The sequence below is a fragment of the Cavia porcellus genome, unplaced genomic scaffold (genome assembly GCF_034190915.1).
Source record: "Cavia porcellus strain 051 isolate PalLab524CR breed Dunkin Hartley unplaced genomic scaffold, mCavPor4.1 scaffold_17, whole genome shotgun sequence".
NCBI classification, from domain to species: Eukaryota; Metazoa; Chordata; class Mammalia; order Rodentia; family Caviidae; genus Cavia; species Cavia porcellus.
Genome location: NW_026947500.1, coordinates 49,340,622 through 49,412,710, shown reverse-complemented (window position 1 = coordinate 49,412,710; position 72,089 = coordinate 49,340,622). Strand labels below are relative to the sequence as shown.

Genomic DNA, 72,089 nt, shown 5'->3' with positions numbered 1-72,089 from the left:
TACCCTAGGGGGAAGCAGTTGTGCTGCTTCAGTGAAAAAGTTTTTCCAACATTTTGTCCCATGCACTGTCTTCATCATGGGAAGGAAATCAGGTTACTCCAGAACCTTCCAGTCTGTACCAGCAGCAGCCCACACTTCAGCTACCTTAAGGGGAGTCTACACATTATTCACTATGGGTGATTCCTAGTTCTGACACGTGTGCCACTGAGCAGCCACTTGTCATACAGAAGCTTTTTCTTTCTCATCTCTACAGTGGGGGTGTTTTGGATAGTGCTCTTCATGTCGGTTATCAATAAAGGTAGGTGCTGCTGCTCCACATATAAGACTACCTTAAAGACACCATGACTTATCATTCTCTGGTCCTAGCTCTGAATTTGGGGTGAAAATACTTGAATCCTTTTCACCATAGACACACACATCCCCTGCATTCAGAAACATTAATAGTTGAGGGTTTCTGGTCTGACCTCTGGATCCCATTAATCTGGTTGTTCTTGTTGTTGCTCCTGACTATATGTTTCTTATTGTTTTCTCCAGGGTGACAGTGAGTCCTCCCTGAAGGTATCAGTGACCTGCGAGATGTGGACTCTTCAGGCAAGACACTGGGAGAAGTTGGTTCTTGGTACCATCCATCTCAATTAGACCCATCTCTTACTTTACCAACTTCCTGTGTTCCTTTTGGGATTCTGAAATAGTTCCATACTCTGTGGACAAGCTCTTCAGTGGGTGAGTGGGCCCACTAAGGCACAGTACACACACCATCACATTCTGTGTTTTAGCAATGCAAATGCAGCTCTCTGGGCCTCTCTATGCTCCTCTGAAAAATGGGATAGGAAAGGACTAAACCTCACAGGGCTTTGTCGGGATACATATCATAAGATGTGGCAAGCCAGTACCCAAAACCTTGGGCTGCAGCAAGCGACCTGGACAAGCTGTCCCCATTCATATTTATATTTTCCATGTCTCCAGTGAAGAGCTTCTCTGCTTCAGTAGCCCATGTCCATTCATATGCATAAAAACTTATAAAAGCAGACAGGCTTTCCATGTCTGAAGAACACTCATGACTTCTTCTAGGTGGTGTTTTCTCCTGATACACAATAAACAAAGGACCACTTGGATCAGAAAGGGGAGCCTCCAACCATGGCTGTTATCAGGAAAAGTGATTTAGTGATTTCATTCACTCAACCTGCATCTATATAGCATTTACATTGTCCAGTACCTTTTTTGAACACATAGCACAATGCCAGTAACTAAGAAAACAACATTTGCTGTGCTCAAATTCTATTTGGGGCATAGAAAATCAATGTAGATGTCACAAGACACAGCTTAGGACTGGGCAGAACTTCAGCACAGAGGAGTGGTGAGAAATGATGGATATAAGGACTTTGGTTAAGGAGACAGTGACAAAATCCTCACATTGATATATGTTTTTGATTCTATGCAAGAGACATGATCTTGGCTTTTTTTTTTTACAGAAGTAAGAGTCAGGTAGTGCTGTGGGTGGATTTTTTAGAGTCCCTGCAAAGAGAGGGGAAAATGAGCTTTAAAGACAGCAACTAGAAGGCTCATCTTGAGCACACCTGCTCTCATTTCTGCTGGTTCTCCATGTCAGTCTACCCATCCCTCCCCAGAGCAACCAGGGGCCAGCCTGGAGTTGGGATGCACAGACTGCTGTCAAATCTGCTTGTAGCCCAACCCTGAGAGCTCAAATACATGGAATTTTGCACTTGCTTCTCTCTGAAAGAATGTCACTCTGAAGTGGACACTCATAGGATTAGAATTGCCTTTGTAGGCAGAGTCAGCCAATGCTAAGACATTCACAGGGGGCTCAGATTGTCCTCGAGATAGAGAGACAGGGACCAGATAAAAGACAAGGCTGTCTTGGAGAGACAGGGTGGCAGGCAAGGCTGGGCCTCTGACTCAGCTGTTCATTCTTCCCTCCCCCAACACAGTTTCTTCCATTTTTGAAAACTGGCCATAATGGCACCATCCACCATACATTTCTAAAGTCACAATTGCAGAGGCCTGCATGCAGGCAGACTCACATGGAGCACATCTAGAGTCTGCTTTGCACCTTGTCAGTGCTGAAGTGGAAAATCTAGAGCCCAACAAGGTCCAAACAGATGATGAGGTAAAAACACCACAGTCTGGAGGACTTTTGTGGGTTTCAACTGGGCATTGAAATTCCCAAAAGACTAGCCATGTCTTTTATGCACTTGACAGGTCACTGGAAAGTGACTAACCTGCTGAGCTTTCCCCTTTATAGCTCCTCCCCTGGGTTACCAACAACATGAACCTGCTCTGCAGCCAGATCCAGCAGCAGAGAAAAAGTCTCTGCTGGAGACAGGAGAGCAGCAGAAGCCAGCTGCAGAGCCCTCCTGCCTCTCTTCTGAAATCGAGTATATGTCCATGCAGAAGGTGCTCTTAGCCTTCTCTCCCAGATAATTAGTTCAACAATTGACCCAGATGGATGCAGTGAGCAGCTGAGCTCAGTGGGGGCTGGGTGGTGGCTGCCCTCCTTCTGCACCTCTCACCACAGTCTAACCTTTCCTTGACCACATTTCATGGATCTATGACAGACTGCACTGCCATACCCTAAGTACTGTGTCACCTGTACTTATCCCTTAACACCTAAGCCACCCCTGTCCTCATGTGGATGAAGGCAGTGGAGATGGGGCACTGATGATAGAAGCTTGACAAAGTGACTGAGAGGTGCAACTAACATTGGACAAGTGGAAGCAGGACAGAGATCAGGCTCACCTGGCAGAATAGAATGTTCACAAAGATGTAGGCAGTGGTATGCATCACCTAGCCATCTTCCCAGGAGACCTTTCACAGTTACCATTTGGTAGGCATCTGAAGTACACTAGATTCTATATCAGACAGCCAGACACATCATCTAGTCATAGCTTTCACGGGAAATTTGCCATTGAAGTGAACATAGGAGCAGAGGGCAAATGAGGTAGGGAAAAGAAAACATAGTCTCAGAACTAACAGGACTGAGAAATCTTTTGCTGAAAATTTGAAGATGGTCAAGGAGGAAATCCTACTGATTTTCACATCAGTTCTGCATCCCGGGTCTTCCTGAGTTGACCTCCACCTGAAGGGAGAGAACAAAACTCTGTTCCTATCTACAGCTTTCTAATATCCAACTCAGAACACAGCCACCTGCCTGTCACCAGATAAAACTACAGACTCTAGCTGAGGTGGAATATGCCCATGTGACATTTGCCCAAAGGAGCTGTTCAAGAAGGTGGTGCCTTGACTATCTGGGCTCCATCTGGACCAAGAGGAACAGAAAAGGAAAGGATCACGTGGCACCCACCATTGCCCAATTTAACCACGTGGTCCAGTGTTCCATCACCACTTGCTTTGGAGATCCCAGCAAGCAGACCACAGACGGAGCCAAAACAGTCTAGCACTCGATGAAGGTGGCCAGGGTAAGCTGTGAGAGGTCATTGGCAATTTCCTCTGGAGATCTATGCTTTTCCTGTCCTTCATCAGCTCTTAGGTTTGAAAAATATTTCTAAGAGAGGTCCTGGGAAGATGGCGGATTGATAGGTAGCAAGGTAGAGAGCGTCTCTGAGAAAAACTACTCAGAAGCTAGAATTTAACACCATGGAGAAGACCAGATTAAGGAGAGAGATTCTCATCACCCAGGAAGAAACTGAGAAAAAAGAAAGAAAGAAAAAAACACAGGAAGGAAGGAAAAATGTGGACGAAAGGTTGGAACCAGATACACACTCACTGGAGCTGTGCCTGCACTGTGCTAAGCTAACCTTGGAGTCAGATGACTCACTGTCATGCTGAAGTCAAGGTAGCACAGAAATTGTGGGTTGGTGAGCCCGAGGCACTTTGTGGGAGGATGGGGCACAACAGAGAGAAGAACCAATGTGGAGAGCTGCATTAACCCATGGTGAGTGCTAAGAATTTGGTCCCATGAAGGAGGTGACTGGCTGGATGACATGTTGGAGTTGGGCAGGACATGCCTGAACCTGGAACTGCAGTGGTGTCAGTCAGACCACTCCGGGCCCAAAGAGGACTGATAGGACCTGCTTGGGCTGGGTCATGCCCCTGGTCGGGATACTATAGTCAGGAACGAAACTATCCTGAACCTGTGACATCTGCACAGACTAATGTGCTGAAGGTACTCATTGGTTGACTGTCTCAGAGGAGAGAGGCCATCCAACCTTGCCCCTATGTGCATCTCACAGATCAATAGTAAACAATAGGGTGGCAATCCCCTAGCCACCACACTTGAGAAAAACCATAAGCAATACAGAAAGGGCCTGAGACCTCCACTGTACATCTGTCTGAAAGAAACCAGAAACATGACAAGAGACAGAAACAAGAAAAATCCACCAGCCACTGGCCCAGAGAAACTAAGTCCAGGAGGGGTAAACACAGAAGAGATCAAGGACAGCAAATATGTAGTATCTGACACAGCATCAGTGCACATAAAGAAATATCTAATTGACCTCATAGACAAGCTTAAAACAAATGTAAATTCAAGTGAAGCAAGATATAAAAAGATTAATAAATGCTAAGTACCTTTAAAGAAGACACAGAAGAATGAAGGAACCCAGAAAATGGAGAGAAACTTTTGGTGAAGAATATAAGCAAAATCTAGAATAAATGAAACAGATCTAAAGAGATTACCAGGAAATTAGAAACTCCATTGAAAGGTGGCAAAATCCCTTGACAGAAACTAAAGTTAGTCTTTCAAAATTTGAAAATAAATTTACAATGTGTAATTGTGAAAGGAAAGACCTCGTAAAAATGTAAAGGAAGCAGGAAGCAACAATACAAAGGCTAGAAGACAACAAGAAGACCTATAAATTAAGAATTAAAAAATATGTGCAAAGAAGCAGAAGTAAACACAAATGAAATATGAAGGCTCTTCACAGAAATAATTAAGAAAAACTTCCCAACCATAGGAAAAGGAAAAGGAAAAGGAAATGATATTCAGGTATATGAGGCATACAGTACAGGCATACATCCAGCCAGCTACAACCAAAAGATATCTGCATTCAGACATAAAATAATCAGGATCTCAGAAATTTATCACAAGAGCAAAATATGAAAAACAGTCAGAGAAAAGAAATAGATCACCTATAAAGGAAAACCCATCAAAATGATTAGAGACTTCACACAAACTATCAAAACAAGAAGAGCTTGGAACAAAGTATTCCAAGCCCTGAAAGAAAATAACCTCCAACCCAGACTGATGTACCCTGAAGAACTGTCTCTCAAAATTAATGGAGAAAGAAATGTTTCCATGATAAAGAGGAACTGTGGGAGTTCATGACCAGCAACCCAACCATACAAAAATACTGGAAGACATTCTAGAGAGAGAAAAAAAATCACCAGGATGCCAGAAACAGTGGCAGAGAGGCCTCAATGAACAGGGCAGACAGTGGAATGAAGGAGAAAAGGAGACAACCAACAGCAGAACAATATCATAGCATAGATGAGGCAGAGAAGACTGCCTATAATCTCTAACACAGATGGCCTTGATACACTAACAAAAAGAAACACATGCAAAGTAGCCCAGGAGATAGGGTGCATCAAAATGCTCTGAATAGAAAATATAATCTTCCTGAAAGAGGGTTAATGACTGAAAGCCAAAGATGAGAAAACAATGCTTTATGTGACAGGGAACCAGAGAGAAATAGAGATGGCTCATCTAGCAGCTGCAGATAGGTTGGAAAGTCATGACCCTTTTGTGCAGTGGAGAACTACTCAGCTATAAGGAAGAAAAACCTTGAGGCTTTAGTAGGTAAAGGAATACAGCTCAAGATCAAGTTCAGCAGTAAAAAGGTTCAGAACCACTTAGGTCGATAGCAGGGTTTCACCATAATCTAAAAACTAAAGGAGTTAGTGGGATGCAAAATGTATAAAGCACCCTGAGAAATGGAAAGGAGAAGAACTGTCTAAAAAAGGAAGGCAGAAGGGGCTGGGGATTTAGCTCAGCGGCATAAGCGCCTGCCTTGCAAGCAGGCAGTCGTGAGTTCAATCCCTGGTACCGATAAAAATGAAAAAGACCAAAAAAAAAAAAAAAAAAAAGACAGAGGACATTGTTAATAGAGTATCAGAATTTAAAAGCCACAATAGTCTTATTTTTTTGCTTAATTTGATTTTAATCTATTCCTGTCTGTCTACTCATACTAGATTTGAGGGCACAGAAAACTATTCCAAAAATACCAGGATATACTGTGGTAACTATCTCTAATTTCCTATTAACATGAAGCCCTGTATTACTTACACTGTCTTACTATATCTGATGTTACTTGAATCTGGTTTGTTAGATCATTGTTTTGTCTCAACTGATTTTATTCGAATTTGGTATGCATGATAGTATCAAGACCAAGAGCAGAGGCAACTACTCTGAAGATGACAATATCCAGTAGGATATCCATTCCAGTTTGATTATTAACTGGCTTTGACGTCCTATAATGTATCCAATGTTTTATTTTTATTAATATTGCTGTGTAGTGTTATGGTCAATTATTTTTTATGCCTGATAATACAGATAATTCTATTGAAAATAACAAGAGATATCATAGTAACTACATAGATCACATAATATTGTGGTTTTATATGTCTTTTTCATTTCACGTTTTTCTAGGAATTTGTTTTGTTGTCTTGTTTTGATTTGGTATTCCCCTTAATACAGAAAGTACAGCTACACATGTAGAGATTCATGCATGTGTAGAACTAAACAGTTTATGAGAATAGATTATATAATGCATGATGTAATGAACAGATACTCTGAAGGAAAAGAGACACTAAGATTCCCAGTGTTAATTCTGTAGCATCATGCTATAAAATCTAGCAGTACTATTATTCCCTGTGCAGAGTGATACTAGTCTGTTTTCTTTTGTTTAATTTCAACGTACATAAAGATATGAAGAGCTATTTTGAAGAAAATGAGAGACATTATGGCAGCCATTGTTGACTTCTCTATTGCCTAGTCTTGAAGACATAAAACGTATTCATTATCCTGTTCTGATCAGTTAGTATTATTTTGTTCAGTATGAATTTACTGTGTGTGATGTTATGGACAGCTATTTGGAAGAAAACAAGAGACAGTAAGACAGAGAGTGAAGATCTCCAGTGGGCTTGCTTTGAAATCTGCATTTCTTAAATTGTTTTCTCATGATCTGTTTTATTCTAATTTTACCCTCTTTAAAATAAAAAAAAAATAAAATATTTTTAAAAAGAAAATTGCACAGAAAAAAAAAAAACGATTTTTCTGAGATGTGCAATCCTTCAGCCTACTGGTATGGGCACATTCATTTAAACTCACATGGCATGTGGCATGAGGGTGTGGTCACCATCTTCTTTGACTTTAACTAAAATTCTTCCCCATGACAGTTGTGTTACTTGAGGCCTAGGGAGTCTCATTCTGGGGCTCAGTTTGTTCCTTCTGGGGCCCCCTGTGCACCATTTCAATGAGGCGGGTTAAGGCAGCTGAAACTGCAACAAGCTGCTCTCCAGGCTGACATAAAATGATTGCTTTGTTTCCCTTCCTAGCAGTGGGCTATGGACTGAAAACTGGTGGTCAACTTAACGCCAGCTAGATTACATCAACATGACATTGAGCAAAGATGCTCCACCTGAGAAAAGTTGCCAAGATAAATAGGTTAAAAAAGGGGGGGGGGATGTAGAGGGTTGAGGTGTTAAGGAAACATTGTGGGTTCCCCTACTAGTTGCTGTCTGAGCTGTTGGTTCTCCTAGAGAGGCTTTGGTCTTCACATCAAGCATTGCTTCCCGGCTCTGGAGGGAAAGACATGTGCTGCTTGGTCTCCACCACAAACTCATCACACTGCTTCCTGGCATGTACCTGACTGTGCTTGTCATCAGAGGAGCTCAGGGCCTCTGTGTCGCTGCGGACAGCTGTGTTGCCTTTCAGGACAGCCCTGGTCTTTGTTGTGAGTGTGCCTTCCCAGCTCCTGCATAAAATCCTAAACCCACTAGCACAGCTCCTTCGTCCTGCTAGCATAGACTTTCTGGCTTCCACCACTGACCCTTGGGTCTTCCCGGCACGGATCTGTAAAGGAGACTGGTGTGAGTCCTTCTTGTGGGCTCTGGACCTACAGTTGGACTCGTGGGAGGCATTGTCCTAAGCTCTGGGTTTTTAATCTGGACTCATGTGGGACATTGTTGTGGGGTTTAGGCTCTTGATTAAATAATCTATGTCTTTGGTATTGCAAATAGATTTCCTGCATTTTCCTGTGTTAACTTCTAGTGACCATTATAAAAATATTATTCATGTCCTAATCCTAGTTGTTCTCTGTGTACCCTGCCTGACTACAACACAGTGTCTGAGGCTCAGGAACTTCTCCTCACTACACGCCATCATCTCTGTCCTGCAGAGTGAGCTCATACATTGGCTGAGCAGCACATGGGGAGAGGTGTCCAGGTGGGCCTGCATATCTCTATAAGGACACCACAGTAGATAAGTGACAGATATGTTACAATAGATCTGTCCTCTGCATGGCCCTGGAAAGCCCTGGGGCACTGAGGGTAAGAGTCACCTTGTAGGTGGGATGCCTAAGCCTCTCTGCTCTCTTACACCAGAGTTTTCTCCTCAGGATTAAATTTACTTAGAGTCAGGCACAATTGTTCATAAAAAGGTTTTGTTCAAGTGATCAATAAACAGCAATAGAACTCTTTGTCCAGGTGAAACCATAGCTGTCAAAATAGACAAACTCTATAGTCAGCAATACTGAGGATGGACAGGATGATCAAATGAGAGCTCCTTTCCCAGTCGTTGAGCCTGCATAGGTTTTATATGAACTTAGTACAAATGCTCATGCAGGCAGTTTGTGTCCTTTGATTTACAAATGAAAAGAATTTTCTGCAGTTCCTCCTTAAGGTTTTTCTCTCAAACAGGAAAAGCTTCAAACATTTCATAAAGCTATGTGCCAAAGACACTGCAAAGAGCAGGAATTTGCTTATTAAGGTAAGTAGAGATGGGGATCTGGGTGAAAGTGTTTTAAAGAGAGAGAAATGAGCGACGTTGGAAGAAATTCAGGGCCAGATGTAGGTTTTTCATGTATTTTCTATTTTCTTTGTCTATTCCTCATTGATAATCTGAGCAATTCCAGTTGTATCTTTGGGAATCACAGGAAGGTAGCTCAGTTTCTCATTGGTTAGGCAGGAGGCTTGGGGCACATGAAGGTCTAGTTTTGAGATGCTGCAGGGCTCTGAGGAGGCTCAACGAGCAGGAAGGGTTGATGGGCTGGTAGAATTAGCAAATGTCTGGCTGCCATAGTAGGAAATGGGTAGACAAACGGAAGACTGGCTCATGTCCCAGTGGGTGCAGCTGGGACTGATTTAGGGGTGTACTGTCTTTTCTCTCTCTGCCCCTGTGCCTCACTGATGGGTCTTCAGATTCCTACTTCAGTGCCCAGTTGGCAGCAGCACTGACTCCTGATGACTCTGACAACTAACTTGAAGTCTCACATATTCAATAGCAGATCCTTAGTGAGCCAGAGATCAAACCCTCTTCCTTGCCCTATCCTTCAGAGATGACACCCAAGGAGACCACATTCTAAATAGCTGAGCAGAGGCTTTGTCAGAAGAAGTCTCTTGGCAGATTCCTAGGACCAGATGAAGCCAGATGTGGCCTCCAGTCTAGCTTTGGTTCTAGAGGTTCAGGGGGCTGGGTCAGGAAGGAGCTTCTAACACATGATGTGTGATTGACTTTTCCACTGTGTGTTGGCATGGCAGGGTACTTGGACACACACCTGGAACTCAGAGGATAGGGCAGTGGTCAGGAATGCTGATAGAATATAGGGTAAAAGAAGCTGAGGTTGTATTTGAGCTGGCAGGAGCAGCTGGCTGCCCTCATAGGGTCCTGGGAAAATCACTGACATACTTGAACCTGATTCCCCATTTGCAGAGAGGAAAGTTGAAAGCTTAGTGCAGGCAGCACAGAGTGGCAATGAGTGCAAGATCATGTGCTTCCTCTTGGATCTTCTTCAGAAAGGTGGCATTAAGAGCAATGACAGTTATACACACTGAGTCCTCAAGAGAGGCAATGAGGCAGGTGTATGTCAAGATGGGAAAGCAGGTTCCAGATTTCCAGGCCATATGCAAAGGGTGACTTTCCAAACAGCCATGAGAGCTGGGATTGAATCTAGAAACAGATTCAGAGGGCAACAGAGCCTTACTAGCTGACAGGAGCCAAACCTGGAAGGTGTTGTTCAGAGGGACAGAGTGGTGAGGGGAGAAAAAATCTCAGTAAACCTACCTGACCCCAGCATGTGGGGTTCTTCAAGAAGGCCACCCTGGACATCAACCTCTGAGAGCCCAGATGAGCCAGCAGCAGAAGAAGGTGAGTGAGCTGTGCTAGGGTAGTTCCAGGCCTCACAGGGCAGGAGAGCCTCCCTACCTTCCAGCCTGAGCCAAGCCCCAGATGGGCTTTACTTCGAGCAGATATGGGGCAGAGCAGGGGTTAAACACCCCATCATGGCATACACATTAAATTTTACCATTTAATCTAGGCATGGTGGTGTATGGCTATACTTATACTCTCGGAGGCTGAGGCAAAAGGATCACATGTTCAAGCCCAGTCTGTCAACTCTGTGTTTTAGTAGGCTGTGCCCCAAGGTGAAAACTATAAAAGGCTTGAGAATATATCTTTTATGAAGGCCTTAGTTTTGGTACCTAAGAAGAAAAATTGCCATGGAGGTTATTAGGGATGTTTGGTGCCATAAGAAGAGAGGCAGGAATGAGAGAATTGGAGGAAGGTAGGTTAGTGTCCCAGAAAGGGACAGGAGGCAGATGCATCTAATTTCAGGGGGACTCATAGGCCTTGAGTGGGACCTGGGAGTGGGGACTCATCACTATCTCCCAACGGCACATGGTACTGCCCTCTTCCTTGGCACATTCCTCACTGACCTGGTGATGCTGGACACTGCAATGAAGGACAATGTGGATGTCAGTGATCCTTGGTGCAACAAGTTTGGAACAGAATCCTTGGACTTGGAACAGAAGGCACCTGGTGTTAACACTTAGGTCCCAGCAATTGGCAAACCTGACTCTTGTCAGGTCCTCACACCTGGCCCTGTGTTCTGTTGACACCAAGTCCATTTTGCCCATGAGCGAATGACCCCCTGCAATGATCCTGAGTCCCTCTTAACCAAACCCTGAAGCTGAAGAGCTGCCCTTTCAAAACATAAGCATTCAGAGGGGATTTCTATCACATTTAGGTTATTAAATGAAATTCTACTATAGTAATCTGTGAATATGTGAGATTTCATGTAAAAATTAACTTTCCAAATACAATATGACAATTTATATTAAAATGATTTGCCTTGAATATTCTGTTTTCAAGAGAAAATGAATAAAATTTCCAGTGACCGTGCAGGAGGATAAACAAGTCATGATCCCAGATCCCATGATCCCAAGTTTTTTACTTTGTGAATTCACCTTTTCACTGAGACACTTAGTAGTTACAAAAAAAATACTAAACTGTAATTTTCTGAAAAACATTTCCTCTGAGGAAGAGCTGCATGGCATGGATCACTTCCTTGTTTCTTAAACTGTGAATGAGCGGGTTTATCACTGGGCTCACAAAAGTATAAAACATTGCAATTACTTTGGACTCTTCCACAGACTTCTCTGATGGAGTCTTAAATACATGGAGAACAGGGTTCCATAGAATATGGCCACTGTGGTCAGGTGGGAACCACAAGTAGAAAAGACTTTGCACCTGTGTTCTGCAGAATGAATCTTCAGGATGGCTGCCTAGTGACTCGCTCTTGTATAAGCTGTCACACAGCCAGTAAAGGATGCTTTATGGAATTGTTTGTTTTATGGCTTTTTTGAGGGGGTGGGGAATTTGTAGAGTAGGAATCAGCAATGACAACACCACTGTCTACCATCTTTAAACCTGGGGACAAAAGCTTGTATTTATGCTGTGGAACATTTTTCTAGAGAAAGTTCCAGGGAAATTTATCAATATCATATTTGCCTTTACTTTATGGCATGGGAAGGGATATAAAGAAGGAAATCTGAGTTTCAGTAAAGTATATCTGATGTATAAATCCTGTCCAGGTGATTTTGTGTGCACACACACAGAGAATGACTCTGAACATTATGTAGTAGAGGAAACTGGGATGTGCGTTTTCTAGTGGAGATTTTTTTTTGCAACACAATACACAAACATAAAATAATTATGAAAAGATAACCACGAAAATTTATCAAAAGCAATAACTTACACAATAAATATCTTGTGGAAATGGGGAAAATGTTGCCTAAAGACTAAAAAATATTGGTACACTAAACATTTTTATACTAAAGTTACCCTATGCACTTAAAAGAAACATCTAAAAGTGTCACAATATGGAGTATATTTATGCCACAATTCAGTTGTTAAACACTAAAATCAGTTTCATGGATATTATCAATGGAGGCAAATATGAAACATTATATAACAAATAGTTATTAATAACATTATACTGACAACCTTATGGAAATCACCTCTGGAAAAATGGAAGAAACTAATTTGGAAATGAGCATCTCCTATTAGGAAGATAAACTACTTTAATTACAGAAAATCAAAGAAGCAAATCCCAGGCTCACAAAAGTATGTAAAGTATGCCTTAAATTGTTTAAATAATAAAACACATGTGGTTTTCATTTCAGCATAAGTGGACATAAAAATAGGACAAAAGTAAAGTATGAAGCATTTGCAATTATCAGTATAATTATCTTTTGGAAAATAATCAAATTTTGCTACAGAGATTTACACAATGTGAAGTATGCATGGAAACCATGTTCTTACTCAGGGATTCTTTTATAAATCACTTTGCTGTGCTCATAAAAGTTGGTCAGAGATGCTCAGTATCGGTGAGCTAAGGAGAGGAAGGAAACCTTATCATCCAGGTATTCTGGTAGAAGTCAGAAGCAGAGAACACTGCTGGGCCTTATTTCATCAGACACTCATTAGATCTCACACTAAGCATCAGATTCAAAGACCTTCTGCTTTGACTCCAGAGAACTATACTCACTTAGAATATGAGGGATGCTTGTCGATTTTTTCAAGGTTTTCTTTTGAATTAAAAGATATTTTTATTTCTTCAGTGGGAGATTGCAGATATTGAAGTTTTCTCTACTTCACTAGAGTTTCTCATGAACACTCCTTTCAAAGTCTGCTTGACACCCTTGTTCCTCAGGCTGTAGACAAAGGGGTGCAGCATGGGGCTCACAAAGATACAAAACACGGCCACCACTTTGTCAACAGACTGTTCATGGGTCTCAGGTACATGCAGAAGACGAAGGTGTAGAACACAGACACCACAGCCAGGTGGAAGCAGAAAGTGGAGACAGCTCTGCGCTGCCCCTCGCTGCAGCGGATCCTTGAGATGGTGGTGAAGAAGAAGATGTAGGAGGTGAGGATGATGAGCAGGGAACCTGTGAGGTTTATTGCTGCAGACACAAATAGGACTGTTTGCTTTATGAGGGTATCAGAACACGTCAACATTAAGAGAGAAGGGCCCATGCAGTAAAAAATGGTTGATGGTGTTGGACTCACAAAAGGACAAGCTGGAGGTTAGGGTTACCTGCATGGTGCCAACCGTGGAACCCCAGAGGTAGGCAAGGTGGCCAGGCAGAAGCACACGGGCCTGCACATCTTAAGCTGTAACGGAGGGGGTCACAGATGGCTACGGCACTGAGCAGGTAGTACTTGGTGAGCAAGCAAAGTCACAGACACTGGGTGAAGGACCCAGTGTAGGAAATGCTCTTCTTCTCAGATAAGAAATTGACCGGCATCTGTGGGGACGCATTAGCAGAGTAGAAAATGTCCACACATTCTAAATGGGTGAGGAAGAAATACATGGGGGTTTGCAGCTGGGGAGCCTGCAGAAAAATCATCCCAAAATGTCCTGCAAGTGTGATGAGATAAATCAGGAGAAACACCATAAAAAGAATGGGCTTCAGCTCAGGCCAGCTGGTGAGGCCCAGCAGAGTGAACTCATTGGCCTTGGTGCCATTGTGTTGTGGATCTATCTTTGTTATTATGGTCTCTGATAAAAAATGGCACATGAAGGTGTCAAAGATAAAAAGAAACAAATTATAAACAATCTGAGAATAGCTCAATTCAACATGCAGCACAAAAACTGGCTTTGAAAATGAAGTTCTTAGAGGTTATTTCCATTAGGCATGGAGAGATGGATAGACATTAGAAATTTTTTTTGTTTAATTTTATTTAAGGAGAAAAAGAAAAAAAACAGAAAAAGGGTACAAGTTACACAGGATTTCATAAAAAGTAAACAGTAGGAAAAGACTAGTTAATAGATTACATATTGTCATCTTAGAAATAGTTGTTCAAGTTACAAAATTGAAGCATATAAAGTGGACATTCAAACACTGAGATTGCAAAAAGTTCTGTTCAATGATCCAAAAAAACTCAGTAATATGGTTTGCTATCTTATATACTTAAATATGCATGCAGTTATATCATTTAGAGCACTTTCTTTTCCTCTCTTTTGTACAAAGACAATTACACATTTTGAGTTTTATTACTCCCAACGTTCTTATTACTTTTTTTTGAAGAGAATAAAACCAAATGTGACATAACAAAACAGAGTCAGTCAAATCAAAAGGATGGACATAGTACATAATGTAAAAACAGAATACAAGGTGATCAGCAATGGTTACCATAATGCCTCTTGCTATCTTAAAAAGAATTGCCTATATCATCAGGTATAATAACATTGAACAAAACAGTAAAGAACAAAACAAATAAAATCAAAACATTGGAGACATTGCAGGAATTCAAAAAAAGATAATAATCAAACCAGAATGAGCATCATAATGAAACTTATTGTCTTCACAGTTGTTGCCTATAATCTCAAGCTTGATAGTATCAAGCAAAACAGAATAGAGGAAAATCAGTATGATGTCTTGTTTTCTCCAAAATAGCTGTTCCTATCATCCAACCTTTTCTGCCTCATTTCTGTTGAGTTCTTTTTCTGTGATTAGTTGTCAGTCTGTCTTCTTTGTTTTGCTTTCATTGTGGACTCTCTGCCACTGTTTCTGGAATCTTGGTATTTTTCTTTTTTTAGAATGTCCTGCAGTATTCTCTGTAGAGTTGAATTGGTGGTTGCAAATTCCCCTAGTTCCTCTTTATTCTGGAAGCACCTTGTTTTTCCATCAATTTCTAGGGACAGTTGTGCAGGATATATCAATCTTGGTGGGAGGTTATTATCTTTCAAAGCTTGTATTATTTCCCCTCATACTCTTCGTGATTTGATGGTTTGTGCTGAGAATTCTGCTGTAATTCTGATGGGTGTTCCCTTGTAAGTGATCTGTTTCTTGTCTCTGATGGCTTCTAATATTCTGTTCTTATATTGGATTTCTGGAATTTTGATTATAATATACATTATACATCTGATTATAATTATACATAATACATCTGATATATACATTATACATTTGATTATAATATACATATTCATTATAATATACATCTGTTTGGGTTGTAGGTGGATGGGGTCCTGTATGCCTCATACATATGAGTATGTTTGCCTTTTGCTAAATTAGGGAAATTCCCCTAGATTATTTGTGTGAATAGCTTTTGTAGTTCATTTGTTTATGCCCCTACTTCTTCTTTTACATTCTTTTTTTTTAATTTTTTTTTTGTCTTTTTCGGTTTTTATCGGTACCAGGGATCGAACTCACGACTGCCTGCTTGCAAGGCAGGCGCTTATGCTGCTGAGCTAAATCCCCAGCCCTTCTTTTACATTCTTAATTCTTAACTTATAGATCCTCTGATCATCTTCAAGCCTTTGTATTATTGCTGTTTGTTTTCTTGTTATTTTAAAGAAGTCATTCATTTCATGCTCCCAAGTTACAAATCTGTCCTCCAGTTCAAATAGTCCATCCTTACTTTCTTTCAAGCTGTTATGGAAGCTTTCAATAGAGTTTTTAGTTTCCAGGTAATCTCTTTGAACCTGCTTCATGTATTCTATGTTTTCTCTATTTTCTGCATCAAACACTTCTCCCCTTTTTTCTGTTCTTCCATTCCACCATCTGTTTTTCCCCCCCTTGGGTGGTACTTAGCATTTCTCTAACTATGCTACTCATATATTGCTTTTGGTTGATAAATACTTCACTTTTGAACTCATCTATGAGGCTCTGGAGATATCGCTTTATGTCTATTGGTGCTGTGTCTGATATTGCATGTTTTCTGTCCTCATTCTCCTTTGCATTTACTTTCCTGGATCAGTGTTCTCAGGATTGGGGACTGAGGACCCTTTCTTGTTGCTCCCTCTTCCCATACATTTTGTTCCTTCCATACAAGTGTATATAGGAGGCAGAGTTTCTTTCTTTGTGGGTTACAGTTTGTTTGAATTGTACCGGCAAGGTGTTCCTGCCCACTGCAGTGTACTAGGGAGACACAGACCTGGGCAGCCTCTGCTGAACCCACCCCTCCAGGTCAGTCAAGCTACTGAAGGCTTCACTGCTAGGGTGCACCGCCAGGCAATGGGACCTGGTTTGAGTTAGCCTACTGGGTCCTAGTCTGCAGCATCATCCAGGCCAAGAGCTCCCCACCAATCCTGCTTGAGAGGGGAGTATGTGAATAAAGTCATTGCAGCATCCTGTTCCGGCTAATCTGACTGGTCCCAGAATGTCCTCTGTTGGAGCCTCCTTTTTTGTGGAGGGGTCAACGTTCCTCTTACTCACTGCAGGTAGATGCAGGGCTCTCTGCCAGTCCCTCTCTCGACTCTTTTCACTGATTCCCACTCTCAGAGCTTTTGCATCTCTCTCCGTGCTGTGCCTATTCAAACAAAGCTGTGGCAGCAGGAAATTCAAATCGTGGCTTCCAGAGGCACGGTTTCTAGCTTCAACACTGAGATTTAATTTGTTCTGGTTATAGCACTTGGGTTGCATTTCCAGTTGGTTTCTCCCAGCTTTGTTCCTAGGTCAGCAGGGTATATCTCCCCTTGCTCAGGACTCCTCACACCAGACCATTCCTGGATTCTAAGCTGGCTAACTCAGAGAGCCTCCACAGCTGCTGTTTTCTATCTGCCATGTTCTCCCCACACTAGAAATGTTTTGCATCATTGAATAAAACAGGAAGTAGGAGGGATTTTGGAGCCTTTCCCTCCCATTTTGCAATTCGCACATGGACTCTGCTAACATGTGAGGTTTAATTTTGCTCTTAAATCTTTCAATTGGACCTCACATTTGGTGACTGCCATATTCTGTGAAGAGAATGTGGCCTACGGGTGACTGTACATGTAAGTGTTTTATCATTACTAGCAAAGAAATGCCTTTTAAGTATCAGGAGATCACATATTGCTTGAGAATGTGTTGTATATATATTCAGGTTCCATCTCTTTCTCATTTCTTACTTAGTTCCAGTAGCAGTGAATATCTTCTGGGTTCCTTGGTTTTCTGTTCACTCCAACTCATCTGTTTCAAGGCAATAGCTACCCATTCACTTAAATATCCTCTTGTTCATCTCAAAATATTTTATGCATAGTAGCCCAAGGTCTTAATATTCCATACTTACATTTCAATTTCTCTCACATCCTAACTTCACCTCTTATATCTAAACCATGAGGAACTCTTGTCAGCCAGGATTTCTAAAAGTTATGTAGTAAATGCTAACTGCATGGCAGTATCTCCAGTATTGGTCAGAACTAAGAAAGCTACCATTTATCTAACTCATCACAGTTGAGTTTTCTTATTCTACACTAAGGACTCTCCATTCTTTAACACTAGCTTGTGATCACATATGTAAACAAAGCACATTAGGCTTCTGACTTTGTAAAAAGTTCTGAGGTTTGCTACCACAGTTGTGCCAAATGTAATCATTTTACCAGGTTCCTATGTAAGGTTTTTCTATCTGAGCTCAATAATATACATTTTATATCTTCTTATCCTGCCACTTTGACCTTCTTATTGTTCCTTAAATATACTGAACATGTTCTCACCTAGAGTCTTTGCAGGTGATGGTCTGTCTGCCCTGAATATTCTGTCCCCAGAGCTTTGAGTGATTTGTGAAGATAAAGTAACAACTCTACTTGAACCAATATCAAACAGATTATTCTGAGACAAATATGAGTGGTTGTGACTTGAGAACACAGCCCCAAGTTATATCAGTGATATGTCCTACTGTAGAAGTTTTATATGATGTCTTATGATCACATGATGGAAATTATTTTAAACCAATACTTTCAACTAACGAATCAGTGGAGGTATTGCACAGACATGCTGCATCAAAACGGGGAAAACTGTGCTCCAGGGCCTGTGTGCTGTATGGTTGTATTTTTAGTGACAGGTATAGTGCACAGGTACAGTTAGAGGTAGGCTAAACTGCAGAGTAAACAATGAGGGGTTTACTCTTAAAGTCATGTGACATTTTGGGTACAATGGATAGAAATAACTGGCCCCTTTTCATGAAGGACTGAGACAAACCAAAATAATTTTTGCTTTTGAGATGCATCTTCTCACAATCAAAATCTATTCTTTACCCAAATCAAGAAACCTGCAGGATCTTTACACCTTTTATAGAGTGCCTTATCCGGAGAAAATCACTGTCACAGACACACTAACTCACTTTATTTATATCTTTCTTCTGACAACACTTCCTCTGTCACAGACATGTCTGAATTCATATGTGAGTTTACTCCTTTCCAGGAACTTTCATCATGAAACATACTCTAGTTTACCTCCTGCTATTTCTTGCTTCTGAAATTATTTATATGTTGGCCATCCCTGTTATTATAATGTTACCTACATGCAGCAGGAATTTTATTGATACCATATTTCCAGAACAAGAACAAATGCCTGAATAAAAATATTCATTAATCATTAGCTGAATATATTAATGGATCGGTCACTCTAAACTTCATCTGCTTTGTGAGTAATGGATCTATAAATAAGGTTGGGATGATGGTAGCACTTGTCTGACCTCTGATGCATCAAAAGTCACTTCTCTCTTTGTTGATATTCTTGGGTCTGCTCCTGATAGTATTTTCTTACTCTGACTATTGCAGTGGTCTCTACAAAGTCCATTTTCATTCCAAGTAAACAAACCAAATTTCTTACAAGGTCCTAAATCTCAGGGCTTACTTGTAGAAGGATATTGATTTCCTGTGCTTGCCAAACTTTCTCAAAGGGGGACAATTTATACCTGAGGAGTTAGCCTTGAAATATTCATCTCTGATGCAATAAGCAAGCATCCCCCATGGGAAGTCCTTAAGGGGTCTCAGTGAAGCTGTTTACAAAGCATATTCATGAACAAGGTACTAACTTATGAAGTCATCATTAGTATTGTATTTTGATAAAAGCAAACATAAAGATATTCATTTTTATATTGGGTATAATTCTAGGGCAGATAAAAAGCTGTTCTATTTTCTGTAATCACAAGGCCTTTGGATTAACTGGTATTCATAGCATCTCAACTTGAGTAGTATTTTCTTCTTCTAATGTCTCTTAGAGATTTTCTCTCTGCTTATCTTGTATTATTTGTCCAATAATTTGTGTATCTCTCTCCCTGGTTTATAAATGTTCTGAGAACAGAATTAATGTCAATTTCATTTTGACATCCTCTGTGGAGATCTGCATCTGCCAGTAGACATTCTCTGTTTAATTAAAAATATCTGGCTGAATAACTAAATGTTGATATTATATTAAATGACAATAGATCACCTGGTAATCAGTGTACTTGGAGCATGAAAATGAACTATTATTATAGACTACTTATACAAAGTGTGTCACTGACTTAGATATATACTTATTTATTAGCTCACATAATACTCCTGCACATTTGTATTTGAAATCAATGAAGCCCTAGTATTCTTTGGTCACAGTCATAATTGATTATGAATAACAACAGTGATATGACTTAAGTCTGTCTTTCATATGATTAATACAGTCCCACTAACATAATCTTCCCTTTCTGTACTTCATTCATCATTTAATACTTGCTATGAAAAATCAGATTGTTGTCAGAGAGAAACAAACCAAAGTTTGGCAGTTTAATCTGGGCATACATGTTAATAACTAGAGAGAAGGAAAAAAGGAAGCCAAGAAAAGCCACAGCCTTCCACAGTGCTTCAAAGAGAAGCTGGCCTGAGCTCCCAGATGTGTGCTTTGGCTCTGAACTGACTGACTGGGTAAACAAAGCAAAGTCGTCCTTGTTTGAGTTTCTCTAGGCAGTTCCTAAGTGTGTCTGTGTCAATATTTCCACGGTTTCTCTAGTTTCAATGTGTCATGAATGGTACTCACATTTCCAGATTACCAATACATTTTCAAAACTCCTGTAGGCATAAGACAGTGCCTAGGAAGAATATTGTGCCCGGGATGTTTTATATTAGGTGCTGTTTAATTTGCATGAGCTAACATTATAGGTATGACTAAACACATAGAGGAGTCAAACCCAAAGGAGGATTGCATTTCCTGTGAAAACCAGAGTTCCACTGTGTCAGCCACAAATATCAACAGTGGGTATGTGACCATAAAAAAAAGACAAAAGTCCTCAAGCTATGCTGTGAATGGTGAATGAGAAGAGGGCAAACAGAACTGAAAGGTTAGACGTGGAGTAGGGCAGGTACAGACAGAGCCACGAGGCTTCATTCTACCTGGTGGAGTGGGATCAGAAGTCAAAGAAAATTGAAACTTAAATGACTTGAGATGTACTGTAAGAGGAAATGGAGCCAAAGAGCTTATTTAAACCATTGGCATCTATAAGTTCAAAGCTACTCTTTAGAGGAAAGTCAGAGTTCCCATGTTCAAGTACTATGTAATTATATCTTCATGTAATGACCTAGGCACTCCAATAATTCATATTATTTAACTACCATATTTTTCTAAACTGATGAAAAAACAGAGAAATATTCATTTACCAAATAGCGTGAATGTGTAGACAATAAACAAATGCACTTCTCAAGATTGAAGAATTCTTACACCTAGTTTCAGTTGGTTCTGAATAGGTTTTTCTGTTTAATTTTGCATTGGAAATGGGTAAACACTGTATGGTGATATTAAAATGATGTCTTGGATTATGAAGCACTTAGTCACGAAGCCATGCTCCTGCCAAATAGTCATTAAAAGCTTTGGTTAGAAGATCATATGTTTGGTAACACATTTCATAAATGCATAAATATCCACATTTATACATGGTTAAGACATCAAATTTATTCTACTTATACAACAATACTGGAAATGGCAATGAATGGGTGGAGGAGTGGCTGCACACTGACAGGAATGGTATACTGATAACAAACAAAATAAGTCTCTGGGAAAATTGGCATTTTCATCAAATAGCACGCAGAGGGGAGTACCACTGAGTTACAAGTGTCATTTGAATTATATATCTCAGTATAACACAACAAAAAGATTTTCATTGTTGTATCATTTGAATAAAGAAAGAAAAATTCACCTATCAGTTTTGACAAGCTTCTGGAGTACTTTGCATATCTAATTATCATTGTCATTACAATATAATTTAGCACACTTTGCACGCTATGGGTGAGAGTGTGGTCTTTACTGACACTCTAGAACATTACAATGGTTTCTGCTCTTGCCTTTGACTCTGTAGGGTTTTGAACACTCTCAGTGACCTAACTGTCAGCACTGAGTATGTCCTGCGTGACTCCACAGACTTGCCAGTCTTATATATGTGTTGTAAAGATCACAAATATTTCAGGAGAAAAAGAAATTTGTTGGTTTACAATGCTCATTCAATGTCCGGATAAAATGCGAGTTCTGTATATCTGGGACCATGGCTACCTCACTTAGCCAACTGTTCCTTTTGGATAACTTTCTTTATGGCTACTTTAACATCTTTGTTTCTCAAGCTGTAGATCAGAGGGGTTAGCATGGGACTCACAAAGATATAAAACACAGCTACAATTTTACCTTGTTCCACAGATGATTCAGAAAGGGGGCTCACATACATGCAGAAGAGAGTCCCATAAAAGATGGTGACAGCCAGTAGGTGGGACCGCCGGTGGAGAAGGCCTTGCGCCGGCCCTGGGCAGAACACATGCGCAGGATGGCCGCCGAGATGAACAGATAGGAGACCAGGATGATGCTGAGTGAGCAGGTGAGGTTGGACCCAGCCACCACAAACATCGCGGTCTCCTTGACATACGTGTCCGAGCAAGCCAGGACCAAGAGCGGAGGGTCAGCACAATAGAAGTGGTTGACCTTGTTAGGTCCGCAGAAGGTCAGATGAAGCATCAGGATGGTCTGTGCCAGACCATTTGCAAAGCCATAGAGATAAGGAGCAGTCACAAGAGAGTGACAGACCCGCCTGGACATTTTGCTGCTATACAGCAGAGGCTGGCAGATGGCCACGTAGCAGTCATAAGCCATCGCTGTAAGCATATAACAATCTGTGATTCCCAGTGCAATAAAAAAGTTGAATTGTATCATACAGCCAATGAAGGAGATGGTTTTCCTCTTGGATGAGAAATTCACCAGCATCTGAGGAGTGACCGTAGTTGCATATCAGAGATCCACAAAGGCGAGGTGGCTGAGGAAGGAGTACATGGGGGTGTGGAGTTTCGGGTCGTTTCTGATGAGGAGAATCATGGTCAGGTTGCCAGTGACGGTGATGAGGTAGATGACTAAGAAGACCATGAAGAGGACGGGCTGCAGCTCCGCTCGGTCTGTGAGTGCCAGCAGGATAAACTCAGTCACTGCGGAGTGGTTTTGCTTTATCATTCTGCTTCCCTGGCTTTGAGTGAAGTCTAAAGAAAAGAAACAAAAATGCATCTGGCATCTGATTTGTTCCGTTGTGTCTTACATGTCTAATCTCTCATATTTGTAAAAATGACTTATACAATAGACAAGTTAGCACGTGATTGATGTTTTCAGTGTTACTAATAATACGGGGCTCCTTGTTATACAAATGTGGTCATATTTTGAATTGATAATTCTGATACACCTGAGGAAAATCTTTGTATCTGAAGAGTTTTTATATTTTTCCAAGTCTTCATATTTGTTCATCTTACATTTTCTTTTGTATACTGATGTTCTTTGAAGTTGATGTCCTTTGGATTACTGTACTCTCTCTCTCTCTTTCTCTCTCTCTCTCTCTCTCTCTCTCTATATATATATATATAGATAGATAGATAGATATGTGTGTGTGTGTGTGTGTATGTATTCAGCTAGGATCTTCTTTGCAACTTCTTAGAACCCCACATCACTTTTTAGCTGTTAACAAACTCTGTGTATTTATTTTCCCTGGTCTAGTTCATAGTAAGAGGCCCTTATAACACAAGGACTTTGTTAACATTTGAGACAATGACGGTATCTTTCATTTGTGGTGTATGTTATTACCCATGTGGAAAATCAGTTGGTGGGGCTGGGGATTTAGCTCAGTGGCATAAGGACCTGCCTTGCAAGCAGGTGGTTGTGAGTTCAATCCTCGGTACCAATAAAAATGAAAAAGACAAAAAAGAAAAGAAAGTCAGTTGGTTTGAGATAGGAAAATTCAGGTCAAAATGCTTCTATAGATTACAAGTAACAAAATATGCATTACACACTGGTGGAAGATATTAACACCATACATATATTAAACAGATATTGGTAGTTTAAAATATTCATGAACTTGTGGTTTTCAGTCGAAAACATTACACTTTGAAAGAGTCCAGTGGAAAGGGAGATAAAATAGCAAAAATTGTTGTCCATGAATCCTCAGATCACAACCTTTTGCTTTAGGTTGTGAACCCCCCCCCCTTTTTTTGGTACTAGGGATCAAACTCACAACCTCACATTTGCCAAGAAAGGCACTTAAGCTGCTGAACTAACTCCCCAGTCCCTCAACCTTTTGCTTTACGTGCATTTCATGCAAAACACTCCAGACTGTTTAAAAAAGTGCTATAATATAAATCAAATTTAGGAAACTTAAAACATAAAATATGCATCTATTAAATTAGTATAAAGTAATAATCATGTTTACTATGTAACTGCGATAGCACACTTAACATATGAAGTACATTTCTCAGCATTTAGAAAAAAACAAACATGAAGAACATGAAAAGTTAATATTTTTGATAACAAATACCAAGCTGATATAATATTTATTTGTTTTTCATTAATATAATATAACTTTGTTGATTTTTTTCTGAACCCAGAGAGAGTAAGCTGATTAATCATTGAATAAAACAGTTAATGAGAGTTGGCATCCCCACTTTCTAGTTAGAAATCTCCTGCTCCCCAGCTTCAATTTGTAAAACCTAGATAAATTATTGATGTTTTTGTGTCTCCACATGTATGCATTATGGTTACCAATAGACACTGCTTCCCTGTGTGGGAGACAAACTAGGAATATTTCTTAAATATATTTGGCATATCTTAAGCACTTAAGAATCTGCAGGTTCTGGTATTATGCTGAAAGATGCAGGTCTATTCTAGAATAAGAGCACATGACCCAACTCAGCCTCCTTGAGGTTAAAGATGGCACACAGTCTAGAGCCACAGCCACTGAGGCACCTGGCTGAGTGCTTCTCCAATTTGAAGCAGTCAGTATTAACTGACAGAAATAATGCCCACTTTCCTCTAGTTCCTTCTCCATTATAGAGACTTCACTACACTGTACATGTATTTATGAGTACTCAGAAAAAAGTAGCATTTGAATAGGCATATTTGCTAATTCACTATATTAGGATTCAGCTCAATTTACTTTTCTAGATTAACATGTTTATTTCTGGTTTCTAAAATTTAGAAGAAATATTGCTTGTCCTACCTGAGGGAAGAGAATGATTTCACAGTGGCAACAGGACACACAAGAAGAGTTTATGGCATAGTTGTCTCATAGGAAACAAGTCTCTGTGGTTCAATTATTTTCTGCAGGAAGCTGCTTCATGATGAACCCCGCCCTGTACCTATATGTAAAGTGCTAACCCCACTGAGGAAAGGCGTTTTGTTCCCTCCCTACTGCTATCAAGGAATCAATTCCCCAAAGAATGATAAACTCATAGAACTCATTTTTTATGTTAAATGCCTTAATATCTTAGATGAGAAAATATTAGTTTTTACTTTTCAGGAGTTGTAAATAAAATAGTGATGCCGTAGTGAGAAAGATTTGGAATTTCAAAAAAACAGGAAGATGAAGTAACTTTCTTGAACTTTGATGAGTCCTATACTAATTTTTAGACTACTTCCTGTTATCTTATTAGAAATAACACTTCTTGCCTACAAGAATTTTGTGTATTTATAGATAATGCAGATGGTCTGAGATCTCCGTGCTGCTCTACTCATGTCCATGTATCCTGATTTCTTCTTCAATTTTTTTTAATGTTTGTCCACCTGCAGGTGTGAGTCACACCAGTGGAACTATTTTAGAATTTAGTTTAAGACTCAGAATGGCCAAATGGAAGAAACCAAGGTGTGGGAGTTGGAGTGAAAGAGAAATAGCTGCATTTTATTGTGATTTCTTTCCTGCTTCAGTAAGAAAATTTTTTGTGGTTTCAACACCAAGTAAAACCTTTGCTCTGTTATTATTTGTTGGCTTTTAGTATTACTTAGATGACAGTGGTTGCTACACTAAAGGAGTTGTAAATGTAGGCCACGTGTTACATGATAATTTACAGAAAATGTAAATATGCAGTTTATAAACTGTCATAATTCATTTGCTCCCTAAAACCCAGATCCAACTGAACAAAACTGTGAGAAAGGTAGATTTCAAAGTCTATTTCTTATATCAAAGTTGGCATAAAAGCAAATGTTCACTCATTTTAATTTAGAAATGTCCAGAGGGGTTCACCTACCAAAAAAGAATGTGTAGCATTTACAGTGTTATTGACTATGAAAAACTGTTCCCAAGGTCATGGACAATAGATTATTCTGAGGTTGTTGAACAAGTACAAATATTCAAGGTTCATCACTTAAGCACTTCATGAGCAAAACTTATCATTTCAAGCAGGAACCATAGTATCTTAAGTAAGCAGGCACAACTTCTCACACTTTTAATTAAGACTTGATAATAGCTTTGGATTGTTACTGCTCAAAAATGTGAAAAACAATTGTAATATTATAAGAGAACTTTCACTGTTTTGTTTTTCTTTTTTGAGACAGAGTCTTGCCATACAGTTGGAGCTGGCCTTGAACCCAGTTTGTTGTACAGGCTGGTCTCTAACTTGCAATGATCCTTCCCGCCTCAGCCTCATGAACACTGAGCTTATAGATGTGAGCTACTACTCCCAGATTCACTTATTTAGATATATCAAATAAACAGAAAATCATTTCTAGGATAAAGCAATGAGCTGTATATGAATATGTATTTTAATTGTCTTTTTAAGGGACAAGTGCTTTGCTTAAATTTTGCATGTTTATGGCAATGAATATATGCAGGTTTTAAAGTTTGTAGTTTTGCATTTTAGAAAATTGTTTAAATGGTCAAAGTACTTTTACTTATAGCATTCTCAGGGCCTCCACATCGAGACATAATTATGTAATACATGGATATGTGAATGCTGATATTTATTTATTTATTTATTTATTTATTTATTTATTTTGAGACAGGGTCTCACCATGTAGTTCAGGCCAGACCCGAACTCACTATTTAGCCCAGGCTGGCCTTAAACTTGTAGCAATCCTCCTGCTTCAGCCTCCTGAGTGCTGGGATTACAGGTGTGCATCACTATGTCCAAATCTTCTGACTTTCATTTAAGGAGTTGGTTGGAACTTGGAACAAGTGTTTGTTTAAATTATTTCTTGGCTGATTTTTCTCATTTGATGAATTTCTAGTCATTTATAATCTTTTTCCCTTTTTATAATAACTTAGAAACCATCTCACAGGAACATGAGGCAGGGTGAGTTCTGTTTCCATTTTTGAGCTGCCCTCTGTCCTCTGCCTGTGTGGGCTGCTGTTGTCCAACTCAGCAAGGTTATGTCAAGGTCATCACTCATGGCCCACTGTACCTTGCAATTGCTGTTGGCTGAGCCAGGTGTATTTTTGTTTCCACAAAGAACAGAGATGTCCTTCAGGTCAGGCCTTGTATCTGTCTAGAACTGGCCTAGGAGGGTTGGGGTGCAGGACTAACCCTCATAGTGATACTACATCCCCACCATAGACCTTAGCTACCTTTCCTAATGTATTTGGAAACACGTTGCACTTTTGAAAATGGAGTGGCTCCCACAAGATATGAGAGCTAAGGAGACAGTGGGGGTTTTGGTTCACATCCACTCATGAACTGCTTGCATGAATTCAGCCCTAAGATCACTTTGTTCCAGCCCCAGACAAGTTGATTCAGGGCCAAAGCACAACAGGGTGAGACCAAGATGGCTCTCCTTCAAGTACTGTTCTAAGGCCTGGAAATTGTCTTTTGCGTTTCCTTCCCCACTCATTAATGCACCTGTGCTGAAGTTTCATCCTTTGGGTTTGCATTTTTCTCTCTGTCATAATCAAGATTCTTTTCACATCAAACATTACTGTTGAATAGCATTCTGGAAATGAAGGTCGTGTGGCTAATGTGACATGTAATACTGTTCTTTGATTATTATATGATAGCATTATTACGGATCCATCCCAGAAATATGCCTTACATTTTTAAGTAAAAAATGTGGAAAAAGCATTACATGAATTGACATAGCAGAAAAATTATAAGTGTATCATTATATAAAATAGTCTATGCTCATGGGCTAAGGTTAAGAACTAAATAAGCTAGCAGTTTAATGAATTTCATTTAAATCATTAGCAATGTTCAGTTGTTCAATTTCTCTTCCTTAAACACAGAATGCACACAAAGTGCTGTGCAGCTCTCCACAGAGGCTGAAATTAACAATGACTCTTCCTTACTTTATGTTGTCGCATAAGGCAGAATCATTCCGTCTTAAGACAGAATATTACTCCTGTGATCACATTAGCACAGTATTTTCATTCATTTATCCATCAGTAGGCATCTGAGTTGTTACTATGTCTTTACTTTTGTTAATAATGCAACAGTAAACATGAAAATCAAGATCTTAATCCTTTGCGATGTAGACTTAAAATGGGTTTGTTTGTTTCAGTTTTGGGGCAATTTCTGTCCACTTTGACATTCCTACGGACAAGCTGCAAAGGGTTTTCAGTTTCTCCATGTGTGCATCAACTTGGTATGCTCACACATCAGTTCTCATTGTTGTAATGAAAAATCCAGTCACACAGTGAAGAGCTAACAGTCATGAAAATACAGGTCCAATCACCTGTGTCCATATCCTACCTGCTTCCCAGTGCCCTCGTCTGGCCAATCAAAAGTACTGATAACAATTATACATATTTGCCATTTTCAAGTCTGCTTTTACTCAACCTTTTTAATCCTTCTTTAAGCTGACTTTCCCTGTCTCTGTCCGTGGAAACTGCTCTTGTAAAAGTTACACTGGTCTCCAGCTTCCTAACTCTGGTGGTCAGCTCTCAGTCCTCAGTTTCTTGGTCCATCACGGATATTAGGTGTCATTGATTTCTTGTTTTTCTTCACATCTTTTTTATCAGTGCATATTGATTTTACAGATGAATGAACTTCATTCTGGTAGATTAATGAACGCATACAACATGTTTCAATGTTTTGCTGCTTGTATCAACCCACTGACCTACTCCTTATTTAATAATTTTGCTCAAGTGGCTCAATGCCCAGATTTTGATCAGATCCTTCTTAAACAGAATTCTTTTCTAATATTCCAGGTTATGAGATTCTAAATTGCTCTGCTACCACATAGATTCCTCCTGCTTGATATTTTTGCTTATATCTCTTTTCTTTTACTTTTAGTGGAGTAACTCAGAACTCAGTATTAGGAAACATTTTTCAGTTTCATTGATTTGACCACACCAGAATATTACAACTGCTTGATATATGTCATCTGCCCTGATCTCTTTTTGTCAACTCAAGACTCATGCTCCACTTGCCTTACTCATATTTTCAAACTCACATGTATTATCAGTGTAGCACGACTACAATCTTATACCACACCTTATGCCTTTTAAAAACGCCATTGCCCACCTGAAGTCAAAAACAACTCTATGCTTCTGTTAGCTCAAATGAAATTAAACACAGAAACTAATACATATTTATATAACTAGGCCCATCAGATAGTTCTGTTAATTGTGCCAAGCATGTAAACAACAAAAAACAAAATGATTTATACATGGTCCCAAAACTCCCCTGAATCCAGTATCAAATTAATTACTATGCAGTTCACTAGATTATGCCTCTACATGCAGAATTCTAGTTAAATATAATGGTCACTCATTTCCACTGGAATATGACTCTTGTATCCTTTATTAATGTACTAACTCACTCAGCAACAAACAGGACACGTGGAAATCACACTGTCTGACTCAAATTTCCCTGTGCTACTCCTAGTAATTATTATGTTTGGCTCCTCCTGAAGTCCTCCATTTAGTGAGAGCACAGAATAAATCCACCTGATTTCCCTAGGCCTTGACAATAGGGAAGGCAGATACATCTCATATATTTTGCCAAAAAAAATAGTAATTGCCATCATCATTATTGCTATTATATCTATTACAAAATGTATTAACTATTTTCTGTTACTCTGGCTTGGGTCAGAAACACAGCATAAAAGTAATTCTGGTCACATGTGTTAGCTTTAAATAATCTCAGGAAAATTTGACTATGCAGAAATGATTAAAAATCATGTGAATGATTGCTAGTGAATGTCAGAAAACAATTTCTGCTGTGAGCTCCACAGGAGCAAGCTCAGTTTCTACAGTTATCAGAAAAATTAAGAGCTGATACAAACATGGGTGGACATTTATCACTGTGGCATGAGTTTTCAATTCTTCTGGGAAAATACTCAGAAAAGGAATAGCTGGATTGAAAGGGACCTCCAATCTTAGATTTTGAGGAATCTTCACTCATTTCCACAGTGATTGCACCAGTCCATACTCCCACCAACAGTGGAGAAAGCTTCCTCTTTCCCCATAACCCCTCCAGCATTTGTTATTGGTTGATTACTTAATGGTAGCTATTCTTTCTGGAGTGACATTGAATCTCAGTATTGTTTTAACTTGCATTTTTTGACTGAATAGTGATGTTGAACGTTTCTTCATGTATTTATTTGTCATTTTTATTTTTTCATCTGAGAAGTGCATGTTCATTTCAGATGCTCATTTTTGGATTGAGTCATTGAATATGCGAGCCCTGGTGTTTTTCAGTTCTTCATATGTTCTAGAGAGAAGTCCGTTGTCTGAGGGACAGCTGGCTAAAATTTTTTTCCCACTGTGTGTGTTGTCTTTTCACTCTGTGGATGATTTCTTTGTATCATTTCTATCATTTTTTATTTTGTTTTAAAATAAAAAAGACAAAAAATAAAGTTTCCCTAGGGCACATCACTTGATATAACAAACAAATTACTATACTATGAAAAAAAATGAGATCTGAAACTAGGAAGAGAAATCCCTAACCACTGTCTTCTGGTGACTCAGCATGGAAGGATTTCTCCTGGATTAGATGTGGGCCTACTACCATGTTCCCTTTTAAACATAGAGAGAATGAGGCATGCAATTAAATACTTCTTTTTCATGTCATTTTTCACTCTTGTTACTACTTTCCATTAGTCACAGTAAGTTTTGCACTAAATGCCAAAGACCTCTGTTGGTGTGGTCTACCAGATAGTTTAGAAAAAAACTCAAAGGCAGAGACAAAAGAGTATATCTGCCTGAGAGTGGAGTGGGAAAGGGAGAATCCTCAGTTCCTCTACATTACCTATAGACATGTATGTTCCTCACTATGTTGTAATTTCTATTAACATAATAAAAATGCAGGCTTCAAACTTAGTATGTGCCTGATCCACCAGCCAGTTTTGGCTGTGCTTGGAGAACTGTGGAGTTCTAAGCAAGCAGGCAGATTGCCCACTTTCCCAGAAGCCAAGCTTGTTTGGGACCCTCGCACCTTCTGGGTGCACTGGAACAGCTAGGTGGGTCTGGGTCTACTGCATCCATCTCCCCGTGTGCTTGGAGGACTGTGGAGTTCAAAGCAAGCAGGTGAGCACCACTGATTCCAGAGGCCTGGCATCCTGGGGTAAGTGCCCAACACGCTTTCCCCCAAACCCAGCTTGTTTGGGACCCTGGAGTCTTCCAGGTGCACTTTGAAGAGCTAGGTGGGTCTGAGGCACCTAGATCTGCCTCCCCAGTCTGGCTGTGTTTGGAGAACTGTGGAGTTCTAAGCAAGCAGGCGGGTGCCCACTTTCCCCAGAGCCCAGCTTGTTTGGAACTGTGGAGTTCTAAGCAAGCAGGTGAGTGCCACAGGTTCCAGAGGACCAGCAGCGAGGGGACCTGGGTGCCAGAGGCCCAGGAACTGAGGGCATAGAAGTGGGTTTACAACAGACCTCGAGGAAGCATTTGAATAACACTTGAAACACAGAAATATAGGAAAATGACAAAATGAAAGACCAAATTACAATCTCAAGCCTTCAGCCCATCCCAAGAAACATTAGGAGCGATGTATACAGAAGAAAATATAAGCCATGCACCTCAAATATCTGACATAATAACAACTGACATAAACAAGCAACTCCAGGAAGCTTTAAAGGAATTCAAACTAGAAATAATCTCCCAGGTAACAGAAGAAATGATAAAACAAATGAAAGAGATGCTCAACATATCTAAAGAAAGCACAATTTAAAAAATTGGAGGAACTAAATAAAAAGAATCCCTAGATGAGCAATATAAGAAACAAAAAGAATACATAAAGCACATACACAAAGATGTACAGGAAATCAAAAACTCCACTGAAAGATGTAAAAGCTGCCTCAATGAAAGTGAATATAGAATTTCAGACCCTGAACACAAGATTGCAGCTAGTGAACAGGAAAGGGAAGATCTTTTAAAAATATAAAAGAATCAGAAAATAACAATTCAACAACTGCAAGGTGACGCAAAGAAAAACAACATAAGATTGGTAGGGATTAATGAAAAAGAAGGGGGTGACATAAAGGACATCAAGAGGAAATTTAGAAGTAATAGCTGAAAATTTCCCAAGCATGAGATCGGAAACCAACATGAGGTTCATTGAAGCATATAGAACTCCAAATAGTCATAACCAGAAGAAAACTATACCCAGACATATAATAATCACTATCTCAGAAAGCCAACAGAAGAATAGATTATTAAAAGCTGTCAGAGAGAAAAGACAGATCACTTGTAAAGGAAAACTTATCATAGCAGATTTCTCAGCACAAACAATAAAGTCAAGAAGAGCATGGAGTGAAGTAGTTCAGATCTTAAAAGAAAACGATTTCCAACCTAGACTGATGTACACTACAAAACTATCCTTCAAATTCTATGGTGAAATAAGATACTTCCATGACAAAGAAAAGCTGAAGAACTTCATGATCACCAAGCCAACCCCGCAAAAAATATTGAAAGACAGTTTAGATACACTTAGGAAAAAACCAAGCAAAGAAGATAATTAAACAGAACAGAAAGATAAAGATGCAACAGCAGAAAGATAACATGTAAACAATAAACCAACATATAATAGATATCCATTAATGTAAATGGTCTCAATGCACCAATTAAAAGAAACAGACTGGCAGAATTGATCAAGAAACAAAATCCAACCATATACTGCCTACAGGAAATCATTCTAACCCAGAAGGATACTCACAGACTGAAAGTCAAAGGATGGAAAACAATACTTCATAAAACAGGAAGCCCAAAAAAAAAAAGCTGTGAACTTTAAATCAATAATGATCAGAAGAGACAAAGTCACTATTTGCTCTTTAGGGGAAAACTTCAAGAGAAAGAGATAACTATGTTAAATATGTATGCACCAAATTTGAGAGCACCCAGTTAATATAAAACAAGTATTAACAAACTGAAAAATCAAATTATCAGTAACAAAATTGTAACAGGAGACCTTAACACACCATTGACACCAAGGGATAGATCAATCAGACAGAAAATCAGCAAAGAAATAACAGAATTGAATCACACATGTGAACAAACAGACTTGATACACATATACAGGGTGTTCCATCCAACAACATCAGAATACACATTCTTCTCAGCAGTACATGGGTCATTCTCTAAAATACACCATATATTAACTCACAGGATATATTTAAATAAATTCAAAAGAGTTAGGGACTGGGACTTTAGCCCAGCGGCGTAAGTGCCTGCCTTGCAAGCATGCAGTCCTGAGTTCAATCCCCGGTACCGATAAAAAGGAAAAAGAAAAAAAAAAAAAAAAAAAAAAACAAAGTTGAAATTTTCCTTTGCATGGTATCAGGTCACAGAGCTTTGAAATTAGAAATTAATGATAAAAGATAATGCAAAAATCCCACAAACACATGGAAACTGACTCACACACTCTTGAGTAATCAGTGGGTCACAGGGTAAATTAAATAAGAAATTAAACAATACCTACAAGAACATGAAAATACAAATACAACTTACTGGAATCTGTGGGATGCAATAAAAGCCATCCTCAAAGGAAAATTTGTTGCAATGAGTTTCCACATCAGGAAAACAGAATGAATACAAATGAATAACTTGATGTTATACCTCAAACATCTAGAAAAACAAGAGCAAGTCAATCCCAAAGCCAAAAGAAGGGAGGAAATTATAAAAATCAGAGCAGTAATCAATGCAATAGAAACTAAGAAAACAATACAAAGAATCAATGAATCAAAGAGATGGTTCTTTGAAAGAATAAATAAAATTGATAAGCCCCTAGCCAACCTTATTTTAAAAAGGGAAGAAAAAGCTCAAATTCATGCAATAAGAAATGAAAAAGGTGAAATCAATACAGACTCTATAGAAATACAGAATATTATCAACACCTGTTTTGAAAACATCTACTCTCAAGGTTTGATAACACAGAAGAAATAGACAGATTCCTAGAAACATGAAGTACCAAATGTAGGTCAAGAGGATGTAAAACTGCAGAATAACCCAATTTCTGTTAATGAAATTGAAAATGTAATTAAGTGCTTACCTACAAAGAAGAGCCCAGGCCCAGGTGGATTCACTGCAGAATTCTACAAGAAATAAAAAGACCTAATGAAGACACTCCTCAAATTCTTCAATGATATTGAAAGGGAAGCATTCCTTCCTAAGTCATTCCTGGAAGCAAGTATTACTCTAGTACCAAAACTCGATAAAGACCCAACTAAAAAAGAGAACTACAGAACAATCTCCCTAATGAACACAGATGCAAAAATCCTCACTAAAATATTGGCAAATAGGATGCAGCAAATCATCAAGAAAATTATACAGCATGACCAAGTGGGATTCATCTCAGGCATGCAGGGATGGTTCAACATACATAAATGAATAAATGTAATCCACCATATCGATAAAGCCAAAAGTAAGAATCACATGACCATTTCTATAGATGCAGAAAAAGCCTTCAATAAGGTCCAACATTCATTCATGATAAGAACTTTACAGAAAATTTGAATAGATGGTCTTTATCTCAATATAATAAAGCTCATCTAAAGACAAACCAACAGCCAGTGTCATACTAAATGGCCAAAAATTGAAGGCCTTTACTTTAAAATCAGGCACAAGACAAGGATGTCGTTTATCACCACTCCTACTTAATATACTACTAGAAATACTAGCCAGAGCAATTAGGCAAGAGAGAGAAATAAAAAGGGTAAAGATAGGAAAAGAAGAAGTTAAATTATCATTGTTTACAGATGACATGATATTCAACATAGAAGAGCCCCTAAACTCCATTGAAAGACTCCTAGATATAATAAATAAATTCAGCAATGTGTCTGGATACAAAATCAATACTCAAAAATCAATAGCATTCTTATATACTAACAACAAAATCACAGAGAGAGAAATAAGAGAAGCCACACCCTTCACACTAACAACCAAAAAAAATGAAATATTTAGGAATTACTCTTAGGAAAGAAGTGAAAGACCTATACAGGGAAAATTATAATACACTGAAAAAAGAAATTGAAGATGATGTCAGAAAATTGGAAAACATCCCTTGCTCATCATCAAGAACAATAAATATTATGAAAATGGTCATTCTCCCTAAATTGTTATACAGATTTAATGCAATCCCAAAGAAAATGCCATCAACATACCTCATAGATCTAGAGAAATCACTCCTAAAATTCATCTGGAGTGAGAAGAGACCTGGAATAGCAAAGACAGTTCTAAGTAACAAAGGCAAGGCAGGAGTCATCACAATCTCTGACTTGAAGACATACTACAAAGCAACCGTGGTAAAATCAACGTGGTACTGGAATCAAAACAGAGCTCAAGATCAATGGAATAGATTACAACATACAACAGCAACTACCAACACACTCAACCAACTTATCTTTAATAAAGGAGCCAAACAGGTTCACTGGAACAACGACAGTCCCTTTAAGAAATAGTGTTGGAAAAACTAGCTCTCCATTTGCTGAAAACTAAAACCAGACCCATGCCTATCTCCATGTAGTAAAATAAAATCGAAGTGGATCAAAGATCTGAATATTAAAACAGAAACACTAAATCTATTGGAAGACAAATTGGGTAGAAACTTTGATGATATAGGGGTAGGTAGAAAATTCATGAACAGGACTCAAACCGCACGGGAAATACTTCCCAGAATCAATAACTGTATCACCTCTTATTAAAAAGTTTCTGCATGTCAAAAGAAATCTCCAGCATAGTAAAAAGAAAACCCACAAACTGGGAAAAAATCTTAGTGAATTCTCACTCAGAAAAAGGACTTCTGTCTAAAACATATAAAGAATTAAAATAATCAGACCCCAAAATGCAAAGTGTTCATCAACATTAGTCATTAGAGAAATTCAATTAAAGTATTATTAAAATGCAATTAAATATAATGCAAAATAAAACCACACTGAGATTCCATCTCACTCCTGAAAGAATGGCCAGGATCAAGAAAACCAACAACGAAATGCTGGAGAGGCTGTGGGGGAAAAGGAACTCTCCTGCACTGTTGGTGGGAGTGTAGACTGGTGCAACCATTGTGGAGGTCAGTCTGGAGATTTCTCAGAGAGCTGGGATTGGAAGCCCCATTTGAAACTTCTATTCCACTTCTAGGCATATTCCCAGAAGGACTGAAAGCATCATACTACAGTGATATATGTGCCCCCATGTTTATAGCAGCACAATTTTAATAGCCAGATCTTGGAATTAACCCGTGTCCATCAACTGAGGAATGGATAAAAAAATTGTTGTATTTTTATACCATGGAGTACTACTCAGCTATAAAGAAAGATTACATTGAGATATTTATAAATAATTGGGCACAGTTTGAGACCATACTCATAAGTGAAATAAATCAAAGGCACATGTATGAATACCGCTTAGTTTCCCTAGTGTAAGAAATGATTCAAATATATAAAAGTATGTGGTAATTATGATTGCCCATTATGTGGCTTTAAAGACTTATAAAGTTTTCACTCATTGAATGGCTTTTTCTGGGCTGTTTGGTATTATTGCCTGTAATGCAATGAACAGCTATTTTGAAGAAAACAAGACATCATAATAGCTAGAACTGATGATCTTATTTTGAAGTCCTGCCAAACTATTGCTCTTCTGTCTCCATTGGTTTTATCATGTTGTGTCTTACTGGATTTTGTTATATGTGATAGTATAAACAAAAAAATTTATAGGCAAAGAGATAATATAGAAACCATTGTTCGTTATCCGTTAGCTCATTCTAAATACCCTGTAATACTTTCATCCACTTGAATGGTTTCACACTGCCTTGATACATTTGATGCTGTAGTATATAAATTACATTCAAATATTTCAAGAAATGAGACACTATGAAAACTAGTATTAAGTCGGGTTTTCTTGTGTGAAGCTCTAGACTGGTGAAATTGTCATGCTTTGATCTGTATTGTTATGTTTTTATGTCTTCTTTTATCTCAATATCCCTCTTATTCATAAAAAATTATATTTTTTATTATCTTGTAATTAAGGGGAAAAATTTAAAAAATTAGCAGGATATATTATAGTAACTTTTTGGATTTTCTATTAACTTGATTTGAAGCCCTGTATTACTCCCACTATCTTGTTTTGACTAATTTTACTCTGTTCTGTTACGTTTGATAGTATCAAGTTTGATGGTATAGGCAACTACTTTGAATTCAATAAGATTCACTATGATGCCCATTCTGGTTTGACTATTATCTTCTTTTGAAGTCCTGTAATGTTTCCAACGTTTAGGTTTTATTGATCTTGTTCTGTACTGTTTTGTTCAATTTTATTATACCCAATGATATAGGCAATTCTTTTTAAGGAAGCAAGAGGCATTATCCTTGTATTCTGTTTTTACATCATGTGCTATGTCTATCCTTTGTTTTGACTGACTGCTTTGTTTTGTAGTATTTGGTTTTCTTCTCTTCCAAAAAAATTAATAACAACTATGGGAGTAATAAAATCTAAAATGTATACATTTTGTTATAAAAAAAAGAGGAAGAAAGTGCTCTAAAGGATACAACTGCAAGTGTGTTTAGGTGTGTTAAGATAGATGACCATATTACTGAGTTTTTGTTGGATCATTGAACACAACTGTTTGCAGTCTCACTGTTTGAATGTCCACTTTGTATGGTTTAATCCTGTAACTTGAACAACTATTTTTAAGATGAAATTATGTAATCTATTAACTAGTGATTTCTTACCATTTTTTGTAATTCTGTATTCCTTGTACCTTTATACTGTTTTGTGTTTTTTCCTTTAAATAAAAGAAAATTAGTGTGTGACTAGTCTAAGTTTAAGAAAAGTTGATCTTCCAAAGTTTACTAGATTCCAAATCTTTCTCCTTCTATCGTACTATTTTAGTTTATAGTTTGAATATGAGAGAAACTGAGGTTTCCATTATTCAAAATAGTAACAAATTTAGCATAAACTAAATAATGAATCTCGTTGCTTCATGATTTATATCCTTCAAGACTATGAGCAGGACCAAAACCGATTTCCTCAGTGAGTTCATCACATTTAGAATAGGCAGAAAGTGGTGGTCTATTATTTAAATAATTTTCTGCAAGGTATTATTGAACCATAGGGATTCTACTTCTATGAGGCAAGTCTGTTATAAATTCCCCAGGCTCAGCATGTAAGTGCTGCCACTGTGAAATCACATCCTTTCTTCAGGTTGCATAAGACACACCTCTTTAAAATTTTGGAATCCAGAAGCAAACATTTTCATGGATCAGAGGAACTTGAGAGGATACTTCATCTAATGAGTTGGCAAAATGTCTCTCTGGAATTGCTACTATTCTTTTCAGAGTAAGGTAGTTATAAATAAATGCAGAGTGGAGTGGCTTTTACATAATTCAAAGAGAGTTAGACCAAAATGAGCATTAATTCATCAAAAAGTAGTCAATGCTTCCAGTTAAGAAAGCCCTGGTGTCTATGGACATAAATTAGATACAATCTTTCTTCCCTGAGGAAGTATAATATTCTAAACCAAACTTGGGTCTTTCACCATAAGGTGAGGAACCACAACTCTTTAAGTGCTTATTCCTGGCAACTGACATCCTCACAGGGAAGCAGTTACTATCATTAGCCAAATTCCATCAATAAGAAAATTAAGACATATAGCATTTCATAATTTATCCTAAGTTATACAACTTGGAACTAGAAGAAGGGGGATTTCTACCTGGGAAATGGGACCACAGACTGTCAGTAACCATTATGTTCTGGTTCTCCATACTTAGCAATACTTGTTTACTGTCACTGAGTTCAGAAAATCAGCAGTAATATAGGGGAATTCATAAAGTTGTCTTTCATATTCTCATTGTATTCTGTAATTATAATCATTGTTTCAAATCATTCCTATACTCTTGATATAGAAATGAATACTTTCAGGTTTATAACTTATATTAATTATGTAAAATTCATTAAAAGATGTACTTGAAGGTGATAATTATTTTCTGCTTTCCACTGAGCCGTCCTTGGCCAAGGGAACATTATCCTTGTTAATATAAAGTCCAGAGGCCTCTAATGTGGGGTCTGAGAAGTGATAAGAAGCATTCACATGAGAGAGTATCTCTGGAGCGTGTATTGTAGGAGCTGTAGGATCACCCCAGCGATGTTCATGTCCCTTGAAAATGATTCTCTTTGAGATTTTCTGACTTAAATCGTACTGTCTGCTGTGTTCCCCTTCTTGTAAAGGAAAGTTGGTACCTTGAAGTATTCAATTAAATTATATGGAATTCTCATTGCTTGCATTGCCTTATTTCTCTACCGCAGCAAATGAACAGAGATGTCAATGTATTTGAGTTTTAGTGAACATTTCAGTAAATAAAGACATTAAGAATATCAAAAGAGTATTTGTCAGTTTGGCTACTATAGTGATAAAATCAGTTGGATATTAAAAATTTAGAAAAAAAGCAGAACATAATTAGGATTTCACTGAGTTTGGTAACTTACTTTATACCCTATAACCTTAGCTACTATGTCCAAAATTTTTGTATCCATAAAGACATAAAGCAGTGGACAATGGAACCTGTGTCAAAGGAATAAGACGATTATGCAATGACCTGTTCCCATCACCAATTTACAGTTGCAGAAAAAGTCACCATGGCTTTGTCATAACTGTGGAGGATGTTAGCTTTCTGTAACAGTCTCCTGGCTGCATTTCTTCTGCCCAAATGTTAAGAGGTGCACTTCATGGCATCTTAAGTACTATCTCAATTCTACAGTTAACATGGATATTAATTTACTCTAATCTGAGAAAAGAATAACATTTACAGTTTAAGGAGACTTTTGAACTTATATTAGTGAATTTTTAAAAGGTGTTGCAAGAGTTAGCATGAGTTGTAGCTACAAAACCTGATCATGGTCTGGGAGCTCAGTTTTCAACCATTTCTCATTTTCTCAAACCTCCCCGCCCACAAGAAATTTGCATACTTCATGGCTTTCTTTAAACCACACACCTCATGGGCATTTCAAAGCACCAGTGTGTGTGTGTATTTTACTATATATATATGCATATATAAAGCATATATATACACTTTTTCTTAGCTCAAGTCAAAAATTTATCACCTGTGCAAAAGGTATAAAATATAAAAATAATCAGAAATCCTGGGGTAGCCTAAACTTTAAAGGAGTTTTATGGTATGAGGGTCTCCTAAGATGGGCTAGATAGTGAAAATGAACATGCATTATAGGGGGAGCAACATCTTCAAAATAATATTGGATTCAGGGGGAAAGGGGAAAGGAGACCCCAGTTCCATGTGCACCACAATACAACTTCACTCCCTGGAACTTAGTCAGCCATGAATAATACAAGTAAGTCCCGTGGCTGGTACATTGCATACCATATCAAAAGTTAGAGTAAGGGGCTGGGGATTTAGCTCAGCGGCATAAGCGCCTGCCTTGCAAGCAGGCAGTCGTGAGTTCGATCCCTGGTACCGATAAAAACGAAAAAAGACCAAAAAAAAAAAAAAAAAAGTTAGAGTAAAATATAAAGTATTCTATTATGTGTTCAAAAGCAAGGTTTATTCATATCCATATGTAAAAGCAAATGATGGATGGATAAACATGATCAAGACTTGCAAAAACATAGTGGCTTTAAGTATGAAAATACTACTTAGATTGTCAGAATATTTCTATATATGTATATATTCATGTGTTATGATTTTGGATATATATTTAAATAAATAATTTTATGCCACATATACAAATTTGAGAGAAGGGGAGAAATATCAGTTATTATGGGGCAGTAAAACGTCACACAAGCCAGATGCATTTTTCTTTTCTTTTTTTTTAGACTTTACCCAAAGCCAGCAAAGCAGAATGATAAAGCAAAACTACTCCGCAGTGACTGAGTTTATCCTGCTGGGACTCACAGAACGAGCGGAGCTGCAGCCCGTCCTCTTCGTGGTCTTCTGAGTCATCTGCCTCATCACAGTCACTGGCAACCTGACCATGATTCTCCTCATCAAAAGCGACCCGAAACTCCACACCCCCATGTACTTCTTCCTCAGCCACCTCGCCTTTGTGGATCTCTGATATGCAACTACGGTCACTCCCCAGATGCTGGTGAATTTCTTATCCAAGAAGAAAACCATCTCCTTCATTGGCTGTATGATACAATTCAACTTTTTCACTGCACTTGGGATCACAGAATATCGTGTACTTGCAGTGATGGCTTATGACCGCTATGAGGCAGCCCATTGGATGGCAGCAAAATGTCCAGGCAAATCTGTCTCTCTCTTATGGCTACTCCTTACCTCTATGGCTCTGGTCTGTCCGGTCACAGACCATCCTGATACTTCGTCTGACCTTCTGTGGACCTAACGAGATCAACCACTTCGATTGTGCTGACCTGCCACTCACGGTGCTGGCCTGCTCAGACACACACGTCAAGGAGACTGTGATGTTTGTGGTGCTGGGTCCAACCTCACTTGCTCGCTCAATCATCCTGGTCTGCTATGTGTTCATCTTTTGTAGGGGCAAGGCCTTCTCCACCTGCAAGTCCCACATGATGTTGTCATTGTCTTTTATGGGTCACTGTTTTTCATGCACTTTAGACCCCTTTCTGAATCATTTGTGGAACAGGGTAAAATTGTAGCTATTTTTTATATCTTTGTAAGTCCCATGCTAACCTCTTTGATCTACAGACTGAGGAACAAAGATGTTAAAGTAGCCCTAAAGAATGTTATCCAAAAAGAATGGTTGGCTAAGTAATATAGAGAAGGTCACTGCTATGCAAAACATCGGTTTCATCTAGCAGTTTAATGAACATATTAGTTAATAAATCACTTTGCTTCATTATTTGTGACCTTTTGTAACTCACTCAGGAGATTTGCAGTTATATATTGCTATTAGTCTGGACAGATGGGCCCAATTCAGTGAGTGTTTTCACAACTGTAGAAAATCACAGGGAAAACCATGGTATTGCTTTATAAAATCAATGCAGAACACATACTTCCATCCATAGTGTGCAGTCTAGTAACTCATTATATGGTGATAAGAAGTGATTACACGTTTTTAGTCCTCAAAAAACCCTGAACTGTTTTCCCATAACTTGACAATCCTGGGAGGCAATTTTTCCTTATTCAAATTGTGTAACACTGCAGGGGAGTTAGCTCAGTGATGTAAGCGCCTTCCTGCCGGGTGCAAGTTTGTGAGTTCAGTCTTTAGCACCAAAAAAATTATATAGTAATGCAAAATTTTTGGTAGTATCTCACATTTTTAATATATTACTCTAATTGTGTTTCCAATCCAATGTTATTGTCTTTCATGTGGTATTTTTTATGGAAATGCCAAGCTTTCCAAAGAGTGGTTTTGTGATTGTTTGTTAAGAGCATGGCTTTCCCATCAGTATGTAATGTTTCTCTCACTGATTCATTAAGATATCCTGTATTTTTAGTTATGTAAATTTGTTATTTTAGTCATAATGGACATGTGTATTTGTAAAATTCATCACATAGCACTTCTATAATGTTTATTTATATTTATCTTTTGACTACCATTCAATACTTTATCTTTTGATGTGTATTTTAAATTTAATTTTAAGAGTCTTTTTTAAAGACCTAAACCTTATATTACTATACATGTATATGGTTACACACATACAGATATGTGTGTGATTTATTGCCTGATTTAGGATCATATTTTTTGAAATTTTCATAAATAAAACTTGTATGTATTTTTAAAACATATTTCATTTCTTGGTTCAGTGTCTCCTTGGAAATCAAACCATACAATTGATATTTACCTACATCATTAATTTAGTATAAAGGTTTAACTTGTTAGACTATGGGAGAAAATACGACATAATGAATAGCCTCTTTATCAGAGCAATTAGTCATTATTACATGTTAACAAATTATCACATTCACTTCAGGCTTCTCAGACAATCAGATATTAAAAGACTGAATAATCCATGCTTGATTCTGTTTTTCTCAATTTTCTGCAGCAAATGATGTTATTTTAATGATTAATTTTCATGTATAGTTACATCAGTATTATTTTGCTAGAATAAAAGTTTATATACATGAAATAAGTCTATGTGTCTTCTACAATTTTTGGATTTACTAATATTGCTAGATTTATCACCGAAGGATTAGGTGACCATACTGCAATGATTTTCAGTGACACAGTCTGTACCAATTAATGAATATGGCAATATGCAATGTAACACATCCTAGCAAAAACTTTTCTTGAGTAACTTTAAATTCTTACCAGTGAAGTATTTCCTTCCATAGAGGTCTGTTATTTTGGGGTTTTAAGAAATATATAATTGAAAGTTTAATGTATACTAGAACTGTGTCAATATTGCTTATAAAATTTTAGTTAGATTGAATCTTTACAAAATAAAGTAAAAATGAATGAAAATGTTAATTAATTTACTGTGTATTGAAAAGTAAATTTATTGTGTTTTTAAATTTTTTTCCACTTCCATCAACAGTGTCTTGTGTTCTTTATATTACACATTTCCTCCAACATTAACACCATCAGACTTTTGAAACATTTCCCCATCTTCTGGATGCAAAGTAAATTTTCACTTCCTATTTATGGTGGGATAGTATAAATGAGATTAAGTGCTTGTAGACACATTGACACTAATCTGAGATTTCTGTTTTCCCGCTGTATGCTTGTATTTCATGTGCATTTTCATTTGAATTATTTGACCTTTCTTATTCATTTTACAATTGCTGCTATAAATTTTTGGCTAAGCACAATTCACTTGCCACCATCCCAGAAAGAGCTAAAATTTTATATTTAGATATAAAATCCAACCAACCCCTTGATGGTATTTTGAAATGGTTAATTTCAAAGTTCATTATTTTCACATAAAATAAATTCATTTTTATATCTTTGTATATCATGTGGACATTGCAGGTGTTCCACATTGTTTTCCTTTGGCAGGAGACATGGCTACTCATTTCTAAATATTGTGTTGCTTGTACCTAGTAGTAGTGATGGGGTGGTAGTTGATGTCACACTAAAAGAGTTTTGCATTGATGCATTTTGTGGATGTAAACATAGTCAATAGAAAGTGAAACATATTTCTGGAATCAATGAAAAGAATTACATTGAAGACATAAGTGAAAAAAAAATGAACAAAATTGGTTACTGAGATTTCAAGGTAGGCAAAGAGTCGGACACCGGAATAGTTGTTGCATTGCTGAGATCCACTGTATCATCAGCACGTATAGTGGTGACAGAAGAACACACGCTAAAATGCAATTTTCTGAAAGATATTTTCCTTGACCATGGGATATAGGGCTCCTCTATAGATCAAGGGGTTTAGTATTGTTCTCAAAATTATTTTAAAAAGTACTTATTTTGGACTCTTGTATAGATTTCTTTTATAAGGGCATTATGTACATACAGAACAGTGTTCTATAGACTATGGTCATCATGGTCAGGTGGGAACCACAAGTAGAAAAGGTTTTGAGCCTGCCTTCTGCAGAAAGAATCTTCAGGGTGGCTGCAAAAATGAAAGTGTAAGACAGAAGAATTACGGTGAGAGTGTTTGACAGAGTGAAGGCAGGGACAACAAACATTGCCATCTCTTTGCCACAGGTGTCAGACCTGACCAGCACGAGAAGTGGAGGGGCTGGACAGTAGATATGATGGATTTCCAGGGAGCCACAGAATGACAGGTGGAAAGTCAGCAGCACATGAGACAGGCCATTCAGGAAGCTGAACCGGTTAGGAAGGTGATTAGTGAGACACAAATGCACCTGGATATCCTGGTACTATAGTGCAGGGGGCTGCAAGTGGCCACATAGTGATCCAGGGCCATTAATACCAGCTTGTAGAAGTTGGTGATGACAAGTGCAATGAAGATCAGGCACTGCATGAAGCAGCCTGGCAGGGAAATTGTCTTCCTCTCAGAAAGGAGATTGTGCAGCATGTTTGGAGTGATGTATTCCATGTAAAATGCAATGTTGTCCATCTAGTTCCTTTCAGAGAACAATGAAGTTGTGAAATATATTTCTCAATAAATGAATGAAAAATGCAGAACCAAAAACTGTTCTCACTGCTTTGAAAATACAGCCTTTATGCATGTCTTTATGCATGTGCATGGCAAGTACTAAAATTTTTGGTTTAAGAGATAGAGTTCCAGCAGTGAAGATATTCTATACCTTCTCTGAGCTCACATTGTAATGTAGGGGGGACAGATGAAATCCATGTACAAAGTTATACACCTATTTTAGAAGGTGGGTACTGTGAGGTTAAAGGAAGTGGCATTCTTCAGATGGCCAGCAGTCCTTTACAGAACGGGGATTTGCATGTTAAACAAACAACATGTGGAACTCTGGACATTTCAGTTTTGGCTAGTTAGTGTCTTTAACCCATAAATGGAATATTTCTTTAAGAAAGTTTAGATGTTTAAAGTCTGGTTTGTGCATCAACTTGATGTACTGTATTTCCATTCTTTGAAACTATAATATGACCAGGAAAATTATTTATGAAGTATTAAACCCCATAGGCATTGTTTATTTGGGAACACCTGATTCATATTCATCAGAAACATTTACATGTAATAATAGATTATCAAATTAAAGTATAATTCTATGAATACAAAAATGAAAATATTTCCGCATTGAGTAGGTACAAACATGCATATGTGAAAGAAGTATTTTTAGCATCAAATGCAGAAAGTAATTTACCTGTAGAAATTGTCTCACCATATTATGTGCAAAGTGGGAACATTTACAATGTGTTTGCACATACTCCCTTGAGAATTTCATTTTTTCCCTTGAGAATTTGAGAAATAGTTCTAAACATCTAATTAAAATATTGTTTAGTCCTTAACAGCATAACCTTAAGTTGATATTTAAGGAGCTGTATTCCCTTCTGGGTCCAAAATTTCTCCATAGCTTTTCTGTAACCAGTGTGATGCATGTGTGCGTGAGATTATCGTAGATGACAATCAGGAGTGATAAGTTTTGCATTTTCATTACAGTAAACCTAAATGTGTACCTATCAGAAACTTTGCTTTTCTCTGTGAACACTAAGGTGAAGTTATCTCATAGTACCCAAAGGTGGGAAGCTGTGGTAAGTGAGAGCCTCAAGGGGAGAAGATAATTGTAAAGCAGAAATTTGATGTAATCTCTAGTATGGTAGAGAAGTACTGGTCAGAGACAAGGGCACTTTGGTGTGAAGACCTAACAGAACTGTTCAGTAAATGTCATCATCATGCTTAGTGCCTGAGAGGTCTAAGAAATGAGGTCATTAATGAAACTGGTATCTCACAATGATGGTAATTTCAGAGGAAGGTTGGTACTACCACAGGAACTTTGGAACACAGTCAGACACTGTGTATGCAATGGGAGAGGGAAATCGGGGTTGGCTTCATTAGCTTAACTGCCCAGCTCAAGTACATTTCCAGGTATATTCAATAAAAATGCACCAGTGTATTGCCTGACTAATGCAGGAGAGATGTCCTTACTATTTTAACTCTTCAGATGTTATGCTATGCTTTGAGAAGTTAGACAATGAGATAAAGCATTATATAATTATCAAAACATGTATTTGAATCTCCACACAAAATTTGAAATGTTGACATCTGCCATATTTTTTGCATATGGAGGTGGTAAATGGGTGTTTTAATTTTTCTTTTTTATCTGACTTGTCTCATATATAATGATGACATTTTTAAAATAATGCTTTACAGTTTAAATATTTCAGTGGAATGAAAGATCTTATTGTATTGTTAAAGTGATATGCCTAATTTGCTGACTCCTTATGATAAAACTCTTTTTTTTTTTGAAAATCAGAAGTGGTAGAGCTGAATCAAATGAAATATCTATTTTAAGATTTTGAGGAACCTCTACTCTAATTCCCACAGTAGTTACACTGATTTATATTCCTTTCAAAAATGTAGAAGAGTTTTCTTCACAACCTGGCCAATATTTAGTTTTTAGAGTTTTCAGTGTTGTTCAGTGATGACATATTTCAATTTTAATAAAATTATTCTTAAAATATTCATCTGTTGACCACATGTATCTATTTATTCAAATATTTTCAGATACATATTAATATATAAAGCACCATGAATGCTATTGAAAATATTTTTAAATTAAGAATTAGATTAGCTCCATTATAATGGAATAGACATATGAAAAATAGCTAATTCTACCAGATATGGAAGAAGAATATATACATATATTTTAATTGGTATCACTTTCTTCTGCTCTTTGCCAGCTAATCTCCAAACAGAGGACTCATAGCTATAATATAGCAAGAACTCAAACAAATAGACGTAAATAATTGAAATGAAAAGACACCATTAAGTACATCAAAAACTGTTCAGTGTTTTTAACTATTGGAGAAATGCATACTGAACAACACAGAAAACTCTAAAAACTCAATGCTGGCCAGGTTGTAAAGGAAACTCTTCTACATTTTTCATAGGAATATAAACAAGTATAACTACTGTGGGTTTTAGACAAGAGGTTACTCAAAATCTGAAAATAGATATTTCATTTGATTCAGCTCTACCACTTCTGGGAGCTTCCCAAGAGATTAATATGTTATATTACAGTGACACATGGATAGCAAGAGAGATTAGTCAATAAATTAGTTTTCCACAGTCATTAGTTTTCAATTATTTAATAAATTTTTTGTGGGCATAACAGCAGCTATCGTCATCATCTTAATGTGTGGTTAAAGGTTTGGGAAATTTCTGGGTTTCTCATCATTGAAATTTGAAGTGACTATTGAATCCTTAGCATTGTCACTCAGTGCAGGGCTTCAAAGGGAGGCCACAGATTATAACTACTGCAATGTTTCAAGTACATTTATTTTTTATTATGTGGCTTAGACATTCTCTCATCTTGTTGCTGAGTTATCAATAAAAAATCAATATAATAAGATTCATATACCTATAGAAATGAGTAGCAATTTTAAGACCTGTAGCTGGTCCCAAACTTTAACAATGACAAAAAAAAAATAATCTTATGATTCATCACCTCCACTGCAGTACAATCATATCTCAGTTCACGAATGCTTGTCTGTGTGAATGATTTAGTTTACAAACAGAAATTTTAGGCAAAATTTTGCTCCGGTTCATGAATTCCATATAGGGTGATAAACATGACTGCGGCAGGCTTCCCCACAACTGTGGTGTGAATTAAATCCATGAACTGAGACTGCACTGTATTTATTGAATAACAACTGTGCCCTTCTCTGGCTTCATCCAGAGATAGTATAAAACCAGATTCTGCTTAGGTGTCTTAACAAAGGGGGATAATGAAAACATCGAAAATACAAGCAAAATTACTGATAGCATTCAATGACAGTACTCAAGGAATCTGAACCACTTTAGGTTAATTCTGGTAAAATATTTCCCAGTGAAGTCTGATGGAGTTAGGGGAGTGATACCACCTGGCTGCTGATCTCTTCTCTCCACCCAGTAACAAGCATATAAGGCAGAGAGTCAAAAGAGGACTGAGCAAAAATGTTGACTGTAGAGCAAAAGCAGAGAGAAGCATTTATTGCAAAGTGAAAGCAAACAGCTCTCAGGCCAATGAACCTGGCATGGGAGGGAAACATGGTCAGGTTGTCACCGGAACTCTAAGTTTTTTGTTTTTGTTTTTGTTTTTGTTTTTTTTTCGTTTAGTACCTGGGATCCAATTCACAACCTTGCACTTGCCATGCAGGCGCTTATACCACTGCCCTATCTATGGTTTTTATACCAAAAAAATCACTATGTCTCAGCCCCTGAGAGACCACCCACGGAGGTTCAAGCTGGAAAATGCATGTGGAAGAAGGTCTGCAGGGACAGGAGGTATGTTCCAGGTCTACTTTTGTAAGGGTTATTAATTTTAGCTTTAAACATAAAAAAGACATTCTTTCAAGAGATATGAATACCTCTTTATTTGGCAAGACAATCCAGCCATGCTGCAAAGGCTTCTACTTATTGGGCCTCCAGGGTCCTGGCCCTGGCCTTCCCTTTTCACTGTCACCCTCCTTTGGCCTGGCCCTTCCCTGGCTGCCCATCTTGTCTGTGGACCTCTGTCTGTCAGAGCCCTTCCCACTCTCCCCGCCTCTCAGGAGTGCGTGTCCCTGAGAAATCCTCTCATCTTTCCACAGAGTCTGGTTTGTCCTCAACATTCCTCAATATACAACATGTTTTACAGATACCGTTCAAATTCTTTTTATTTAAAGAGGAAATAAAATTTTAAAAAACAAAGCAGTAAAAGGGTACAAATAGTACAGAATTTCAAGGAAAAAATACAGTAGGATATCACTAGTTAGTAGGTTACATATTGTCATTTTGAAATAATTGTCCAAATTATAAAGCTAAAACATGTAAATTGAACATTCATACAATGAGATTGCAATCAGTGCTGATCAATGATCCAACAAAAGTGGTAAGGTAGGAAGGCAACCATCCAGGAGTGGTCATACAGAAACGGGAACAACATGAGAAAGAAATAGGACGTGGGTGCTCTCATTCCCAACTCTGGCTTTTGCTGGTTTCTGTCTTTAGCTAAAATCCATTTTAAATAAATATCAAAGGGGCTATGGCTATGTTGATGCCTTAACTTCAGGTAGATGAAAGGAAGAAAGAAAGAGGGAGAGAGAGAGAGAGAGAGAGAGAGAGAGAGAGAGAGAGAGAGAGAGAATGATGTGTTGTTTTCTTCAAAATAGCTATTTATACTATCACTGATACGTATTCTCTTCTACTTGAAATATTTCCCAGGCACATTGGATGCCAGTGATCCGAGGTGTGGAGCCAGCCAGGAGAAGGGCACTTGAGCAGCAGGGCCAACAGTGTAGCTCTGCTTCCAGTGAGTGTGAGTGCTCTGCGGGGTCCTGACTATCCTCCTCTCCAGCTGCTTCATCCCCATGGAGGCCTGCGGGTTCTGATCCTGGAGTCTGATAACACAGCCTACGTTTAGGGAGGAAAATATCACCAGCAGCATCTAAAAAGAGATTCATAAAGCAGAAAATTTGAAAATTGTACTTAGCAATGTGTCCTCCTGGTGATTCAACTTTTGTGTACTTTGTTTTTCTCAAAAACACCATGATGATGACAGCATCTATCAAATAGAATCATATAGATATTACCTTTGCTAATTCACGGCAAGAGTTAAGCCTAGAAATGGAAACTTGGTAAATGTGTTTAAAGATCCATAGAACCCATCTGCTATTACTAGCTTATTTAAAATGTTCCTCAGGTACTCAGCATTCTTGATAAAGGAAATATACTATTAAAAAGACAGTTCCTAGTTACTGACCTGAAACTTACAGTGACGTGAGTGTGGTGACTAAATTTGAAATGAGAGGAAAAATTAGGGGAAAAAAAGTTTTTAAGAGATTTTAAATACAAGGGAAAAGCCAAAAATTTTAAATATCTTGAGAGAAAATAGGAAGGGATTCAGGACTAAATAGTTGTGTTATGAGGAGAAATAAAAAATTGGAGGGATTCTAGTACCTAAACAGCTTAAATGTTAACTCCACACAATTTCATTTTTTTTCTTGAAAGATATTTCAACTCATTGCTGTCACAATCCTAAAAACATCATGTAAAAATTCATCTATTCGATGGTTATTTTTTCCATGTATTTGATAAGCATGCACATTTCCTCTTCTCCCTCCCTCCTTCCCTTCTTACCTTTTTTCTTTTTCTTCCTTCCTTCCTTCCTTCTTTCCTTCCTTCCTTGCTTCCTTGCTTCCTTGCTTCCTTCCTTCCTTCCTTCCTTCCTTCCTTCCTTCCTTCCTTCTTCCTTTTCCAGCTCTGGTCATCAAATCCCAGGTATTCGTGTAGCTGAGGCAAGCACTGTGCCACTGTCACTCCTACAGCAGCTCTCTAGGATGTCATTACAATGCTTTTCCAGGGCTTCAGTCTGTAGAGACTTGCATTAGGATTCTCTGGAAACATATTAAATATGAAGAGTCTACTAATGTACATAGGATATTCTACAATAAAGTATCTGTAAATATGCTTCAAATTATTAAGCTCACCAAAAATTGATTCCTCACAAAATTTCACAAATCACTCATTTTTCCTTAGTACATAGCATCACAAAAAGCTCTCAGGGATGCACATATGTTATATACATGGCTAACAATCATTCATCCATTCATATTGTCATTGTTTCTTTTTTAAAAAATATATGTATTAGATGAGGAACTTTGATAAAATAACAACTTGGATTTTGTTCCATCTTCAAGACCTAACATAGAAAAATTAAAAATTAAAAAAAAATTACTGTGATGAAATATCCTAAGAATAAATTAGAGGCATATTTGGTACACTAGAAATGCAGTGTAAAAAGATGTTGAATCAGTTTCATATATGTGGAGTAGAGAGTGAAAAATGCATCACTAAACTGGCTTTCAATCTGATGCTTGTAGGATAAACATTGAGAACCCCAAGATAATGAGGGCAGAATGAGGTCATTTTTATTTATGAATATAGACATAGATACAGGTACTAGTGTCTGCATATATATGAGTACAGTGATAGAAATATAGTAATTTAATAAAAACAAGTGAAATCATGGTTTAGTAGAAACACAAAATCAGATTACAGTGAAATTCCTTGTGGAACCTGCATTTTAAGAAGAAAATGATGTCCACGGTATTATCATGGTTTGTATCTTAGGTTGGCTTGGCTTCCCTGGTTCCCCCTGGAGACCCCAGCTCTGAGGAAATGCCCATCACCAACAGCAGCGCAGTCACAGAATTTATCTTGCTGGGGCTCATGGACCGCGCAGAGCTCCAGCCTCTGCTCTTCGTGCTCTTCCTGCTTGCTTACCTTGTCACCATGCTAGGCAACCTGGGCAGGGTAGTGCTGAGCACACTGGACTCCCGCCTTCACACGCCCATGTACTTCCTCACTCACCTGGCCCTGGTGGACCTGTGCTACACCTACAATGCTACCCTGACAATGCTGACCAATTTCCTATCAGACAAGAAGACGATTTCCTTTGCTGGCTGCTTCATAGTCTTACATTTTTATTGTCCTTCTGCTCATGGAGATTTACATAGGCTGCAATGGCCTATAACCACTACATGGCCATCTGTGACCCTCTGCGCTACACTGCGAAGATGTCTCAATGGGTTTTGTCAGCCTGGCTGCACTGCCCTATGCCTATGGCTTCTTAGATGGGCTGCTCTAGGCCATCCTGACTTTCCACCTGACCTTTTGCAGGACCAGTGTCATCAACCACTTCTACTGCATGGACCCACCCCTCATTAAGCTCTCTTGCTCAAACACTTATGTCAATGAACATGCCATGCTCATCTTGGCGGGCTTCAGTCTGTTCACTTTTCTTAGCATCATCCTGGTGACCTACGTCTGCACTGTCACCACCATTCTCAGGATCCCATCTGCAGTGGAGCGGTGCAGGGCCTTCTCCACCTGTGGTTCCCACTTGACTGCTGTCACCTTGTTTCATGGGACCCTCTTCTGCATGTATGTGAGGCCACCAACAGAAAAGACTGTTGGACAGTCTAAAATACTAGCTGTCTTCATCCGTTCCATGGTTAATCCATTAATCTACAGTATGAGGAACAAAGATGTGAATTTTCTAATATCTAAATCTAAGAACCTCAACTAGAACTGCTATAACTCATTCTGTGGTCTTGTTTAAATCATTAAATTCAATAGACTTTATAAATTCTATATGTGATTCTAGCAATTTTTGAAGTCATTGGTCAATACCAGATTAACAATTAGAATCACTGAAACATCAAAATACATGTGTGTGTCAAAATTGTGTAATTGTCTTTGTTGTTCTATTCATTTACCTAGATGAATGGTGACTTATAATGCAGTAATTTCATGAGAATAAGCTCTTGATCACTCAGAGCTACCGACTGAAAGTGATGACAAACTATTGCAACTACATTGCTTACTTCCCAAGATTCCAACAGGTGAAAGTGTATGTGAATTATTCTGTTTTCCCTGGAGTTATCTTTTGTAGTAACACTACGTTCATTTGTTCCTGGTGAGTTAAAAATATCTTAGGGGTAATTCTCCCAATTATAAGCAGGAATAAGTCATTTTTGGCAGATTCTGCCCCAGATCACTGGTGTTTCTGAGAGGATCTTTCCTGGGGTCATAGGAATAAGGACAGTGTCTTTAGGACTTACTGTTTCTTGTCTTTTTTTGTTTTGTAACCTTCATCATTGATGGTGATCCTTTTAGAGCTTTGAATGATACAAACAGCCTGCTCTGGCACTTGTCAGATCCTCAGACAGGTAAAATGAGACAGTTCAGGTTTCTTGTTTAGAATGATCATTAAACATATAATTTCACTCTTAATTATGTATTTATAATAATTTTCATCACAAATAAAATTTTCATCATTCATTCATTGTTGAAAATACATATTAGCAATTTTATAGTATCTTGTTAATATTTTGAGAATATTTGTAGAAAGAACAATCTCATGGTCAAAAAAATCAAATAAGATGCAACATTTTATTGAAAACTGAGACAAATAAATGAGCTATACTCATTTTGTGAAAAGTAAAACTCTCATAAAACTTTTTAAAACCTCTTTTAAGTTTCCAGAGACAGAAAGTTTGAGGGCAAATTTACTGTTACCCAAGAGGTACCTAACTAGTGATTGCAAACTGATGAGTGAAAAATTAGGATATTAAAAGTAATGAAGACTTTGGAAATTAGTCAAATCTGACATTACATAGATGAGGCTGCTAAATGCCATAAACAAAATCATAACATCAAGTTAAAGAAACTAGTTTTTAAGTGAAGACTGAAAAGAATTGTTATTGACACACACAAAATATGAAGCCGTCCTGCAGATCACGTCCTATAACAGATGAGTACCTTGTCATTGAGTAACACATCTCACTCAAGTATTTGTGAGACAATGAAATGAAAACTCAGCAGACAAGGAACAGGCTGGGTCCCTAAAGGCAGCATGGAAAAAGAAAGTGTTTTTTCCTGAAAAATTATTGCTCATGAGCTTCACCAGACGCTGGCCTTGTTCTTCCTTTCCTACCCTGAGCTCCCGTAGCAGGCTGGATATTGCAGCAGACCTCTCTGTCTTCAGGCTCAGTGGAGTTGAATTTTGAATTCAATTCCTGAACTTATACTTCAGTCACTTCTGTCTTTCTTCAACCATTTCTTTGTCTTCAATTTCCTCTTGCTTTTTCATAGGCATCCAATCCCAAAGGGCTGCAAACACCTTATACACAGGCAACCTAATGCCCAAGGCTGGTTAGTAAGCAACAGCAGTTCTGTGCTACCTGGCTGCCTCTCACATTTGCATTACTAAGTTCAAACCTAAGTGACAGGATACAAATGTAAGGTAAATGGCACCTCTTTATCTTCCCAACAACAGAAACTAAACAATCATGAATACCAATCAATTTATGCTTTTGCATTTTCATGTAATAAAAATAAGCATATGTGGAGATATATTCACTATGAATCAAAATCATTGAAGTGACCAATTCTCTTAAACTTATTATGTAGTTTACTTTTCATCACTTTAATCCACAGAAAAACAATGTGACCTGTTTGAGGCAGTGACACTTTATATAGAACTTCATTTCTATTGGTTATTTTAAAAAAATGTCATTGTATAATTTACTGCATACACTGAGACCTGATTATGCAGAGCTGTTCCTGGTGATCTACTTGATCACCATTGGGAGGAACCTTGGGATGATGGTCCTGATCTGCCTAGATTCCTGCCTCCACAAGCCCATGTACTTCTTTCTTGCCAGTTTGTCCTGCTTGGATCTGTGCTATTCTACCAACGTCACTCCCAAGATGCTGGTGAACTTCTTATCAAAGAAGAAAGCCATTTCCTATGCTGTTGCTTAGTGCGTTGCTATTTTTTCATTGCCATGGTGAACTCTGAATACTGTATGGTGGCAGTGATGGCCTATGACAGATACATGGCCATCTGTAGCCCTTTGCAGCAAGATGTCCAGAGGAGTGTGTGTTCACCTTATTGCTGTCCCCTATGTCTATGGGTTCCTCAGTGGCCTGAAGGAAACCATGTGAACATATCGCTTAGCCTTCTTTGGCTCCAACATCGTCTATCACTTCTGTTGTGCTGATCCTCCCCTCATCTGCCTCACCTGCTCGGACACTTTCATTTAGGAAACCTCCATGTTTGTTGTAGCAGGATTCAGCCTTTCCAATTTGCTCCTCATTATCCTCATCTCCTAGCTCTTCATTTTCACTGCCATCCATAGGGTGCATTCTGCAGAGGGCAGGCACAAAGCCTTCTCCACCTGTGAGTCTCACCTGGTGGCAGTCGCTGTGTTTTATGGGACCCTGTTCTGCATGTGTGTTAGCCTCACATGGACAAGTCAGTGGGGCAGTCCAAAATCATTACTGTGCTCTACACTTTTGTAACCCCATAGTGAACCCCATCATTTATAGTCTATGGAACAAGGATGTGAACCAAGCTTTCCAAATCTGGTCAGCAGTAATGTTCTTTCCAAATAAAGCCAAAAATCAGTGATTACCTTCTTTACAAATTAAAGATTTATTTATGTCCCAAGTACCAATAAAAAAGATTTATTTATGAGAACATTATGCAACTTAATACAATTTATTATAGGATATTTACATTCATGATAGAAATCTATAACAGTAAAACATAAAATGCATAGGAACAAATATTTTATAATTGTATATAACACCTAAATGCCATGTTTGTATGAAGGGTGAAAAGCTATGTATGTCAATTTGGTAAATAATCATTACACATCTTTACACTGAAATCTCTTGAGAAGCTTACAATGTAACAGTAAAATATTTCTTTCCACACCCCTTATCTTACATTCTTACTTGGTAGTGACTTTATTATCATTTTTTCAAGTTTCCAGAAAAATACTTTGTATATAGAAAAAGATTTATGTGGTTATATATGTACACATGTATGAGGAAAATTTAAATGCTTGCTATCACCTGATTTTTAAGAACAAAGAATGCCATAGATTTATTATGCAGAGCTTTAATCTGTATTTTTGGGTGAATGTCCTTGAGCATGCTGAGAAAATTTTCTGTCACCTACAGAATAAAAAAATATATTATAACACTTCCCTCTGAGTGCTTGACATCCACTCATGAAAATCACTTTCTATGAGGTGCTTTTCTACCTCCGTCACAAGAACAGACTCCCAGAATGTCAAACAGTGTTTTCAGTTAATCATTTCTGTGTTAAGCTCTTACCAAAAAAAAAAAAAAAAATGAGTGTCCTTAAATAACTGTGACTGTAGCAGGGACTATCAGTGATATTCCACATTTTTAGGTTGAAAAGTACTACATGCCTTTCTCATCTCTGTTTTATTAAACTATTTTTCTTTAAAAATATTTGTATTTTAAAAACAAAACCAAAAAAGGATAGAGGGGATACAGAATTTCATGAAATAGGAAATTAACACTAGTTAATATATTACGTATTGTTATCTTAGAAGCAGTTGTTCAGATTACAAAGCAGGCATAAAAATGATTGAACAATCAAACGACAACAGATATGTTCTTTTTGATAAGCTTACAGAAATTAGTAATATAGTTATCTACCTTGGTGCTCTAGAAAGAATGGCTGCCATCAAGAAATCAACCAACATAATAGTCAAACCAGAAGGGGCATCATAGTGAGTCTTATTGCCTTCAAAGTAGTTGCCTATACACTGATACTTGATACTTTCCTACAGAGCAGAATAGAGTCTAATCAGTCAAAACAAGATAACGGGGGTATTACAGGATTTCAAGTTAATAGGAAATCAAAAAAGTTATTATAATATATCCTGCTAGGTTTTTTGATTTTTCCCTTTAGTTTAAAAAAGAAATTTAAAAAATTAAATAATTTTTTAATGAATAAGGGAGAGGTTGAGATAAAAGGGGGCATAACAACATAACAATACAGGTTAAAGCATGACACTTTCAGCAGCCTAGTGCTTCACCACCAAATAACCCGACTTAATAGTAGTTACCGTAGTGTCTTTTTCCTTGAAATACTTGAATATAACTCCATATGCCATAGCATCTGTGAGATTTACAATGTTTGGGTTTTATTGGTCTTGTTCTCTACTGTTTTGTTCAACTTTATAGTACCTAATGAGATAGACAATTCTTCTTAAGGAAGCAAGAGGCATTATGGTAACCATTGTTGATAACCTTGTACTCTGTTTTTACGTCATGTGCTATATCTATCCTTGGTTTTGACTGACAGCTTTGTTTTAACGTGATTGATTTTATTCTCTTACAAAAAAAGTAATAAGATCTAAGGGAGCAACAAAATCCAAAATGTGTAAATTTTGTTGGAATAAAGAAATCAACCAACAACAAATGCTAGAGGGCCTGTGAGGAAAAAGGAACACTTATCCACTGTTTAAGGGAGTGTAGACTGGCACAATCATGGTGGAAAGCAGTGTGGAGAACTAAGATCGGAAGTCCCATTTAATCCAACTATTTCTCTTCTGAATATTTTCCCTCCAAAATTGAAAATATCATGCCACAGTGATATAGGTGCACCTATGTTTATAGCAGCACAATTTGTATAGCCATATCTTGGAAACAACGTAAGTGTCTATAAAATGTGGAAAGGATAAAAAATATGTGGTATTTTTATACAATGGAGTATTACTCAGCTATGAAGAAGGATAAACTTGAGGCTTTTATAGGTAAATGGATGCAACTTGTGACCATACTCATAAGTGAAATAAAGAAAACTCACATGTAAATATTGTCAGTGTAAAAAAAGCTGAAAGAATAATAAGATACAAAATGTGCAATACATATTGTGAAAATGAAATGGTAAGATGGTGCTCAAAAAGAAAGAAAAACTGGTATAGGAGAAAGGAGAAAAGGAAGAAGGGCAGAAATTGTATGTGGACAAGAATATATATATATATATATATATATATATATATATATATATATGTATATATTAAACTGTTTTTCACAGGGATCTGTGATTTGATGTTTGGATCACAGCTCAAATTTCACCCACCACTCTTTATTGCCTGCATTAGTTATCAGGTATCTAATTCTAGAATGCAACACATTGTTTCTGATGTTTTAATGATAAACAATAAACATGACAAGGTGACATAAGAATATTTTTTCCACATCCCTGATCTTACACTGTCACTTGGTATTTACTCTATTATCATTTTTCTGGTGACTTTGAAGTATTATAATATAAAAGAAATTGACAAACATTTACTGAATTATCTCCACGAATTACAAATCATTTTTAATAGCTCTACACTAATACAGTTTTTGTATCATTATTTTTTTTATTTTATGGAGGAAAGGTATAATTGTTCATACATAGTGTCAATTTGAGAAGTTTAGAAGTTTATCTAAGGGGCTCAGCAGGGAGCAGGTCCTTACTTTGGAAACATCCTCATCTTGTGCGGGAGGAGGGCTCCGAGAGGATGTGCCAGACAGCCTGCATACAATACAAGGGAGGAAAGGAGGCTTGCTCCCCACAACCTTTTTTTGCTCTTGTGGTTTTTGCTGTCTTCTGCCATCTTGAACTGTTGCCCTGTGCCATGCCACCTGCTGTGGCCAGCAGATTATGAATAGAAACGTCCACAAACTGTGAGCTAAACAAATCTTTCTTAATTTTAAGAGTCTGGTATTTTGTCTCAGTAATGAAAGAAGGTAATTAAAATAAAAGGTAAAATATCATTACAAAATAACATAGTTTTGTAAAGATTGTGAAACTGGAAAGAGAAGCCTTCCAGTCTGTTTTGTACTGTAATGCAAGAATGCAAAAATGCTAATGCCAGAAAAGAAAATTAGTTTACTCAGAGTAAACTGAAACCAGCCTTACGATTGTGCAGGATGTAAACTTGTCCATTCAACATGCACTCTCCCTGGCTCGCCCGCAGCTTCTGGTACAATGTCATTTTAAACTAGAGAGGAGAAAATCAAGCAGCTCTTGTCACCACTCTGAGGACACAGATGTAGATGTGACAGAAAGGAAAAGCCCCAGAGAATAATTAGCACCTCTTCACAATCGGCATGTTTTTCCTCAATTGTATTTCAAAACTTTCTTTCTACCCTGGAGTTGATTTTTCTGCTAAATACTTTCTACACGGTCACATTTTCTGATACACTCATTCTACATTACTCCATGTAATTTTTTCAATTTTATATCATTATTTAAATATTTTCATTTGGAAATTAGCTTGCTCATAAATTATGTTAAAGCACATAAACAGAGCTGTTTTTGAAATTTACATATTTAATTACTTATTAGATCCTGCTAAAAAGCATACTTTGATACATTTTATTTAACCATTCATATATATTTAGCTTTGCAAAACCAGCCCCTTTATTCTACTGGTTTTTTAATCACTTCATCCATGCCTGAGTTTTACAGCCTCGTGCACTACAAAATAAAAGTTCAGTAAGCATTGCAAGGTGAAATACCTAACAAACATTAACAGACAAAGAGAACAAGTGCTCCACAACAGGAAAGGTAAAAAAATTTATCTTGGACAAACCAGTGGTACTGGAGAAACACATTATCAGTCATAAGGCATCAGGGTTTTTCAGAAGTAAATATGAATGAATGAAATGCTCTTGACATTTATGGCTGATATTGATAAATACACTTTCCAGAGGATCATTTTAAAATAAATAAGAAATTGCATCAAGTGCTGTGCTGAATTAACAGGCAGCTGGAATAAAGGTATCAGCCTGCTGAGACCACCTATAATTCACCTTGTACTGGGACAGACACAGATTAAGTAGGTGTGCACTATGTTTTCTTGAATAAATTATTTTAGTGAACCTACAATTTTACCTAAAATTTATATTATTTCTTTACTAAAAGCTTTAAAAAAAAACTTCATTGAAGTTTGCTATGAGAGAGCTCAGGTAAACATCAATCCTACGTGTGCCTATGAATGATTCTCTGGAAGAGATGAACGTGTGAGCAGGGAAAGTGACCACCAAGACTTCCCATTCAGAGGCCTAGGCAGGCACTTGCACACAGCAAGCCTGTGGAGCAGAGAGCAGCGGAAGGAAGGCAGCGCGGCTCCCCCTGCTGGCGGGGAAGTATCCATCCTCTATCGTTAGGTGTTGGTGCTCCAGGTTGTCACAGCTCCCCACTCACATCCGGACTAGGCTGCCCTCGTTTTTATGCCTTCAGATTCAGACTGAGCTATACCGTGGGCCTTTCCTGTTTTCCCAATTCCAAACAGCATAACCCATGGCACTCTGGGCTTCACTGTTGCATGTCATTTCCTATGATAATACTATATACTTTATGTTCAATATATATGTAATATGCAGTATACATATACGCAATACATTATCTATAATACACTATGTATACATACGCTTCTGTGGGCTTTATTTCCTTTATGAACCCTTAGAAAAACAGAGATGATAACAGAGTGGTTCTAGTGAAACCATATATGAACAACGAATTTTTTGAATAAGTTCTGTGATTTCTGGTCTAAAAAGACTTAAAGATGTTGGTGAGCATATCTGCCATAGTGGAAAGACTACTGTTAGCCCTCCCCACCCCCCACTGAATGAACTGCTTAAACAGATGCATACTGTGTGTACTGGCTTCCTGTTATCAACCACTTACAAGACACGAAACGTTAAGTAATTAGTATCAATGCATTTAAATATTTTTGAAAAAACAAAACATAGTGACATTGGGAGGTTGCCCCTGATGTCATTGCTCAATGTGATAAAGAATAGAATGAGCTCCACACTTGAAATTAGAGATCAATTTGAAGAGCTTCTAAAAGAGGCCTGTGGACAGCCTTATCTTCTGTAGCCACACTTGAATACATAATTACACAATGAAGAAAAGAAAAAGTGGAAGAAAATGTGTCAATTTATAGCATTCTTTATTCTCTGATTACCTTCTTTCATTCTTGGACCTTTCTCAAAACAAAACATTGTGAAGCAAGAATAGCAAAGGCTAAAAGCAGCTCAAAACTCTTGCTTTGAAATGAATGCATCATCCCTACAGTGCTTCCTGGAGATACAAATCGCCATCCCTGCATACTGGGCAAGCAAGTGAAGTATTTTGAAGTATTTGCTATTTTTTTTTCTAAGAACGCAGCCTTTCTGCTAAGTAAAGAGAATGAACCCTAGTGATACAGAGAGAACAGGAAGGAAGGACGTTACACAGGGAAACACAGAAGACCCAGAAGTGACACTGAAATCATTTCTAACTCCCATGCTAATGAGTGTCTGAGCTGCCTTCAGGGAACACTTAACTTGTGGAACTGAAGACGTAATCTTCATTTTTAAAAATGCAATTGGGAAAAGCAGTCAACTTTATAAACATAAGCAATTTGTTTCCCCTTGTTAATTTTGAAGGTACATAATATCTTCCTTCTTTTTAGGTTGTTTCACTTTATCTTTTTGGAAGGGTTATCTATATTTTTTGCATACATTGGGAACTAAGATGTCTTTTGGAACTGGAGCCCAAACACTTACCTGGTAGGAATGATTGTGTAATTATAGATAGATGAATAATTGCACAGAAAGGGTGCTGTTGGTTACACCTGTAGGACCAATGCTGAAAGCCTGACAATTTGCACTTGCTCTAAAGATTAAATAAAGACGAAGAAGAAACTAAACTTTTCTGCCATGTATATATGTGTTTCATACACTATTAGATCTCCACATACATTTTAACTTAATCCTCAAGGAAAATCCCTGGAACAACATTTTAAGGTAAGAAATCCTAATGTTCACAAAGTTCTATAATGTTTTTTTCTATAATTGTGGATATAAAATTTCCAGCTTTGGTATAATTTTTAAGTCAAATCTATTAAGTTTTAAGTTTTTGAACTGATTTTGTGAAACAAACGTTCCTGCTGAGGTTACTAGCAACCCTTGAGGACAAATGTTGAAGTTTTGAGAGTCCTACCATACCCTGGTAAACAATTTTAAAGGAAAGTGGGATTTGGGGATATTATAGCATACATAGAATGGTGCACAAAGTAGGGGCAGAGGCAGAGATATAGGTACTCTTCTACTTTCTTAAAAATTCACTCATGCACATGAGGACAATTTAAATTGTAGCATGTGTGTATGTCTGCACATGCACTCAAGTTTAGATACATGTATTATGTCTGTCTGTATAGAGACAGAATTCAGGGTCAGGAGACTTGCATATATAATAAAGCAAAGACTAGGGAGAGATATGAAGGAAGCAGAAAAAGGGTAAGAGGGGATCACTACCTTTTTAAAGATGATGATTACCATTATATGCAGATTCACTTTACTTTAATAAAACACTTTGTACATAGACAAACGTGGAGTTAGAGCTGAGTTTGAGATTAGGAACTGGTAAAAAGTGGATGAATAAGAATAATACAGCATAAGAAATTTTTGGACTCGCTTCAATAAAGTACAGGAAGATGGATATAAGAAACAAGAAGGGAACAGAAACAAGAGAAGTCAGAGAGGTGTTATAAACCTGGAGATCCAATGAAATAAAATTTTCAGTGAAAAAATTTCTCCCTAGTTTGAGGCCAGGTAATTGGTTTGAGTGACAAATCTTTATCTAGATCAGATTTCACAGTTGTAATCTACCATGCTAAAATTGTCAGTTTTGCACACTCAAGACTCACGCTATGAAGGTTTCAGATTGTTTATAGTAGACTGAATTGACTGGAAGAATGCTGGCTTTCTGAAAGCTTTCTCACAGGATGTGTAATTGTGCAATTTTACAAGTGTTTACCTTTTATTTTATTTTCTCCCACAGTAGCGGCCATTCTTTGTGTAATAGGGCACATTGTGTTTATATCTTATAAATATGAATTAATATACATTTTAAATTTATTTGTGGGTACCCTTAAGCAAAGAAACTGAAGGATTTTTTAAAATCTGATGTAACCTGGAAAAACAATGTTATCAGGAAAGGATATTCTTTTATAGGATTCTGTCCTTCTTGATATCTGGAAACTTAATTTACATGCAGTTGTGAGCTTTCATTTCCTTATTCAAAATGTGTAGAAGAAAATATCAGAATTAAAATGTGTAGAAGAAAATATCAGAATTAAAATTAGCATGAGATTAAATAAAATTAAAATATAGACAAAATAAATGAGTAGATAGGTAAGAAATGTAACTATAGACCAAAAGTTTTAATACATAGAAATGAAAAAAAATGCTATTAATAGAATTTGTTTGCTTTTATATCTCAGTTTTCATTACTGTTGACTGTCATGTTAAAATAATTTACTTCTATACCCTAACTTAGGTCTGATGGTCTGAAGAACTTGATTGTCCCAATTATAGTATAATGTTAGAGGAATTGCTGAAAGGCTTCCCTTAGTCTTTGTAATGTCCAATTTCAAGTCTATATTTTTTTCTATTTTCTCCCCCAAATCAGCTAATGGGTCTAAAATAAACACGCTCTGTTTTATATCTAAACCATGAAGAAATTAAGGTATATTTTACTTTATCATTAAAGGACCAAGAAATTCTATCTGAGATTGCCTGAAAGAAATAAATGTTATCAGGAAATAAACTTGTGTTACAGGTCTGTGACTAGTTTTCTGGAAGGAATTAAGTTTAGTAGTAAGTATTCAGTTGTTGATGCACAAAGAAGGGCAAAAGTCAAGAATAAAAATAACTGTGAATTAAATAAAATGCAAAAATTAGAAGTGGAAAATAGAAGTGGAGATGGGTAGGAAATATAGTTACAGACCGAGGGATTTAATTGGAAAAGTGGAAAAAGGAAATTTAGAGAAGAATGTGAATGTCTGTGTCGTTGAACTCCAGGACCAGTTTAGATGTTTTTTACTGATGATTCATTGGATCTGATTTAAATCAAAGAACTCATTCTAGTATCTCATGAGACAAAAGTGAGTCATAGGAGAAGAAAGAAAAATAAAATACTGAGAAAATATGCCACATTCTCCATCTAAAAGAAAATGTGTAGAGACCTAAAGTTCTAGTCTCTTGATGAAGGCTAGGATGCTGAGGAACTTCTCCACGGTGACAGAGTTCGTCTTCTTGGGTCTGACTGATCTCCGGGAATTAGAGCTCCTCTGCTTCCTGGTGTTCCTGGCTGTTTATGTGGTCACAGTGGTGGGAAACAGCGGCATGGTGGTCCTCATCCTGGCTACAGCCCGGCTCCACACACCCATGTACTTCTTCCTCTGCCACTTATCGCTCGTGGATCTCTGCTTCTCCTCCAATGTGACCCCGAAGATGCTGGAAGTTTTCCTTTCAGACAGGAAAACCATTTCCTACCCTGCCTGTCTGGCACAGTGTTACTTTTTCATCGCCTTGGTGCACGTGGAGATGTACCTCCTGGCCGTGATGGCCTTCGACAGGTACATGGCCATCGGGCGCCCGCTGCTCTATGGCAGCAAGATGTCCAGGCACATGTGCACGGCGCTTGTCCTGTGGCCTTACGTGTATGGGGGCCTCACGGGCCTCATGGAGACCATGTGGACCTACAGCCTGGCCTTCTGTGGCCCCAATGAAATCAACCACTTCTACTGTGCTGATCCCTCTCTCATTAAGCTGGCTTGCTCTGACACCTCCAAGAAGGAAATGTCCATGTTTGTCGTGGCCGGATGCAACCTTTCCTTCTCTCTCTTCATCATTCTTCTTTCCTACCTTTATATTTTTCGTGCCATCCTGAGGATCCATTCCACAGCAGGTAGACGCAAAGCCTTCTCCACCTGTGTCTCCCACATGACAGCTGTCACCATTTTCTACGTGACACTCTTTGTCATGTATCTGAGGCCCCCATCAGAGGAATCCGTGGAGCAAGGGAAAACAGTGGCTGTATTTTACACCACCGTGATTCCCATGTTAAACCCTATGATTTACAGCCTTACAAATAAAGAGGTGAAAGAAGCCTTGGTCAATCAGCTTTCAAGGAAGAAAATATTTTCCTAAAACAACTCATTTTTCTTTTCATCTCAAATGTTTTTCTTGACATGGTTTTTTATTGGGGACATGGACTAGATCCCCAATCTTCCAAACAAGCGTATGGTGAAGGCTTAAGTGAGAAAAGTGCTGTGATTTTTAGGGCTCCAGGAGGATCAAATCCCTCTGCAGAGTTCGAGACACTGTGAGCTAAGACAGGGAATGTCTCTGGGCAGCCCGTATTTATGTATTATTCAGACAAGGAAAAGGTTAGAGTGAAAAATGCAGGACTCTGAGAGGGATTCAAGGACCCCTCTAAGCAACAGAATATTCTAATTGAGGAGAACTGTCCTAGGAGAAAATCTCCAGGTGAATCCTTCTGCACGAGTTAAATGCCTGCAGCCACAATCTCCATCCTGCAACTTGGTGTCCTCAGCCTTGGTGTTGCAGCCAGGTGTCCTCAGCTGTGGCCTATCTTGCCCCCTGAGGTACCTCTTTGTTCCCATTTCAGTCATACCCCAGCCATGCCACAGCCCTGCATGTGTATTCAGCTTCAGGCTCCAACAGTTTTTTAACTAGGACAGAACTGATGTTGAATGAGAAAGGTAGTACAACCCTAGACAAAATGAAGTTATATCTAAAAGCCAAATATCTAAAATAAAATTTTAATTACAAAATTTTATATGGTTATAGTTTTCCTTTATTGCTTGAATATTTTATTATTATTATTATTATTATTTTGCCTTTTATGCATGGGGCAGCTTTGCACTTGGTATAAATTGGAAGAAATATCTTTTTTTGTAAATTAGATTTTCTTCCACTCCTGTTACTTCTGCAGTGAGCACTAGATTGTTTCTGAAAGTACACCACTTGCTGGCCTTGTTTTCTCTTCCACAGTGGCCAGGCTGTTTCAGATGGTGGCTGACAATCAGAAGTCATGGAAAAATATCTCTCAGCCCACTCATATTGAAAATGGAAAGACTGAGGAGTAACTTTGGTTTTTATCAGTCTTTTTGTTATATTGAATTTTGTGGTTTTCATAGCATAATTTCTTGAGAAGCGCACAATGTATTATACACTAATGTCCAGCCCCTGCAGTACATTGTGTGAACAATGAGCACCACACTCCTTCAGCAATCACCGCACTCAAGCATGGTGATACACTCCAGGAATCCCAGAGCTCTGGGAAGTAAGGCTGGAGGACTAAAAGTTCAAATCTAGCAAAGATAAGTGATCAAGGGCCTGTCTCACCAACAAAATAATGAGAAAGTAAATAAGTGGAATTGGAGATTTGATTTTGTGAAAAGCCCATTGATTCTATCCCCAACACTACACACAGAGAGAAATCATATTTGAGATATTTTGTGTGTTCTCCTATTATTTTTGTCTGCTTGTGCACAATGTGTGCACTAGGGGAAATTACCGATAATTCACCTAAGATATTAATAAATAAACATGTATATAGCTCTAAACACCAAATATTATTGCATGTTTATAGACATTTCTGTTTCGTTTTACTCATCATTTCGTAACATTAGCATTTTACCATTTCCTTTGGGAATTAACTCATTTCACATTATGACTACATTTCTGGTTATTAATCTTTCAAATATGAACATGCTATATTCAATCCTTTGTTACTGAAGGCAAGTTCTAACCCTGCCATGGTGATTTGTGCCCCGTGTCACCTGCTTCTTCTAGTCTTCATAATAGAGTTCTTTCTGAAGTTTTATTTAAATCAACCTGCACTATTATAATTATTATGGATGCATTATAAGAAATACTTGAAAAATAATGAGTAATTTTATGAATGTAAATATCACCATAGTAACACTAATGCTATGATTGTAATTCTCTCCTTGCATAATTTGTATTTTATAGCTAATAAATATTTTCTTGCTTGCTTGCTTTCTTACTTTCTCTCTTTCATAGTGTTTGGTGTCAAACCCAGAGTTCTTGTATGCTAAGTAAATGTACCTTAGCCACATGCCAGCTCTAATATTTTTATTGTGAGACAGAATCTCACTCAGCTGCCTGGGCCAGGACCCTTTGATTTGTGATCTACTTGCCTCAGCTTTCACACTGGCTGGATGTATTGACCGTGTTGTTCAGCTTTCCATTCCTGTGACAAAACACCAGAAACAACTACTGAGTAAATGAGACAGAGCTTAGGAGATGAGAGGCAAAGCCGACTGCTTACAAGTTGATGGTGCTGCGAGGTTGGTAGGACAGAGAGCTGCCCACACTTGGCCTGTGTGTCCCCACTTCAGGTCCCATAGCCTGAAATGTAGCAAAGATACCTCAGAACAGGCAGAGTAAGAAAATTAATAATTTTATAAATCAATTTTTATTACTCTGATTTAACAAAGATAATTTTATGAAACAAATAATGTATTTTCCTACTATTCGCCCTGCTTCTCAGTATCTGATCTCACTGATGCTCTAGCTGGGAAGCTATGGGATACAATTTACTAAATGGTCATTTATGAAAATGAGGAAATCTCCAAACCTAAAAGAAGAATATCCTTATATCTTTTTTTCTCATGGACATTTATTTATCCCAAAATGTTAAAATGCTGACTGTCTTCATCCTCCAGGCTTAGCACAGCCCTCTCCTCACACTGAGACAGAAATATTTGGCTTTGTAGTTATGCAGAACTGAGATGGAGCCCAGTTTTGGTAATTGCTCCATTTTATTTGATTAGATGGATAAACATTGAGAAGTCACTTCTCAGTGTGAGTGTATTTAAAAGTAAAACAGGATTAGTGATGTCTCATGGAGTCATTGTGAATGGCAAATATTTATAAATTAACTCTCCTTCAAGTGTAGATTCAGACAGACACACAGAGTTCCATTTTGGTTTTAATTTCAGGAAAGATTTCTGAAGAGAGAGAAACTGTTTTGAAGAGCAGTAAATTGTATTTCATTTATTATATCCATAAGAAAATTGTAGTGTAAGGATTCTCTCTCTCTCTCTTTCTTTCTTTCTTTCTTTCTTTCTTTCTTTCTTTCTTTCTTTCTTTCATTGTGTGAAACAGATTGTCACTACATAGTTCAGGCTGGTCCTGAGCTCACTGTGTAGCTCAGGCTGGCCTTGGACTGGAATTACAGTTGCCACCGTGCCTGGCTACTCTTTTCCTCTAATGTAGCTTAAACAGCATTTCATTTTACACTGAGCTTAGTGTAGAACAATAGAAAATCACCATAGCTCTCATACAAAGACATGGAAATCTCAGTTCAAAAGCTTGACACAGTTTCATGAGGATTTGAGTGTCACCAGAGTATTTTGTATTTGGCTTTTAGAGTTTTCTGAAACATTATCCTAGCCATCATGACACACTGGTGAGTTGAATTTCATGAAGTTTAGAAAGTGAAATTTTTCTATTATCTTAATTGAATGAAGTATATATTCAGGCCAATTAGTATTTAACCCTCTGAGCATGATCTCCCTTGTGATTCTCCTTCCAATTACTTCCTTGTGTTACACAGGAGAATCTCTTCAGATAAATACTAATATCAATAAAGCAGGTATAAACTCACCAACACTGGTCCATATTTGACCTTTGTGGTTATCAAGAACCACTTGTTTTTACAAGTAGAAATAGACATGTATTTGAACATTAACTTTCATTATCTTGACATATACATATTTTCTTCATCATAGTATGTACTTTTTAGATCATTTTGTGTCCAAATAAGTAGCCTGGGGAGCAGATTTGCACAAGCAATGTGCTATGTAGGAAAGAAAATCTGTAAAGTGAATTAGCTCACTGTGTCACTTTGTAGAACTACCAGTGTTACTGAAATATTCTGCTATAATTCTGTAGTATACATCTTTCAGCAATTGGTTTCATTATGTCCTGCAGCAATGCTATTCTGTTTTACATTTTCTGTTTGCTTAATGTCTTGATGTCTACTTTCATCAACATGTAGATCAAATTACAAATTGGAAAAAATTCAGGACTATGCTGTATTTTAATTGTTCAAAATTGTGCTGACCTCTAAGTACTCAAGTAAATGCTCAAGCAGAGTTATTGTCACCACTAAATATCTGGGAAATCTGTGTTTTCTTCAGTATGTTGAGCTAAGAGGCTTGGGTGATAAGATCCATAAAGTCTTTTTTGCTTGTACTATTTCATAAGGTTCTTTGCTGTTTTTCAGTGTTTCTGGTTTTTTTTTTTTTTTTGTGTGTGTGTGTGCTGAGAATTTAATCTAGGACCTTGCACTTTGCAAGGAGATTCTGTGCTACTGAGTTGTATCCCTAGCCAGTGTCTTGATTTTGTTACATCACAAGCAATCTTAATATTCCAGGGAAGTCTTTTTTTTAAATAAAATGATATTTTAAAAAATTTAAGTCAGATATTTAGAATTTAAATCTAATCATATCCAAATTGGGTCAAGTACTTTAATGATTGAGGTGATGAAAAGTATTCTGTTGCCTAGTTAGCCAGACTGCAAAAGTAGTCACAGAATTATTCCTAGTTCACCATCAGGGCTACTACCCATGTAACAATGTTTGCTCTGAGAATTTCTTGTCTCTCAGCAGTGATCTGACAGACAGCCAATGAGGCCATCTTGGAATTGTTGTCTCTGTTCACCCATGTCCATAAATTCAAAATTTAAACAGTGTGATTGAGTTTTCCTCTTAATTGTATGTCCCTAGATCCTACAAGAGCCAGGGAAGCTTTCAAAACCTTTTTGAAAACTAAGTCAATAATGTCATGCAGATCTTGGAAGAGGGAGTTACTCATGGGCTGAGAGTGTAGCAAGGAATCTTAGTGATCTTTGTTGTCATTTGAGTCACAATTCCTAAGCACAGTCCTAGATTCTTGGCCATAATTCTCCCCATTCTTTACACTTAGCACATTCGTATCACCACTGCTTGCCTTTCTTCTCTTCCATCTACTATCCTTATTAATTTATTTTTATAATTTATTTGTACATGTCTGCCATTCATAACATTTCCGTTCCTTGTGTGGAGGTGATACATGCACATAACACATACTAATTTGTTTTCATGGGGTGAAGGTCTGCCCATATTAATTACACCTTGACAAAAACTTGAGTTTATTTTATTCACATTTTTCCCACTTGCCCAATCATTGCAAAATAAGGTGATAATGGTATTATACACTTTTTATGCTAACATATCTGGCAACAGTTATGATTTCTAGTCAAACTGCCAATTCAACAAAGAGCAGCAGATCGATTCTGCATGAAACTATAATGTTATGAAACAAGAGCATCCAGGCAGAGATCGTGATAATGTGACATCTGATTCATGTCCTGCTTATTCTATACTATTGAATATTTCAGAAAATAAGATGTGAGAATAGAAGGCTCAATGAACTGTGATCCTGGGCTACAAAATGGAATCATGTATTTCATCAGGTGATTGCTGGAATTAAACAAGATAATACATGCAAAGTACTTGAATATGGCACATGAGGGATAATCTCATAGCTAATATTTGCATGGCTATTATTTTAGTTGTTATTTATATTATAACTTTACACAAGAAATCTTTCAGAACTGTTAATTTCAGTGATATTAATGCAGGTGAAGTGTTACTCCCACACTGGAAAACACACTGTATCTAAAGCACAAGATAAGGAATCCAAAAGTGAATGATGCCCCAAGTCAGAGGAAAGCCTAGAGAATATTATGGATATAATCTCAGCAGCTGAAGTGTGTGAAAGGAGAAAGGGTTAAATGTTAGCAGGAGTATGGGATAAAGACTTAATAATTTAAAGCCATTTTCATAAAGTGTTGGGGACAAAAGTCATAATAAATGGGAGAAAAAATGGGAGACAGGAAAGAGATAATTTTTAGATGTTTTTCTATAGTGGGGAAGAGGGAAAGAGAAGTAGGGAAAGTGAGTAGGGAACTGAATAGAAATAATACTCCATTATATTTGATTCTTAAAGTTATTTGTAAAAAGTCCAATATTCATGGTAGGTGGGGTGGTGAGAGAGTCAGAGACAGTGACAGAGAGGAGAGTGACTTTTTAAGGAAAATAACAGGGGTGGTTAGGAAGAAAGGTTGAAATATGATACTCAGGGAAGTTTTAATTTTGTGCAGCCATCACCACTTAGATTCAGCATTAAAGGCAGACAGTTTCGGATTTGGACTTAGCGAGGTCTCTTAAGAGAGCACAGGGAAGGAAAGAATGATCCAAATCAAGGAGGTGAGTATGATTATTTTTTTATTTTGGATTTTTTTATTTAAAGAGAAAAAAGAAAGGACATAAAAAAAACAAAGCAGTACAAGGGTACAAATAATACAGTATTTCAAGAAAAAATATACAATAAGAAATCACCAGTTAATAGGTTATATATTATCTTCCCAGGAACAGTTGTCCAAATTACAAAATTAAAGCATATAAAGTGGACATTCATACAGTGAAATTGAAGACAGTTCTGTTCAATGATCCAATAAAAGCTCAGTAATATGGTTTTCCATCTTACACAGTTGAACATACCTGTGGTTATATCCTTTAGTCCACCTTCCTTTCCTCTCTTTTTTACAATATCAATTAAACTTTTTGAGTTTTATTACTCCCACAGTTCTTATTACTTTTTTTGAAGAGAATAAAACCAAATGTGACTGTCTTAGTTACCTTATGCTCATCACTGAGACAAAATACCTGATGCCCAAGTTGGGAAAGGAAAGGTTTATTTCTTACACTTTTTGGAGGTTTCAGTCCACACTCAGTTGGCTCCCAGGGAGGTGGGCATGGCTGGGCCGCCTTTCATGGTGGGTGCAAACAGCAAACAGGAAGTGGCAAAGAGCAAGACACGCCTTCTTCCTGCCATTACATCACATCTTGGCTCCATCCCTTTGTGAGTGGAGCACTGACACCATCAATCCAAGCACTAGACAATGAACAAATAACAAATGCACAATGCAAACTCATGAGGCCTGGGGGCCACAGACATAACCATAACATTCCACCCCTGGCTCCCAGGACTAATGTACATCCTTTATGCAAAAGACATTTAGTCTACCTCCAAGAGTTGCCAAAGTCCTAAGTTTCAGCATTGCTGAACAGTCCAAGTCCCAAGTCTCCTCCAAGATCTATGGCAAACTGTTGGGAGCCGCAGCCCCGAGCCCGGTCGCCTTACTTGGCGGACGTGCGGCCTGTAGTAAAGAGCAAAGCCTGAGGTAGATTACCCCTCCCATCGAGTACGCCAGTTTCCTGCTTACCGCGTAAGCAACCCGCTCAACAATATAGTCTGCCTGGCAACTGATGATGTTAGCCAATCAGCTTGCCTTGCTTACTTTAACATGATTGGACACTGTACCCGTATATATACTGGTGCCACCCCTGGGCGGAAGAAGAAGCCAGGTAGAAGCCCGGAAGTAGAAGCCCAGAAGGAGCC

At 37.8% G+C, this 72,089-nt stretch overlaps 1 protein-coding gene, 1 long non-coding RNA gene and 6 pseudogenes across 2 annotated transcripts in view; 5 read left to right on the top strand and 3 right to left on the bottom strand.

The window, feature by feature from the left end:
• The window catches only part of LOC134471207 (uncharacterized), a 2,143-nt gene extending 1,502 nt beyond the window's left edge, over nucleotides 1–641 (top strand). Inside the window, exon 3 of the long non-coding RNA XR_010040518.1 lies at nucleotides 535–641. This is a non-coding gene — a long non-coding RNA (uncharacterized LOC134471207). The remainder of the gene's footprint in view (nucleotides 1–534) is intronic.
• A 12,450-nt stretch (nucleotides 642–13,091) lies between these two features.
• LOC100721683 (olfactory receptor 5M11-like) lies at nucleotides 13,092–14,058 on the bottom strand (annotated as a pseudogene).
• A 7,702-nt stretch (nucleotides 14,059–21,760) lies between these two features.
• LOC100725820 (olfactory receptor 5M5-like) lies at nucleotides 21,761–22,698 on the bottom strand (annotated as a pseudogene).
• Nucleotides 22,699–40,711: 18,013 nt separating this feature from the next.
• LOC100726629 (olfactory receptor 5M5-like) lies at nucleotides 40,712–41,605 on the top strand (annotated as a pseudogene).
• A 2,591-nt stretch (nucleotides 41,606–44,196) lies between these two features.
• Nucleotides 44,197–44,828, bottom strand: LOC106026333 (olfactory receptor 5M10-like; annotated as a pseudogene).
• Nucleotides 44,829–51,542: 6,714 nt separating this feature from the next.
• On the top strand, nucleotides 51,543–52,452 carry LOC100722235 (olfactory receptor 5M11-like; annotated as a pseudogene).
• A 1,985-nt stretch (nucleotides 52,453–54,437) lies between these two features.
• Nucleotides 54,438–55,325, top strand: LOC100722515 (olfactory receptor 5M5-like; annotated as a pseudogene).
• An 8,463-nt stretch (nucleotides 55,326–63,788) lies between these two features.
• On the top strand, nucleotides 63,789–64,736 carry LOC100722792 (olfactory receptor 5M8-like). Its single transcript, XM_013146401.2, has one exon. It carries the CDS (start codon nucleotides 63,789–63,791, stop codon nucleotides 64,734–64,736), a length of 948 nt encoding a protein of 315 aa, XP_013001855.2.
• The last annotated feature ends 7,353 nt before the right edge of the window (nucleotides 64,737–72,089 follow it).

Coding starts and splice junctions, on each gene's coding strand:
- LOC100722792 (XM_013146401.2), top strand. CDS start 63,789: ATGAAGGCTAGGATGCTGAGGAACTTCTCCACGGTGACAGAGTTCGTC.